The sequence below is a fragment of the Wyeomyia smithii genome, chromosome 3 (assembly GCF_029784165.1).
Source record: "Wyeomyia smithii strain HCP4-BCI-WySm-NY-G18 chromosome 3, ASM2978416v1, whole genome shotgun sequence".
In the NCBI taxonomy this organism is placed as follows: Eukaryota; Metazoa; Arthropoda; class Insecta; order Diptera; family Culicidae; genus Wyeomyia; species Wyeomyia smithii.
The window spans coordinates 43,092,675-43,164,763 of NC_073696.1; the positions used below are offsets into that span (position 1 = coordinate 43,092,675).

At 37.5% G+C, this 72,089-nt stretch overlaps 1 protein-coding gene across 1 annotated transcript; it reads left to right on the forward strand.

Moving 5' to 3' along the window:
- Positions 1-23,761: 23,761 nt before the first annotated feature.
- Positions 23,762-56,609, forward strand: LOC129731725 (UDP-glucosyltransferase 2-like). The gene is made up of 3 exons (XM_055691948.1): positions 23,762-24,974; positions 55,338-55,557; positions 55,627-56,609. The coding sequence occupies exons 1-3, from the start codon at positions 23,906-23,908 to the stop codon at positions 55,916-55,918; spliced, it is 1,581 nt and encodes a 526-aa protein (XP_055547923.1). The 5' UTR covers positions 23,762-23,905; the 3' UTR covers positions 55,919-56,609.
- The last annotated feature ends 15,480 nt before the right edge of the window (positions 56,610-72,089 follow it).

Sequence of the window (72,089 nt, forward strand, 5' to 3'; positions counted from 1 at the left end):
CGGATGGCGGATGAGCGACCGGCAAAAATAATATTTAGCAGAGAACCGGATAGAGGCCGACGACTTCGAGGCAGACCGCGCACGCGCTGGATGTGTGCTGTCGACAGCGGGTGTTAGGGGAGACTGGAGAGTAGCAGCCCAAGACCGAGTTTTGTTTTGACGTATTCTGGATTCGGCATAGGATCTTTACGATCTGTCGCCATAAAAGAAAAAGTAAAAGTGAGTAACGGCGCCGGCCACGTCCTTACAGTCAGGTAGGGTGGGGATATCGTCGGTTTCGTATAACACCGGCACATCTCAATTTGTTTCGATTTCGGAATTTTCATGTTAAATGATGCCAAATAAAATTAAGTTTATCGTCACAAAGACTCGTTTCAAAATTCAGAAAAAGAAACTGAGTTATAAGCTGATGGAATTCAAATCAAAATCATGCACTAGAGGCGAAAAAAATATTTAAACTTGTTCATAGTTTTTGTGGATGTGATAGAGGTAATTTCAAACGCTAATTTTTCAATACCTTTTCTCTTGGAACTACGAATTTCGAGTTGTGCCCGTGCTGCACGGGACCCACAATAAGGAAGGAATGCTAGAATGTAGTCTTTACTTTGTTAGAGATCGCATCACTACAAAGACCACGGAAGGGAGTTTTTGTTCGTGAGTTGGGTTTTTGCTCAGGATTTACTTTGATAAGTTATAAGACCATGATTTAATTGGATTAATAAAATAGTATAGATATTATCATGTTCATGTTATGTGAGATTAATAAAAATGAATTATAACAATGAAAAGTATTAGAGCATGTAAAGAAGATCCCGGTTCCAGCCTTTCATAGTCGCAATATTCGAATTTTTTTCGAAAAAAAAATAATCAAAAATAACAGGAGGGTTGTGTGCAAAGCCACGACCGTAAAGTTGAAGTAGAATACTTTTACAAGAAAGATAACCCGGCTGCTTGCGTGTCAGTCATTTTTTCTAGTAAATAAACGTTGACTAATCAGATCAATCGCATTTTGCGCTTCAACAAGGATTGACCATTTTCAATAATATAGTAAGTTGCTTGTCATGATTGGGGCTTGACAATTTTGAAATTTTGAGATGAAATTTTTTCGGATGTCGTGCTCATGACTGAAGGAAAAGATAATTCAGTACGTTTTGAGACACGGAGATGAAGCAAAATTTATAACTTTTACAAATTTAAAAATGTGAATTAACACATTGGAAAATATTAACTCTTCAATCAAGTTTTTATTTCATCCTGAAAAGGACAATTTGTTGTTCATTTTAGTATCGGATAAGGTGCCGATCACATCTTTGCGTTATCACTGACAGGGCGAATAAAGTATTCCTTGTGATAAAATAAACAATGATATGCTGATATAACACTCAAAACTACACGGCTCACGTGTTGTCAAAATGAGTCAACTTTTCATTGAATGCATTTACTAGTGCCCACTATCGCACAGATACTGCATTTCACTAAAGTGCCTCACTGCATCAGCCGCTATCGATGCTGAGATCCGCTGCAACTAGTTCGCTATCCATTGCTACGCTACAGCTGTGGCCGCTTTCCACCATAGCTGGTATCCACTGCACTGCTAGTGCTGCTGCTAAGGGAGGACGACTGCAGTTATCGCTGTCTAGAACAATTATGAGCGGTTTCGGCTGAAACAAGCTCTAATATAGGCCAAATAGCCTGTTTTAAATTGCAAGGTATATGATTCTATCGACCGTGCTTGGGAAGCAATCATATAACGACCAATCAGAGGTCGAATGTTTTGTTTTGACAGGGCTTGACTAGGGTAAAAGCACCGGTTTTGGCCATAGTATGTCATTAATGAGAGATATTTGGCCTGCTTCCTTCGAAAAATATGTAATTGAATCAGTTAAACGTGGAAATTGGATGAACTCGCCTATATTTTTCACAAACATTAAGTTTAGATAGTAAAATTATGTTATTTTGTTTATATATGTTCCAACCAAAAAACTTATCTAGGCTCTTATTTCGGCCATAGCATTTCTTAATTGGCCACTCGCGGCTCCTATTTTGGCCAATTCGCGAAAAAGTTGAATTCACACAAATTTATTTTATAATTTGACTATACCATGCAGATATATTTTATCAGCAAATCCTCGTTATTTAACTAACTAAAAGGCCAGTATATTTATTAATCAAACTAAATTATATTATTATATTCACACATAGCTAGCAGTGCAAAGTACTTCAAGCTAGAATTTTATTTAAATTGAGTAGAATATTTAATAACACTGACATCACATCATTTATCTATTATAATTTTTTTTCTGTCTTTTGTCTTTATTAATAAGTTTCCGCTCTTTGCTTTTTTCACATCGAAACTTATTCGTATTATTCGCCAACTGTAGTTAAAAGTCCGAAGCGTTAGTTTCGGTAGATACAACCGAAGTTACAACTTTGTAAATAATTTGAACAAAAAGAGAACGGATATATTATACGGAACAGATATATTGAGAGTCTTCATAATGAGCTCGTATACAATCACCCTGCCGTAAACTCTGTATCTTTCATTACTCGTCAATGGAGGTGAGTATTTTTACGACTGGGTATTTGTATACGAGCTCGATGTGAACACCCCTATTATATAAAATAGCGGCGCTGTAGTTATACAATCTTTCTTATCCAAAACCAGTTTTGTGTTTTTACGAATCTCATGTGATATCTTATGACAGCCCGAAAAACTTCGTACTTTTCATGTTTTGCATCAATGTTTATACGTTACCATGGATTTGTTTACATATGGCCAATATCAGGATTATGAATTATGGAATTGTTTTGATATGTGGCCAAGAATGGATCATTGATCGTTTTTGGAAGCATCTGTCATTTTTGATATTGCAGAGAAAAATTATACCATAATGCCTATTTTTTTGTCCATGTGCTGTAATAAGATGTGCCTGATGCTGGTAACAAAATTTGCTATAGAAATGTACAAACTTAAACAAGATTATGCTCTATCAAAAATAGCTTGCAAATTACCTAAACGTTAGACTGTACAGTGAACCTGGGAGAGTATAATTAGTTCCTTTATTAAAAGTAAAATACGCATATTTGTTTGCTACAGTAAGTAATGTATTTGTCGAAAAACTTCAGCAGTTTCAAAAGGAGACTTCGAAATAGGAGTAATCCAAGATACTTCTTCACAATTATTAATTCTATTCTATCATGGCCAAAACTGGTGCTGTGGCCAAAACCGGTGCTTCTACCCTATTTTCAATAGTACAATAGTGTGAATAATAAAATTACAATTATCTTCTTTTGGGAAGTATCTTAGGAGATTTTCCAATCTATTGCTGCAAGAACGAAGGAAATCCATCGAATACTAACCGATTTATTAGCATTTGAAATTGGTCATATTTTTCACTTTTTTTGGTTTTAGATTTTCATTTCACATCCCTATGTAGCCGAACTTCCTGAGAGAAGTATTTTACTTCAAAAATTTCGGTTTCAGCGCAAAATGATCAAATATTTAATTTGCGCAAAACTTTCAATGAATTCCCGCATATTTATCTCCAAAAAAAAACTTAGTATTCTGAAGAAGGCTAAAATTTTTACCGAAAAATTGATTAAAGACCACTTGTCATTTTTTCTAATTTTTCTGATCATTTCCGGACTGTTCATACGTTTTCAAATAAATTAAATATGAAAATAAACATATAAACTTATGTTATGATGACTGAAACAATATTCTAAAAGGAAACTGGCTCCCTATAATAACTTTGATTTCATTGATATTTTTGATTTCATTCGATAAAAAAGACTAATGTCTAAATATTTAATGTCAAATATTGTATCAAATGTCCACAAATCAAAATGATCTACACTCAGGGAACATTCGCAATTACACGCTCAGGGGAAGGGAGGTACTTAGCGAAGTGTAAGTGTAAGTGACCAGTGTAAGTGAGGCCACCATGCGCCACCAAGTTGCGTGAGGCCACCAAGTTGCGTTACGTAGAGGTTAAGCAGGGTTGAAGGGGTATTGAGAATTGCCAAATTCTACGTTACTTAATATACGAGTGTTCCTTTATAGGCTGTGATTTGCGGTATTTCTATAACCAGGAAAAAATTCAGCATACACAATAACTTTTGGCGCGATAAAAAATTTCCTCGGCGGCGCGCCGAGTCCAAATCATCGGCGGCGTACGAAAAAGTGTCGGCGGCGGCGGCGCTGCGTGGCGGCGCACAGGACTACTGTGAACTCTGCAGGATATGTTGAACTAGAGGAGAAAAAATTTCAATGCAATGAAGCATTATTTGGTGGAGAGCAGATTAAAAGTCTTGAAATAATTGCTGGCGTATCAAAACGATTCACGCATTCGAGGACCCTCGAGCCGTATATCCGTATCGTTTAACTCTGAACGTTCGTATTGTTCTGACATTACAAGTTATCCAATTGTTTGTTTTTTTCTGCTGACGCATTAATAAACCAGAAGTATAAAACCAAATTCAGATACACATTGATGTTTAGTAGTTCCTTGATCCGACCGGGAAGCAAGTGAATTGAGAACACAATCGTCGGAAGATGAAGCACCTTTGGTTAGTGGTTTTCTATTTGGTTTCAACTGAGTGGCGTGCAGTGAATGCGGCACGCATTTTGGCAATTTTCCCGACACCTTTAAAAAGTCATCAGATAGTGTTTCGTGTGTTTGTTGAAGAACTACTGGCGAATGGACATCAGTTGACCGTTATGACCCCAAGCCCCATTCAAACAGACAATCCGAATATCACTCAAATTGACTGGAGTTCTGCGTTTAAAGTGATCGAGCAAGAAAACGATGTGGCACGAGCTACCCAGGAAGGGTGGGATAATTTAAGGGTAGCCGAACAAGTGTTGTTGGTGGTGAAAATGTATATTGAAGCGGAGCTTAGTCACCCTGATGTGCAAGCCTTGATCGAGAATCGACGAAATTATCATTTCGATGCGGTGATAGTCGAGTATTTCCAAATGACGCCCTTTCATGCGTTCGCCGAATTATTCAATGCGCCACTGATCGGGATCACCTCAATCGATACCATTGCTCTTGCGCACGCAGCTATCGGAAATGTTGCAAATGCTGTTGCTCATCCAGAAGTGCATCTCAAATTTCCTATTGGACTATACTATTGGCAACGGCTGCATGCTTTCTTGAATATGCTATTTGTTGATTTTTATCTAATCCCACGAGAATTTGCCAAATACGACGAGTTAATAGAGTTTCACTTCGGTAGGAACATGACGAAATCGAGGCAGTTAATGAATCGAGTTGATTTTCTAATGGTTAATACGGAACCAGCGTTGGGATACATACGACCTACGGTACCACAAACCGTTCAGCTGGGATTTCTGCACATTAAACCTTCGCAGCCACTAAGTAGCGATCTTCAGCAATATTTGAACAACTCGAGGCACGGAGTGATTTACTTCAGTTTCGGGACGCTGATTCGTACGACCTCTTTGAACAGGAGGAACACTCAACTGTTTATTGATGTATTTAAGTCGCTGAAATACGATGTTCTCTGGAAGTGCGACAATAAGATCGATTTGAAAGGAGCGCGCAATGTGCGACTCACGTCGTGGTTGCCCCAGCAGGATGTTCTGGGTAAATATTTCTCTTTAATAACAATTTCAAATTATTGGGTAATTGTTCTAATTCCTTTTTATTTTTTGGAGCATCGATACTCGGAATTCATCCACCACTTAGTTTATTTTTGGTTTCCCCTTCAGTATAAATCTAAATAAAACATACGGATATTAACACTCGAAAAATCCGTGATCTCAATTCTCTGCCTCAAAAAATTGATTATTCACACTATTCGCCAAACTAAGAATTCCTCAATCTTCAAAGGACACATCTCAAATTTTTAAAAAAGGATTATAAATAGTGGTTATCCATGAGATCTATTTTTATAAACTTTAATTTTCAACTAAATGTTTTCTCTGTGATTTTACTGCGTTAAAAATAACCAAAGATTTCCAAATCAGTTTACATAAAAACAGAAATAAAACATAACCACAGACAGTCAGCTAGACAATCTATTTGTCAACCATTGTTTTATGTGAAAAGTCTCTAATCTTGTAATAAACCCCGCAGTTTCCCTTGAAGATGTCACTGATCAGTGACTAAACGTCGGATAGTATAAAATAAGTCGTTTCAAGGGAAATACGGCTTTTTCAGTCTTAGGGGTGTATCAAAACGCTACTAGGTTGTATGTCCGATGTTTCGGCCTTTGAACTTGGCCTTCCTCAGGGGATATAAAGTTGTACCGTTTTTCGTTCAGCGTACAAAGCTTTACGATAGGTTGTCATAGCTATCTATAGGATCTCTTTCGAAGTATCACATCACAAAGCACGATGCGTTGGTGGATTTAATTCGTTTTCTCGGGCTTTTTAACGCACCTCTGGTAACACTAAGATGGACTCTCACACTCACAGGGTATTTTTTTCCTTCGCTGAACACGATGAAGAACGATTTGAGAATGAAAAACATACCGCGTAAAGAACGATTTCGGGGTAATCCGCGTGAACTTCGAAATGTACGGAAAAGCCCGCGTGAATTTCGAAATCCGCAAAAATATCACGTAAAATCCGAAACAAAAATTGTAATAAAGACGAAAATTAAGCGCAATGTGATCTGGCAGAGTTACGGATCATTGACATATATCTGGGATAACAGAAATCCAACGAAAGCCAGATTACAACCTTGATGCCGATTGACAGAATTTATAAAAACGAAGACTCTGTAAGTCATTAATAGCTTCAAGCTGTATGCGGGACCGCTGTGAGAATTTCGGCTCTGTACGGGAAAATTCGAATTAACTCTTCAACACGATGAATTGCTACGAAAACTCTACATGTATGTACTTACTACTCACTTGTTACCAGATCAACATTGTGTGTACTAGGGATGTTACTTACTTTACTTTACTTTTAAGGCGACAGACCGATTATCGATCCAGTGCCGAATCCAGAATACGTCGCCATGTCCCTCGGTCTTGGGCTGCTATCCTCCAATCGCCCCTTACACCTATTTCGCGTGCATCATCGTCGACAGCACACATCCAACGAGTACGGGGTCTACCCCGAAGTCGACGACCTCTATCGGGATTCCTGCTAAATATAGCTTTCGCTTGACACTCATCCGGCATTCTCGCTACATGCTCAGCCCACTGAAGCCTGCCGTGTATGCCTGGTACACTTCATGGTTCATGCGTCTGCGCCAAACACCATTTTCTATTTTGTCACCAAGGATTGAACGCAAAATCCTACGCTCAAAAACACCAAGAGCTCGCCGATCAGCCTCTTTCAGCGTCCATGATTCATGGCCGTAGAGAGCCACCGGAAGAATCAGTGTTTTATAGAGTGCAAGTTTAGTACGGATTTGTAGACTGCGGGAACTTAGCTGGTTACGTAGTCCGTAAAAGGCCCTGTTTGCGGCTGCTATCCGCCTCTCTATCTCACGGCTAACCTCGTTGTCACATGTCACTAATGTTCCCAGGTAAATAAATTCGTCGACTACTTCAAATGTTTCCCCATCTAGCACCACCGCAGCACCAACCTCCGACGGACTACCACGCACTCTGCCAGCCACCATGTATTTCGTTTTGGCAGAGTTTATGACAAGCCCTAATCTCGCAGCTTCCCTCCTGAGAGGTCCGAATGCCTCTTTCACAGCTCTACGGTTGATACCAATGATGTCGATATCGTCCGCAAAACCGAGAAGCATGTGCAACTTCGTAATGATGGTGCCGCTTCTCTGCACACCAGCCCTCCGTATAGCACCTTCCAATGCGATGTTGAACAATAAGTTCGACAGCCCGTCACCCTGCTTCAAACCATTTAACGTCACGAATGAGTCCGATATCTCACCGGCTATCCTGACACTTGATGTAGAGCCTTCAAGGGTGGCACGTATCAGCCTAATCAGCTTTGTTGGGAAACCATGTTTAATCATAATCTGCCATAACTCATTTCTCTTGACTGAATCGCCCTGAAGTCTATGAACAGATGGTGCGTCTGCAAGTTGTACTCTCGAAATTCATTCAGGATTTGTCGCTAGGTAAACATTTGGTCCGTCGTGGAGCGTCCCCCTCGAAAACCGCATTGGTACTCGCCAACAAAGGTCTCCTGCAACGGCCTCAGTCTGTGGAACAGGATGCGGGAGAGAATTTTGTACACGGTATTGAGAAGAGTTGTGCCCCAATAATTGCTACAGTCCAGGCGATGGCCTTTTTTGTAGATCGGGCATATGAGACCCTCCAGTCCGAGGGCAATTCTTCATCAGACCACACTCTCAGCATGATCTGATGGATGGCACGATACAGCTGTTCGCTCCCGACTTTGAAGAGTTCGGCGGGAATGCCGTCCTTCCTGGCTGCCTTGCAGTTTCTCAGCTCTTTCACTGCTTTCTTTACCTCGTCCATGGATGGTGGATCCACAGCTTGACCATCATTCTCAATAGTCATCCTGCTCCTTTCGACTCCACTGTTTCCCTCACCGTTCAACAGCACACTGAAGTGTTCCTTCCAACGCCTGGCCACCTCTGTTTTATCGGATATCAGGTTCCCCTCCCAATCGTTGCACATGACAGGGGCTGACACGTTTCGATTCCTGATTCCGTTGAACTTCTCGTAGAAGCTCCTCGCATCGTGCCTGGAGAAGCAACCTTCCGCCTCCGCAAGAATACGCTCCCAATGCTGTCGTTTCTTCCGGCGATGGAGTCTCTTTTCAGCGGCTCTTGCATCTCGATATCTACCCATGCTCTGACGAGTCACAGCCGTAGCTAACATGTGACCCCTGGCGCGGTTCTTCTCCTCCGTTACTCGTTGGCACTCAGCGTCAAACCACTCATTGGGCGCAGCTGCCGCAGTTGTACCCAACACTTCTCGCGCTGTAGTGCTGATCGAACTGTGGATGTGCCTCCACTGTTCATTCAGGTTCCCTTCAACTCTTTCCCCAATCCGTTCATCAAACTTCTGCGAGTACTCTGCAGCCACTCCTTCAGTTGATAGCCGCTGGATGTTCAACTGCATCCTCCTCGTTGCCTTGGATTTCAGCACGTTGGACAGCCGGGCGCGGATTTTGGCTACTACGAGATAGTGATCCGAGTCATCGTTCGGTCCTCTGAACGACCTTACGTCTGTAACATCTGAAAAGTGCCGTCCATCAATCAGAACGTGGTCAATTTTAGAGCAATGCTCTCCATTCGGGTGCAACCAGGTCTGCTAGGGATGTTACAGATATGATTTTTATATGTGAGTGCTGATGCGGGTGCGAATGAGGATGCGAATGTCAATTTTCATGCAGATGTTCCGCATTTACGGATACAGATGCGGATATCAGTAACATCCCTAGAGTGCACTGCCGAAGATTCTTTTCGAACAAAACAAGCGTTTATTCCGATGTGTGGCAAATGGGCTTGTAGAAAGCCGACAAGGGACATCGAACCAACACGGTGTGATTGTACTGAACATAATGCGGCTTTGATTTAAATGTTAACAATTTTCCATTCTTTCTATTTAACTAACGTCTAATCGAAAGTTGAAATTTGCGAATCAGCGTAAACTGCCCATAATTCAAAAATTGGCTAATATGCCATTATCGCCAAAATCGAGAAAACAGTTTCTCGTGACGGTAAACACCCTAAAAAAGGAAGCCTATTGTCAATAAATGCATTTGGGAAGGCAGCAAATGTGAAACAATTTAGGCTAATATTCAAAATAGTTGAGAAGTTGGTTAATATGCTAATATCCAATATGTTTCTACCTGTGGCATGTTCACGAACCAGTGTATTATTACTGTACATTGTTTCATCTAACTTTAGAAAGTGTGTTGTAGCCTGGTGGTTACTGGCGACAGATAAGCGATCGTAAGGCCCTTGCATCAAATTTGACTTGTTTACGAATAATATATTTGATGCAACAAGAATTTATTTGTGGTGCTGTGAAACCCAAGGATCAAAATGCGTCCTTCTGTCATAAATCTTCACATTCTTAAAAATGCTATTTAGCTCTTTGATTAGAAGTAAGATTAATGAGAAGATCAGATTTTATTTTAGATTTGATGAGAAAAAATAGGAAAGTGGTTGGTGAGATTATCATGAATACTAATATTTTCATTATATTGTTATATTGTTGCACGAAACCATTGTCTCGTCGTCCTTTTCGTCCTCACTTGTGCTTCCATGTTGTTCTACTGAATTTAAAACCATTTTCATCACCAACGAGCACGATATAATTCACATCGTATGGATATTAGCCAAATTGCAAACCGGTTTGTCGACTGACCTTCCGTTTATAATTGAAAAAAAAAAACGGCTACTGTGTTAAAAATACGTGGCGGATGGAATTTTCCTGAAGATTTCTCTGTTTCAACTCAACGGCAAGGTTCCAGCATATATGAAGGGTGATATACTCAATAAAAAAGTTGTCATGGATAGTCAAAATAGGTATGTTGTACCGACAAAAAACTTTCAAATGCGTTTTTCTCGATTTGATGCCTATGGCATATTAGCCAATTTTTGAATTATGGGCAGTAAATATGGTGAGATAAGTCTACCCAGAGATACTCGGAGGGAGAGAGAGAGAGAGAAAGAGAGATCGGCGAGAATAGAAACCGCCAATTTGACAACTGGGTTTCACATGCCAGAGGTGCCAGATCGCTTTTCAAAGTGCAATGTTGATTAACTTTTTCATACGACCTATATAATCGTTGGGGTAATGTTCAGGAAAGATATTTGAGGCAAAATGAAAGGAATGATTTTTCAAAACTTAAATATTTTTCAGGAAACCACGTGAGAAATGCAAAATAAATCAGAGTTCGAAGCAATGGCGTGTTACATTTGGGAATGACATTTGAGAAGAAATAGCAGGGTTTCGGAATACTGAAAGTTGAGATATTACTCACAACACTACGAAATACATGCAAAGTCATGACTATTTGGGCTCAATTTTTTCCTAAATTGAAATTCAAAGCTCTAATATGTGATTGTTTTGCATTAAAATGTTCGTTAATGTTCAGGAAAGACATATGAGGAAAAATAATAGGTATCCTTTTGCTAAAAGTTGAGATATTATTCACAACACTACGTATGGTTGAGTATGTAAGAAATATGGTTGGAGATGATTTTCTACGCTCTTTTTGAAATTAATACATATGATCTCAGATCTCCCAGATGGTCTCGAGGTACGATGCTGGCCTAACAAGCCAGTCGTCGTAGGTTCGAGTATCGGCTCGGGAAAGACTGTAAGTGTCAGTAGTATCGTAGTGCTAACCTCGCAATTGTCCCGTTCACTGAACAGTTCGCTGCGAAGTCCGTGTATAAATAAAACAGAAGGTCGAGTTCCGAATCGGAATGTAGCACCAAGGCTTTGCTTTGCTTTACATATAATACATGCAAAATTTAGATTTATTATGCTCAATTCGCCTCTAAATCAAAATTCAAAGCGATGACAAGTAACTTTTTTCAATAAAATGTTCGTTGTTTCTTGAATATTCGCAAATATTTCCGCATGTTTTGATTTAGTGCGAGTCAAGCATAACAATTTTACATTTCTGATGTTTCCGTAGTTTTGTGAATAGTAACACATTACGGTATTTGATTTACTTTTTTACCTTTTTTTACCTTTTACCTAAACTAGATCTCGGGACATTCAACTGAAAGAAAGGCGACATTTAATTGACTTGAACATCGATTGAAAGACGACTTAGGCATTGAAAGTCCTGTTTTTTTTTTCAATTTTACGTAATTTTGTGAATGAAAGCATAATTGTTGGTTATCAGAAAATCTTCATTTCTTCTCAGACGTGTTCCCTGGACATTGACAAATATTTTCGTTTGAAGAAAATTGTAGAGGAAAAGTAAGCATGAATAGTCATGCTCAATTCTTCTTGTTTCCTTTCTTTCGTAAGTTATACAAAACGAGGTTTTACTGTAAACGATTGTCGAATGGCCTGAATATCACCCAATATAGGTATATTCGAAACTGAGACGACCCCACGCAACATTTTCCAGAATCGCGAATTTAGCTAAAAATTTAAATACATCCAAAAGCCCATTCGTCATTTTGAAATCCGAAATGGCGACTCCCAGTTTCTGTAAAACAACCCAAATTCACAAAATACAATCCAATATGGATATTTCCGTTCTGTGCGTTCTCAGAATATTGATGTACACGAAGTGAAGTATTTTTGATTTGAGTTGTGCTAATGCAGCAACGATATATAAAAAATGATTCTCAATTTTAAAACCTTTGATCCCGAGCTTCGCTGGGAACGTTCAACTAGTCATACATAAAGGGTGTGCGGGTTGAACGCACACACAATTTTTTCCCAAAATTTCGATTTTTATCCGTTTTTTATTAGATTTTCGGAGTGAAAAAGAAGCAAAGTTACTTTGGCCATTATTGATTAGTTGTTCTTTTCACCTCCACATTCAAATACCCGCACATTGGTCTCAACCCCGGCCATAAGATTTTGCACGGCCTCGGAATTGACAATTTTATGCACATTACCCATGCTTTCTTCATTTATTTAACTGTATTCACTACTTTAGAATTTTCTAAGAAAATAATAACCCAGCATTTGTCGATTCACGGTACTTGAGGTCAGTGCTGATAAAAGTCATTTTCCCCAGCAAAATTCTTCGAAAATTACAGCCAATCATTTTCAATTTTCACTTTCAATGATCGCAGCACTCTTTCAGATACACTAGATTTTCGTCCTAGTAACGTGTTGTTATACTCAGATGAAATAGATCGCGCGCATCGTTCACGGTTACGGAATAAAATTTGACGACAAATCCAACCGAACGATCTTCACTTCAAAGCGAAAAAGAAAAACAAACAGTCCACTCAACCAAAATGAACCTCACCGAAACACTTTTTCACTGACACTGACCGATGCCTTGACAATCTTCGTTAACTGATAAACTGATTTTGTTGTCTTGCTTCCATCGCATGAAATATAATGAGGTGTTTTGACAGTTCACTTCCATGCAAAAAGCGGGAAGGGAGAACTCTGAAAGGATTGTAAAAAAATAACGTTTATGGATGCGTCAACAAATATCAACCCTGCTTGAGGTAACGAAAGATGTATTTCGCTTCCCGCAACCAAAAACTTTGAAAGTCGCAACCAAAAACTTTGAAAGTCCTGTCAGTGCATTATGGTTGTGCTCCAAAACCGTTGGGAGAAAGTGGGGCTTGAGACCGAAAATGGTGATGTGGATATTCACATCTATTATACGTCCAAAACTGACCTACGCTGCTCTTGATGCAATTCTTCATCTGGTGCCGTTGTACGAATACGTGCAACTAGAAGCAGAAAAGAGTGCCTTGAGGCTAAAAAGAACAAAAACTATCTTGTCAGGTGATCTTGTGGGTCACCTGACTATACTGGACTTTTTCAAAAGAGGGCCAGTGATGAGTATGAATGGAGGCTGGATGGCACCTCAGGATAACCATGATATTCCCTACAAGGTATGCGAAACGTCGCGTACAGCCTGGGAAGTCGGAGTTCCTGATGTCCGTTCCGATTCAACGATATTTTTCACAGATGGCTCAAGAATAGGTACCAAAACTGGTGCAGGAATCTTCGGCCCTGGAATTAATATTTCAGTGGCAATGAGACACTGGCCAACAGTGTTTCAAGGAGAGATTTTTGCAATCCTTGAATGTGCGAATGTGTGTCTGACTAGGAAATACAAACATGCAAATATTTGTATTTTCTCTGACAGTCAAGCAGCACTGAAAGCACTTGATGCTTATAAATGTACATCCAAGATTGTCTGGGAATGTATTATCACATTGCGACAGCTATGTCAAACAAACTCAGTAAATTTGTATTGGGTTCCAGGACATTGTAGCATTGGTGAGAATGGAAAGGCAGATGAACTTGCAAAACAAGGATCTAACTCACAGTCTATCGGCCCAGAACCTTTCTGCGGTATATCAAACTGTGCAGTGAAAATGGAGCTTAAATGCTGGGAGGAACAAAAGGTGATAACCAATTGGTTGGATGTCAAAAAGTGTTCCCAATCTAAAAGATTTATCACACCAAACTAGAATCATTCGAAAAAGCTCCTAGAACTCAACAAAAGAGCTCTTTGTACATACGTCGGCCTAGTAACGGGGTCCGAGTAGATATCATTTAAAGAACATTGGCCGGGTTCAGGATGATATCTGTCGCTTTTGTAATATGGAAAGCGAGACATCGGAACATCTGCTGTGCAGTTGTGGTGCATTATTTAAACGCAGATCAAGGTTTCTTGGCAGTGGCTGTTTACAGCCCAGAGAGATTTGGTCTTTGAATCCTGGGAAGGTGATTGGCTTCATAAAGCATATTTCACCTGACTGGAAGCGTGTCAGTGCAGGTACCTGATCACTCAACAATAGTGGTCATTGTATTTTGCAAGGGGACACGTATAGCAATTGACTGGGATATATTACAAAAGTTCACATCAATGGACAACATAATTCTAATTCCCCAACAAAAAAAAACCAAAAGCTTCTTGGCGAACTTGGATATCTCCTTTTGCGACTACATTCTGCTTCTTATCACGGTTTGGGGCAATTTGAATTCTAAATTTACGTAGCTTGAGTTTTATCATCTTGTAGGCAAGTTTTGCTCAGATGCGTTATTATTTTGACACATCTCGAACGGATGTGTTCGTTCGGTTTCTTGTCACTATACGAACGTCTTTTCTCCGGATCTTGGTTTTCGATTGGTAGTCAGACTAACCATTTTATGATATCAGGTGCCGTGGATTTCACGATTCTCAACTTCTTTTATGTCACGGTGCAACAGATTCAATTTAGACAAAGGATCAAAAGTTAGAGTAATTTGAGTGTGTGCGGATTTGAGCACGTACACCCTTTACTTTTCGAATGCCTACGTGAATGAGTTGAAGAAAGACAACATTAGAAAGAGTTTCCCATATCACGATAGGAATTAGGTTTATGAATTTATCTACAATATTTCTTAAGACAACTCTTATTTCTAGGCAGACATCAAAGAGTAGCGTTTTATTTTTGTTTCGAATGATTGAATTTAAAACCTAAATAACTCGCTAAATAACTTATTAGCGACGTTAATTTGCGCTAATTTACTAAAATTTTTAGAAAACCAGCTGTGAATTGTTGAAGGCGTACATAAATTGCCTCGAAAGATGAACATGCTTGAGAGCTTAACGTAGCAATTGAGATTTTTTTTGACATAGCTTCTGATACTTCTATACCAGCTAGTCTATGCAACAGCATCAAACCAAACCGAGAAGGGCGCTTCAAAATCATTTTCAATTTTTTTTTCTGAATAATTTCAAGCGTGTCCTTCATTGTTCAACAGCTTGACAGGATAGGTTTGGTCCAGTATAAAGTATTGCTGATCAATTTCTGTTAGCGAGAAAATATAAACATCTCGTATACTTGATGCACTTTGCTTGTATATTTTCAATGTGCTTTTTGAATATCACTAAGTTACCTAGTCACAAGTACTTAACTTTGTTAGACAAATTTAAAACGACCTCATTCATTTTGAGACCACGAACACAATCATCCTTGTAGCCACGAGACAATGATCAAATAGTTGCGGCAAACTTTGTAGGTTCCTAAGTAGCGTGTATTATTCATGAACATGACAACAGACTGTCTGATCAACAGAAATTAAAGACGAAACTCGCGGAATTCCTTAGGCGTTCATCCTTTGTTGGCGTGGATTTTTGCTGACCACTGACTGTAACGGCGGCCCTCGTCAAAATAAGCGCAACGGATATCAAGTAATTCGCGAGGGCACCATTAAAAATTTTAAACGACCGTAGGACCACCAAAGAAGAGCTGGATCACATGTCAAGATAACGTGAAGTAAGATGTAATTAGGCTTAAAACAACAGCGTATTTTCTACGGGCACACACTTCTCACGATATTCTAAGCTCAATGCGTATGCAATGCTCAGTTCAGAAACGATCAGGTGCTAAAAATTAGCTAACCTAACGATGTGTAATAATAGTTTCGACAATGCGTATGTTTGAAAAACTTCGAACAAGAATTAGCATCGGTTTAACTAAACAGTGTTAAATAATAACTCGCAGCATAGTGTGAATATGACACGATTCAGCCACTGGACAGCAGCGTTACTTAGCGCTTTACTAGATGGCACCATTCCGGCACGTTTGATGCTAGCATTATCCACTGAAAATGGGTTATATCAGTGGCAAAACCTGCCCCATTTTAACAAATTAACATTGCTTGAACAATCAATGAAATAAATTACTTTCCGAGCTGACGAATTAATTTATTCAACCATTCAAACGGAGCTCAAATGGAATGCGGATGATTATTATGCCTGTATTAGTATTTTTAGTCATCTAACGATAAAAACCACGTTACGTAAATACGTTAATCCCTGCTTATTTCTAAAATAACTAAATTAACTAAAAAAATTAATGCAAAACCACTAGACCTCGCCAATAAAATTCGAAAATTACCGTTTCTGTGTCTGCAGTTATGGTTGGACAATCTTGTAGTACTATTCAATAAGGTACGTCAAGGCTCTACTTATCTCTGGCACAACCAAAGCAAAATTAATGCCACACAAATAGTAAATCAACAACTGCCGTTTCTGTATCTGTAGTTATGGTTGGATAACCCGATTCCGTCAAGTTCACCGCAACGGTGTAACAATTGACTAACAAATATCACACCTTGAATACATGCGGCCAACCAAAGTCATCACGTTGTAAAATAGCCAACGCAGGTTGAATGAGCAGCACGTGTCGTTTTATATTATGTATGTACTGCTACAGACCCCTACTGAATAGATTTCGTGCATCGCAAAAGCCACCGAAAGTGGAATTATTTAACCACCAAATTCATCTCCCTGCGGGCTTGAGTATCATAGCACACAGACAAACAATTCGGGTGTCTTGCGTGTCCAAAATTTTTTGCTGAGTCTCTCGTAAATGTGTGCTGAACGACGGCTGAGAAACATCTCAAAAGCTTTCTTTAGGTCAAGGCTGAAGGCGAACAAATTGACCAATTTGACTATACTCGCTAGATGCCGCCTGTCATTACTTAGCGCTTTTCCGAAGAGAATCACAACAATCGTGCATTCATCCGATCGTAAACCGTACCGCATGTGTTCGTCAGATAGCTACTTGAATGTATCGAGTTTCAAACAAAGCTACTACTGTCGTTAAAATTTGCCTTCACTTTTAGTGAAAAGAGCAATTAAATAATTTAGGTTCATCATTGATGAAACTCAGGATTAAGTACAACTAAGTGTGGAAATCAAAATACCTGTATACTTTATAATATGTATAGTTATCTACTAAGCATTCAATAAAGTACCAATAAATTCGAATTCAGTCTTGGGAAGTATGAGTAGTTGTTCGTGAAGCTAAATATTTGTGAATCCAACGAAAAAAGAAAATAACGATATTCTGCACCAATGAAGGAAGGTAAACACACCTCACTCGAAACAACAAGGGTTATGCTAAAAAAGTCACCATAAAGGATCCTAATACATCACAAAGAAGGATGAGACAGTTGCGGAAAACATGACGATCGGATGTCAGCCGTTGAAAGACTGTGGGAGCGCAAAAATATCGAGAGAGATGACCACTCGCAAGAGGAAAATTTTGACGACGAAGACAATGACTACGATGGGGCCGAATCGCCGTTAACTGTACATACAAAGTACCAGGCGGAGTAAATTACGACAGATACACAGTGGAAATGGTATTCTTCTTGATAATAAAAACAAGGGAATACAAAGGAAAAAGGTCGCCAATTAGTTTTTTTTCGTTTATTAATAATATTTTTATTGCGCCAAAAACTAAAACGCGTGCATCCATGAAAGCGCATTCGGTTAAGGGCAGCAGGCCAGCTAACTGTATCATGCAACGAAACTGCTAAGATACCTGGTAGTCTGACCAAATTTGAGTGAATAAATTTATATAATTGCCCAAGTTATCTCGTGCCGCACATGTAGGTGAAAACGTTATTTGATTTTTCATCCGGAAATGAGACATCCGCACGTCACTCTATTTTTTTTTCCGAGAACCAAAAGCAGACTGCATTAAGATGTGTAACTGATATACTGATAGGGTAGATGCTCCGATGTTCTTCCAACTATGGTTCGAATTCAATGCTAAAATCAACAAAATTTCAAATAAATTATTCTTCCATACGATTTGGAAGAGTGATGAGAATTTTTCATTGTATAAATGTTTCGAAAATAATAGAAGCATTATATGAAGTAAAAGTTTTATTTAATTTATTGATAATTGTGTTAAGTTAAGTCAGTCTCTGATCCGTTTACATTTATCTACAGTATTATCTTTCTAAGCAAATAACGAATAGAATAAATGATAAAGGTCATAGAAGCGCATCGAAAAACTCCAGAAGTGACTTAAACTGGATTCAAAATCTTTCCTTTAAATTTTATTGTTTGTTGACGATGTTCTAGAAACGATTAGATTCATTCTAGACTGAACACCCATAAATATTGGTACAAAAAGAAGCAACTGGCAAAAGCTTTATTTCGTTTCTCTGTAGTTCTCATAACGCATTGAACTTAGAAGGAAATTGCTTACCTAAATTTTCCACATCACATAGTATAGATTCCATAGTAAAAAGTTTCAAATGAATGAGCACTGGTCTATTGATAAACTTTTAACTAACGATTTATTTTGTTTATCTGTTAAATTATTTTTGGATGTCTCCATGGACCTTCCGAAAATGTATCATAGACCACTTACTTAAATACTCACTGTATTTGCATCCACGGCGTACAAAATAGATCTTCAAATATACCTTAATCAATGACCAAAAGACCAGAACACTTCACCATATCCTAAACATTCGGGAAAAAAAATACGAAACTTTATTATTTTTAGACTTTCCATAGTAGGGTCCCCCTTAAAATAAAATTAATTGCTTCTTTAACCAAACAAAAAACTAGAGCGCAGTTTGTCTTATTGATAATGTTTTCTTCATTCTCAATTTTTTCCATTTTTGCATAGTTTTGTGAATTAAAGCACAATATTTAGTAATTAGAAAACCTTCACTTCTCCTCAGACGTATTTCTTGGCCATCAACAAACATTTTCGTGTAAAAAAACAATCCACATTTGGGTTCCATTGTACAGCAGAACTAAGTTTGAATGGTCATGCTCAATTCTTCAAACGTTTATTTCTTGCTTTCAAAAATGACATAAATAAGGTTTTATGGTACACGACTGTAAAATGACCCGAATACCTCCCATTTTCGGAACTGCGATGACCCCACATACCATATTGAATTCCTGGATGGTGATGGCCGAACGGAAACCCAAATATACCACCGTCGCACGTTTCCAGTGAAGTGAAGAGAAAGTCTGGTATCGCTACGACGTCCGCCGGCTGGAGAATCCCGAGGTGAAAAGGGCTTTCGTTGAACAACTGCAATCCCGAGCCTCGGAGCTACCCTCTGGTGAAACCGTCGAAGAACAGTGGATGAACATCGAAAATGCCTTCATCATGACAGGTGATAAAACCATTGGCAAGTTGCGCAGTGGACGAAGGGAATCGACAGCGGACGAAACCTGGAGGATGATTGACGAGCGGAGAGAGGCAAAAGCCAACATTGAGCTGCGAAGACAGCAGTCCGTCAACGATATAATGAACTAGAAAAGGCTGTAAAACGATCTTGCAGACGGGACAAGAGAGCTTGGACCAATGCCCTGGTCGAAGAAGGCTGCCGCCAGTGGAGATTTCCATCTGTTGTACGATATCTCTCGCCACCTTAGTCGTGCTATGAGAATGCCAAGATGCCGTTGAAAGACAGAGCTGGTCAGTTACTTACTGATCAAACGGACCAGCTTAAACGCTGAGCTGAACACTTTGAATAACTCCTCCGAGTTTCAAATATGATAATCCAGGAAAGCCAGCACTAGCCAACACTAGCTGAAATCGAGGTGGAAGTTAGAAACATGAAATCCAACAGAGCGCCAGGAATCGACTGCATTTTAGCCGAGATGTTAAATGCTGTTCCGAGCCTGTCAGCGCAGATAATGCATGAGTGATTTAATAAAATATGGGAAACCGCGACATTTCCGGTTGACTATTCAGTCCTGGTAAAAGTATCTAAGAAAGGTTACCTAACAGAATGAGGTAACTGGCGTGGCATCACGTTGTTCTGTATCGCCCGCAAAGTACTCCGCAGGGTAATCCTCAACCGGATCCAGGAGAAAACAGACGCTACTCTCCGCCGGCAGCAAGCCGGGTTTCGTTTTGGCCGTTCTTGTGTGAACCATATCGTTACGCTCCGTATCGTCTTGGAGCAGGTCAACGAATTCCAGGACTTCCGTTTGATTTCAAAAAAGCGGTTGACCGTCTCAACCACGGAAACATCTGGAGCGCCCTAAGGCGTAGAGGAGTTCCAAAAAAGCTACTCCATCACATCGAAGCACAGTACGAAGCGTGAGACAAGGATGCATACTATCACTGCTACTATTTCTCATCGTCATGGATGAAATTCTGACCACAGCTATTGACAGTAGACCAAACCGAGGATTGCCTTGGAATCCTTTTTACAATAGAGCACCTAAATGACTGCGAAAGCTTTATGGCAGCAGGTCTTACAATGAATGTCGCAAAGACCAAGTCAATTTGTCAATCCCTCTAGTTTAACGGAAGCGGGAAAAGAGGTTGAAGTGGTAGAAACCTTTCAGTAACTTGGTAGCCAGACTACGCCAGATGGTGAACCAAGACCGATAGAGCCACATGGATAAGGAAAGCTCAGGGTGCCATTGCAGGTTTGCGGAACATTTTGCGCTCTATTCAGATCACTCTAATTACGAAAATCCGAATCTTCAACTCGAACCTGAAATCTGTACTTCTGTACGCCTGCGAAATGTGGTGCGTAGAACACGCACACAAACACACACACATACACACACACGCGCGCCCACACACACACACACACACACACACACACACACACACACACACACACACACGCCCACACACGCCCACACACACACGCTCTCACGCACACACACTCACACACACAAACACGCACACACATACACTATTAACAAATGTATTGTTTAGAATGATCTAGTCATAACTCTGGGTTTTTGCGAATTTTGAAACGGGGTTTCGTGGGAAGAAAATTCACAGTATTTTCTATTGCTTGACATCGAAAACTCAAAAATGCAAAACTAAGTCGAAAGCAAATTCGGAAAGCCAGCTAATACTAATTCAATCCGCCACTGCCACTAGCGTAATTCGCCATTCTACGGCTAACCAGGTATATTATTCTGTCGATCTTTTAATGGAAAGCTGGCAAGTGACCTACTAGAGGACTTAATTTTCGTTTGACAATTTTCAACAGTACAATAGTTCACATAATCAAACAACATTTTTCTGCATTTGGGCGGATGCGTAAATAATTATCTAACCGATTGCTACAAGAATTAAGGAAATCGGTTAAAAACAAACCGACCTATAAGCACTGCAAGAGTAGAGGACAATTGCGGGGTTAGTGCCACGATCCCACTGACACTATAAGTCTCTCCCGTGCCGAGAGTCGAACCTACGACGATTGGCTTGTTAGGCTGGGCGGTGGGTAAAAACCTAAAAAGATTTTTTATCGTTGCCTCACCAGCATCCTGAGTAACTCTTTCTCGCTGAAGGCATAAACTTTACTGCCCAAGATCGCAGCAACTTGTGTCGTGAAAGGGACAAATGTTACGGTGGCAGGCTGAAGAAAAACGTAGTTCCACGTCAAAAAAAAAAAAACAGTAAGGTAAGCTAGTGAACGGCTAGTGGCATTTCCAAGTAGACATTTGAGCCTCTGGCGTTACGGGAGAGATTCTGATGAGAGGTGTACGGAGGTGAAAAATACCTACGGAGCCAAATTCGATCCAGGAATGCATTTGGTAACACCTCAAGCCGATGCTACCATTCTTATGAAAGATGTCAAGCTCAGAATCGGGTACATATTCCTAAACAACTCCAAAATCTGAACAAAATTCGTCACGTACTATACAAAACAGCGGACTAATTACCAATCGATTGACGTGCATGATTACAAAAAAAAGCTACTTAAACTATTGACTCTTGTTACGAAAAAGTATTAGAAATAGGGCATTTTTGAATATCTTTTATAATTTACATTGGACGGATCTCGACAGAAGTGCATGGCCATATTCTGAATACTCTTTTGAACATGAAAGTATTATTATTGTGTGCTACAGGTGAAAATTTGAAATTCTGCTAGCTTTTTCTGCTCGAATCTCTGTTTAGATAAATGGAAAACGTCATTTATTTGTGTCGCTATTTGTACTTCAAGAAAAAAATTATGGAAAACCATCTCTTTTGAGGTCACTGAGAAGGAGACTGCCTTAAGCATTGTATTTTAAAGCCACGGGCGCAACTTTAATCAGAACAAAACTTTCTCATTTTGTAAAATAAAATGACTACGGGACTGACATGCATTTATTTTTGCATTTAGTATTATTTTCACACTCTTAAATGATGAAACTCTGAGTCGAAAAAGATGAAAATAGTATACGAGTTGAACACAGTACAGAAGCGGTAAGGGTTTGAAGCCTTAAATATAAACTTACAGGTGACAACTTAAATTTTGGACTTTTTCCTACTGCTGTCAATAAAAAGGTAGATGTACCTAATGAAAAAACTGGTTTATATCTCATGAAGATACATTCAATAATAACAAAAAAAAAACATTTGAATAAGGTTCACAATCGACATTCCGCTGGAACCTTTTTATGATGCCAGAACATCGATTCTTCGAATGCAACTCTCGATTCTACCAATCAACTGTGTGCAGTTCATTGTTATCCAGTTATTCTTGAGCGCCAAGAAACTCAAAATCACAAAGAAATCTTCGATTGAGCGACACTGAAGTAGATTCGTTGGATTGCGTATTTGGGGTACAAATAGAGTCGGATGACTGTTAGGAACGTTTGTATTTTTTGACGTGATGTGATGAAATTTAATCTGACAAAACACATACCCCGCAACGGTATTGTGTTTTGGAAGAAATGGAATTAAAATTTTGGTCAAATGTTGGATGATAAGCACTTGGATTGAACTATGATCTTGACAAGAAGAACGAAGTCCTTCTTTTGTTTTTGTTCAATGCTTTGACCGGTCTTCTACTGCGAATTATTGTGGTGGTTTACAGTAAATTCAATACTGGTATAAGGAGGAGAGAGAAAGCTTACTTATGTATACTATCATTATTCTTGGAGTGTGTTTGATGTTGAATAAGAGAAAAAATTAAAAAATCCAAAAATCACAGATTCTGTTTTGATCATTATTCATTCAAGTCCGACAGTCATTAAAATTTTTTGATCACGTCTAATCTACTATGAAATATTATTACTGTGAACAGCGGAGCTTGATTTGTATTAAGACACTTGTACGCAGCTCTACGTTCGCTACTTTATTTCAAAATTACACTCACATAAGTACTGCACAAACGAATCTCACCGATTGAACTTACCCTGTTCATCTCAATCGAAAAAAAGTCTCACCCAACAACCACTCCTCACGTGTTCGGCTCGTGAGGTGAGGCTAGAAAAATAAGAGATCATATTTGGCAGCGCGCACCGCCAAAAATCCTATGTGTAATTACAACAAAGACTTTTCCGTGCACCCACCAGCCAATCTGTCTGCCAGTGAACCGCCAGCCAGCCAATGCTAAGTAAAGCACTGTTTTCATTATAAAACTCTATCTCGAGGTGCACGCATCTCTTAGTCTAACGACGGTTGCCACGCGGTGTGTGACGATTAACGCGTCCAAACGGTCAGCGCCGTTGTGATCTACTAGTAGCGAGTACTCTCAAAAAATTTGAATAGTGCTTTAAATATTTTTGAGTGTGTACGGCACGATGTCTGGGTTACTACGGACATTTGGCTTTTTAGCCGTAATCGTGCTGGTGGTCATTTTCGGTGAAGGTGAAAGTGCAAGGATTTTGGCGATTTTTCCAGCACCGGCCAAAAGTCATCAAATAGTTTTCCGAGCGTTTATGAAAGGGCTTCTGGAACGGGGTCATCATATCACGATGATGACCACGGATCCGTTCGAAACCAGTAACCCTAACATTACGCAAATCAATTGGAACTACACCCATAAGATAGTGGAAGAAAATTTCGATGTTGCTGGTATGAGGCAACAGGGTTGCACGTCGTTGGACATTGCGACTCAATTGTTGGTGGTGACGAAAAAGTTTATAGAAGCTGAATTAGCGCATCCGGAAGTGCAGCAACTGATCGAAAACGCGAGTGAAGAACATTTTGATGTGTTGATAATGGAGTATTTTCAGATGACTCCGTTTCATGCGTTTGCCGATCTGTTTAACGTGCCCATGATTGGAATCACGTCGATTGATTCGATTTCTATGGTCCATCAAGTTTTGGGGAACGTTATGAATGTGGTTGCCCATCCGGAAATGAATCATAAGTTCTCATCCGAACCTAATTTCCTGCAACGATTGGTAGCCGTTGTAACAAAAGTTTTTATTGATAACTATTTGATACCGCGTGAGTTTGCGAAGTACGATAAAGTGATTGAGCGAAATTTCGGTAGTAATATGACGAAGTCACGTGAATTGATGCATCGTATCGACTTTCTTATGACCAACGTGGAACCTGCGCTTGGATATGTGCGTCCAAGTGTGCCACAAACAATCCAGTTGGGATTCCTGCATATCGAAGAACCCAAACCTCTACCAAAGGATCTGAAGCGATATTTCGATCATTCCCAGCACGGTGTTATTTACTTCAGTTTGGGAACATTAATCCGCAGTAATTCGATCAACGCGCGGAACTTGAAAGTGTTTGTTGATACCTTCAAATCACTTAAATACGATGTCCTGTGGAAGTGCGACAGTGAAGTCGACCTGAACGGCACGAGTAACATACGAATAGCGCGATGGCTGCCTCAGCAGGATTTGCTCGGTAGGTATTGAAGGGTGTGACTTGCAAAGTCACGAGGTTCTTACTAACTCTGAAAGACGTGCTAATTTCCTGCTGATTTCAGTGACGGAAAAAGCGAGACAAGTTTAAATGATTGACGTAAATCACCGCGTTGTAATGCACCGTTGTTTATTGCCTGCACTGATGACACTCACTAGAAAAAGTGACAAATCGTAAGCTTGTACTAGAACCGACGCAGTGTATTAACTTTGCAATTTCTTGTACAAATAACCTTGTAAGTGGGACGTAGATCGAATGCAAAAAACGCCCTACGATGTAACGTAGCATATATTTTGCTTGTGGCTTGTAAAACAACAAGTTAGTTGTGAATCGAATAATATAAAACACACACAAACTATTTCAGTAATATGAAGTTTCTTCATCTTTCGTTCAAAATTCAATGTATACATGAAAATTGCTACGAAAAATCACACATGCATGATAAATTATTGAATTTAGCGCTGCATGATTGTCGATTAACCACCTATTTTTCCGATTTGCAGAGGAGTTTTTGAAATCAAAATGATCTGAAAATTGTCAAATATTTTGTGAAAAATTCATGATGGCAAATTGTAAGGCATTTTTAGCTCCTCCCTTTTAAGAAATAACAACATTCCAATATGTTTATATGATTTTAGTGACGACTTCAAGGCGGAAATTTTGAAGTAAGTAATTTTAAATTACATTCTTATTGCGAAATATTCCAAAAAAAAAAAAAAATTTCTTTCTCTATTCAAATACGTCTTTTTTGCAAGACATTCCTTCTGCCAACAACAGAAAATTTATGGAAATGTACAATCGCCATTGCACCGTTTATTTTGGCCTTTCTCCTAGAAAGGTATAGCAATCACTTGCAAAACCGAAGATATAAAAGTGCTCCAAAGGGCCGAATGGCATATATCACTCAGCTCAGCTCGACGAGCTGAGCATTTTCTGTATGTGTGTGTGTGTGTGTGTGTGTGTGTGTGTGTGTGTGTGTGTGTGTGTGTATGTGCAGATTTTTATTCTCACTCACTTTTCTCAGAGATGGCTGGACCGATTTTCATGAAATTAATTGCAAATGAAGGGTCTTTTTGTCAGATGAGACCCTATTAAATTTCATTGTAATCGAATTTTTAGTTTAGGGGTTATGTATCAAAATGTAAAAATCATGAAACATCATTATCTCTAAAACCACTCAACCGATTTGAACAAAATTAAATTCAAATGAACGGGCTACCTGAAAAACCCTTAACTTTCGAATTTTATAACGATTGAATTTGTGGTTCGAAAGTTATGACAAGAAACGTGTTCTGAAGACTGTTTAATCTCACTCATGTTTCTCAGAGATGGCTGGACCGATTTTCATACAGTCAAAGTTAAATGGAAGGTCTAGTTGCCCCATAAGACCCTATTGATTTGTTTTGCAATCGGACTATTACTTTGCCTGTTATGTTTAAAAATGTGAAATCCAGCTATGAAAAGGAACATATTCCGAAGATTACTTGGACTCACTCACTTTTCTCAGAGATGGCTGCCACGATTTCCACAAAATTGGTGTCAAATAAAAGGTCAAGCTGCCTTATAACACCCTATTGAATTTTACTCTAATCGAACTGTAACTTCGTCTGTAATGTACCGAAATATGAGAATCACGATACTTCATTATCTCAGAAACTACACAACCGAATTGATTGATATTATTATCAGATGAGCGGGCCTGTTAAGGGTTAACTGATGAATCATGATTGAACACGTGGTTTCAAAGTTTGGCTGCCCTACACGTTCCCATTTCATTTGATTATAATCGAACTTAAGCAACCGTTATGAATCAAATTGTTTATAAAACAACGAAAGATCAATTATCTCAAATATTACACGACTTATTTGAACAAAACTAGTGTCATACGAACGAGTCATCTCTCAAACTTACAAATAACAAACTTCATAACAATTTGATATGTATGTGGCATAAAAGTTATGGAAAGAAAAAAAAATTCCAAAACTATTTGAAACTGTACCTGCTTTGATCGATAGATGTGGCCTCAACATAATTTGAATGTGGTGTTGTACTATTTGAACGTTCCAAAATCATTGATTTCTTGCGATGTGTTTAAAGTCTGCAAATGCACGACGAATCGGCCATAGGATATGATCAAAGTCAAATAACAAATCGTTTGAAATGATTGGTTTTATCGAAATGACGATATCCTCGACTTTTGGCTTCTGTACATGGCCTCAATTCTGAATATATTCATATTGAGTGGTATTCGGTCGTTTTCAGCAGATTTTCTGGCATCAATCTGACACCAGAAATACCCATATTGGGAGGTATTTAGTTATTTTGGTGTCCAGGGTCAATGTTTGGTTTTTATGCATCATCTCGATTACGGAAATATCCATATTGAGTTTTATTCGGTCATTTTCGACAGTTTCCTAGAAGTTGCCCTTAAGCAATTCAAAATGGTGCCTGACGTCAATTGTTAGCTCATTGCATCATTCTGGTTCTAGAGACACTCATATTGGATGGTATTTGGTTATTTTAGGCTGTTTTTCACGAACCGGAAGTCACCGTCTTGAATTTCAAAGTGGTATATAAGATGATTTCTGGCCTCTGAGCGTCATTCTGGTTGAAGAAACACCCATATTGGGTGTTATTCGATCATTCTCAGCTGTTTCCCAGAAACCGAAAGTCGCCAACCTAGAATCCAAAATGGGGTCTGTGGTCGATATCAGCTGCTGTGTATCATTCTAGACCCGGAGATACTCATGTTAGACGGAAATAGGCCATTTTTGGCTGTTTTCCAGAAACCAGAAGTTGCCATTACACAATTCATAATGGTGTCTGAGGTTAGCTTCTTGCAACACTCTGGCTCCGGAGATACTCATATTAGGCGGTACTTGGTCATTTTCAGCTGGTTTTTCTGAAACCGGAAGTCGCCATCTTAGAATTCAAAATGGTATCTGTGGTCGATTTGAGCTCCTGTGTATCATTCAAGATCCAAATATTATTACATTGGGTGGAAATCGGCCATTTTTGCTGTTTTCCAGAAACCGGATGTTGTCATCTTACAATCCAAAATGTTGCCTGAGGTCGATTATGAAACATAATTGTTACCTCTAAAAGCATTCTCATACCAAATTTGCACACTTAAATTTTTTTGTCAGGTCTCGGTAATTTATTGCCGATAACGGCACCACTGAGTGCTCGGTTAAGAAAAAAAAGACAGCTGTCACATTTTTTCGTATATCTCAGTTCAATCTAATTGAATACTCGGATTTCGAATATTTTCTGCCAAAATTTCAGTTTGGTAAACCGAAATTTACGAAAAAATGTGACAGCTGTCATTTTCTATCAATCGAGCACTCAGTGGTGCCGTTCTAGGCAATAAATTACCGAGACCCGGCAATAAATTTTAAGTGTGTGATTGTATTTTCTTGATAGGTTCTTGAGCTGTGCGAAATATGTGTTTCATTTGTAGGGGACCCCTCCCTCATAGAAAAGGGAGGAGTGTCCAACCATTATGCACATATTTGTTACCTCTAAAAATATTCACCTGCCAAATTTGGTTTCTTTTAGTTGATTAGTTCTCGAGATGTGCAGAAATTTGTGTTTTATTTGAATGGAACCCCTCGCTTTCAGAAAAGGGAGAGGCGTCCAACTATTATGGACATATTTGTTACTCCTTAAAACATCCACTTGCCAAATTCGGTTTTACTTGCTTGGTTTGTTCTTAAGTTGTGCAGAAATCTATGTTTCATTTGTATGGGACCCCTCCCTTCCAGAAGAGGAAAGGGTCTCAAACTATCAGCAACCTTTATCGGCACATACAAATTTTCGCGTCGATCGGTTCGGTAGTTTTTTAGCCTATATGGATCAGACAGACAGACAGACCGGACTGCATTTATATATGTATAGATTACAACATCAATTTTTTCGAACCTAAAAAGTGAATATACATTTATTGGATTGAAGTGTTCATGTTAATCTATTTTTACAAATAATAAGTTTGAATGAGAAAGGCTGGGTCAGACCGCTAGGTGGATTAATTCAGGTTTTTGAATGCAAAAAGATTGGATTAAGGATAAAGGAATACTGCATTTAAATTACTGCATTTTACATAAACATAAAGGAATAGTAGATGATTTGTAGGAAATTATAAAGAATTGTTTTGTACCCTCATTGAGTAAAATTAAGATTGGATTAGGTAAGAATTAAAAATCTGAAAACAGAAAAAAAAGTATTGCCAAAAACCGGAACTTACTTGTGAAACCATGAAAATAATTTCAACAAGCACAAGTGACTATTGCACGCAAGAAATGCAATTCTATGAAGGAAAGAATAATGACTTAAAATTACATTGCATATTAAAATGTCTCTACATGATTTACAAAATATATTGATGAAAGGATATTAGTACTTATTCGATTAATTAACTGAAAACCAGCAATTGATTCCGTTTTCCACGAAAGTCTTAAGTTGAATCGCTGCGCAGCTCATACTGGACCATAGCTAAGTAACTGATAGCTGATATGGGATCATTGGTAAATTACTGTTGGGCTGAAAAAAAATAAAAGTAAATTTGATAAATGTACATATCTAGCTCAGCAGTAATTCTGTTGTACCAGTAAAGTGCTTTCCCTGCACAGTAAAAAATCTGAATATTACACGTCACATAAAATATTTTCTCATTTAACCCTTAAATGCGCAATGTTGCTTTAAAACAACACTACTAAAAACTTTTTAAAATATACGTATTTTCGTATTTTTTAGAAATATAATTCATTAGATCAGCTCTCTTGACTCTAGAGAAGAAAACTCAACAGCTGGAAGTACTGTATTTGAATGTTTTGTTTTTATGTTTGCTGTCAAAATCTCGTAAACGAAAAAAACATGGCGAGATTCCCGACTGGTGCTGACTGTCTTTGTAAATAAATTTTAAAATAAGGTTGGTGGTTAGTGGAAATGTCTGAATTATCAGTTATTATACTAACAAAAGGTCAATTTTAAAGTTACTGTTAACAAATGTAATTGTTTCGACTTTATTCTGCGATAAAGTCACAGTGTTGTTTAAAAACAGCATGGTAATATTTGCACATTAAAAAGTAAATCTTTCAATTTTGCTATGCATATTGGTTAGTTTTAGAGCAGTTAACCTGTTAAACAAAGATTTTATGTTTTTAGATGATTTTTTAACGTCGTGCGCATTTAAGGGTTGTATTTCAGTTGCTTCTGGTGTAAACCACGATTTCGTTTGAAAATGATATTTTCATCATAAGCGATGGAGGCAGTTCTTTACATGCGATTCGACATAAAGTTGACTGTATGTAAACAGAGGTCTAAGTACTCAGCATTCAACGAAAAATTACTTGATCGAATGATTATTCGAATTATTTGAACGATTTCTATATTTACTCGAGCGGGTCAAAATGTGCCATAAGAAGATCAACAAAACGCGCGCAGTGTAACCAATATCACTTTAATTTTGATATTCGAGCGAAAAAAACAACTCAATTTGAGAGATTGAATATTATTTTTCATCATCATTTTATGATCAACACAATTTATATAAACTACCACTGATAAAAAGGATTCCCGCATAATCAATAACCATAAAACGTGCTTAACAACTAGTTCGGGATATAGTCACGACTGTCTAGGCTACCATTTAACCATATGGATTGTCATCCGTTTATGGTTATTGATTATGCGGGTTGTCGATCCAGTTGAACTGCGCATAACATATTCGCGCATACGTTGGTTTAACATTTGTCATAGCAACAAATTGGCTCATTCATTATTCATCTCAGCCCATATATTCATCTTAAGGGGTGATATCTACCAATGCTCAAAAAAAACAGGGCCTTTTTTCATGAATTTTTTTACAGGACATTTGAGATGTAAGGTATATAAATAATATATCATTGGATTGAGTAACTCTTGCAGAATAGAAAAAATATTTTTATTGCCATTTTTGTTACAAAATGTGCGGCTGTGCAGCGATTGCCGTGAACCGATTTTTTTTTAAGTTGTTCCGCGGCGAGCAGTATCCCAACTCCAACTCTATCTATAACCAAAACAAACATTTTTTCACTATCTACATAAGTGTCGCTAGTGAAGTACACACGATTAAATTTTTAGAATTTTTCATCGCAAAATGGCAACGGTTTGAAAAAAAAAGTTCTGTTTCGACAAAAAAAAATCGACTTTAATTGTTTATAACTTTAGTTGCTGTTAATCATTCGCTAAAGTCGTGTGTACTTCACTAGATAATCTAATGAAGAGACTACAGTTAAAATTTCAAGTCAATCGGATGTAAACTTTTTCAGTTCTACTGCTCGCCGATTTTGAAAACATGGTTTTGAGAAAAACGCGTTTAAAGTTTCAAAATGCTATAAATCTCAAGAATCACAATAATAACGCCCCTAATAATTTGTTTACCTTCAGTCAGCTATCGCTGCGCCGTAAAGTTGTCATTCCAGGGTTTTATTTTCCTCTTCTTCCTTCTCGTCATCTGATGTATGGCTGTGCCTAGCCGCTTTCGCGATATAAGACATGCGATGCTCAGCGACTTTGACACAGTTGGCGCCCGATCTCACGTAACACTCAAACTTGTCACTCATATTTAAGTACTTTTGAATATAACTCACAGTTAAAAAGTATAAAAAAAGTCAAACAAAGAACGTACACCACAAGAACGTCTGATCGACTAAACAAAGGGGAATTGTGAGTAAACACGTTCTGTAGAGACGCTATAACGGTCAAAACTTGATGCAGAGACCTCTATACTTCAAAGTTGATACACGATTACTATCATAGGTAACTTTTGCTAAGTTACAGACCCTTGAAATAAAAAGAAAAACGAGCATCGCCAGTTTAAACGAAAAATGTTATTTTGGAGTATAAAATTTGTTTGGTCAAAATTGATTTAAACGAACTTTGAGTTCGTTGGGCAATGTTTTTAATTCTTGGATAGTTTTAGCATGATTTAGGCCAATGAAAAAAATGGCGAATAAAATTTTTTTTTGTAGATATTACCCCTTAAACAGCATGGAAACAAAATTGAAAACAGGAAAAACGCATATTTTCTAACTAAACCACTTTAAATTTCTCATAAAATGAATTCCTCAAAAGCTCTGAATTTGATTTTATAGTCGGGCATTTGGACTCGAAAAGTTATTTATTTCAATCACCTACCTCAGAAAACAAAATTCGCGCATTTCTCTGTACGACTACAACCCCAAGTAACAAAACTCGTTTAATCAAAGTTTTATAGCACTGTTTTGGCTGTGTTAAGCACTATAAAACTTTGATAAATCAAATATTGTTACTAGGGACGGGACTCGTTCAGCAGCCAACCAGAGTCTTTTTCATCACTAGCGGACCACTTATCATCTTAATCACTAAACAAAATCACTCACTACACTAAGAAAACTTTAATCTTTGGAATGTTCACCTCAAATTTCCAAAGACAAACTTGAATTATCAGAAATATATGAGGTGAATTTTTACAAATCCTAAATTTCAACTGTATGTATTTTCATCTGTTTCCACTGCGTTAAAAAAACCTAACGTTGCCAAATCAGTTTCTCTTAATACGAAAAAATCATACTGAAAACGTTGAATTACTCCGACATAATTGACATAAATCGACAGCACTGCAGTGGTTACCTAGATTACCAGTTTTGCACGTTAACAACTATAGCGGATACCTAGGTAACCTACTACGACGGTCTGAGGGTACGTTCATTCATGATAGTGTGATTCATTCATGATTAACAGTGTGATGAATATGGGGATGTCGTAAAATGAATAATTGAGCTGTGATTTAAGTTTTGAGATGGATATGGAAGCGTTATGCAAAATGGTTTGTTTTATAAAATTCAGGATAAATCTAGCTAAGTTTACTAAATATACAATGCTGGGCGATTCCATAAGAGCACGTGAGCGTATTTCGTCAATTTGTTCAATGGTATAGTGAAAATTTGGTGTGTAATCCGTGCATCCTTCGTGAATAGCGGCTTAGTTAATGAGATGAATAATGGAACAAATACCCTACTCAAAATGTATTTTGCCACCTCACTCTAACAAGTTAGCTAGCTTTAATGAACTTATGTAATACTTTATATAGTACAGGTACTTGTTCTAGTAGCCTTTAAATTTTTGCACTTTCCTGGTAATAGAGATATCATAAAGTAGGTAACTAGTCTATAACAACGTGTGCTACTTGGGAAGTGTGGTCCCGTGGCTCTGTGGTTAACAATGTCGATCGGCTAGCTCTCCCACACGGTTGTGATATCGAGTTCGTTTTCCGATCAGATCAAGGATCTTTTTGAGCTGGAAATTTTCTCGACTCAGCGCTGGGGCACGGTGCATCGTTGTACTTATCCTACAACATGCAAAATGTGCCAAAAACAATATCGATAACGAATTCTCTCAACAAACCTAGTAGGCTAGCGTGCCCTATTGTTGTAGAATGAATAGTAGCGGTTCGAGATTGCTGTTTTGTGCTCATTCAATTTTTTGAGTTTTTCCCGGTTGCCGCTTCTTTTTGCCAATAGCTCACCTAAGCAAAGTGAAACGGTGATGTCTCAGAGCCAGAAGTAGGCTGGTCCGATCATGATACAAAATAGGCCTTCGCGTTTCACCAATAGTTCCAACATTAAAGTAAATATTTCGTATGAAAAGTGTTCCTACATTAAATTTATATGTATAACATGTATAAATTCAAATGTATAACAGGCGCATTACTGAAAAATATACTGCATTCTTCAAATATTGGATTCTAAAGTCAACAAGACTTGACAACAATTGTAAGGGCTCGAAAATAGTTCATGTTTTTAAATTTCTTAGTAATAGTAATACTTAAGCAATCTAAATGAAACCTTCTGAACATCATCAAAAGAAGTTTTTAGATGATGCTGCTACATATTTGATACAGTTTTTTATACAATAGTTGAGAAATCTCGCATATAAAAAACTGGTCCGATCATGGTACATTTTCTGACTGGTCCGATCATGATACAACACCCTATACAACTATCAATATTCACTCGATCCATTAAATATGATTCCTACTCACTTGGATTGAAATCCCAAGCGGAGATAATTTGTTTAACAAAATTTGATGTTTGGTTTTAACAAATGCTGCATTCAAGTCAGGCGCTTCGACTGATTCTTTTCTTCTTATTCTCTGCTCATTATGCACTTCGAGGTACGGCTGCTCAGGCCCAAGTCAGTTATTCAAATGTTACTCTAGATGGCAAATTAAATTGGAAATTACACATGAAGAAAATAATAAGCAGGGTTACAAGTGCCTCATAAATTAGTGGAAAAACTTCAAATGATAAATGATGATTGAAGCCAACAATGATCCACTGAACCGCTAGACTCAGTATAACTTTGTATAACTTTTTTCCAAGTGACTGAACCTAATCACACTGAACGGGAATCAGGAGGGCCTAGCATTCAATCAGGCATTATAGTCTTCTACACGTATGGTTCCAGACTGAACAATAGTAAATCAGTTCGACAATCGAGGAAATTCATATCACCCAACAAAACAGTAACCTAGCGACTACCCAATATCTCCATAACGAACCTTTGTACCTTTAGTGGCCTTGTAATGTGCCACTTCCCAAGTAAATATTACTACCGCGAAGTTTGCGTTAATGAAAGGACAGTATTTGGTTCAACTCTCTATTTTAATCTTTTATCACCTGATACGATCGCAACTTTTACCGTGCCGGCCGGCTTTCACTGCTATTGCTGCTGGTGCTCGGGGTGTCTGCTGCTGCTGTTTCGGGTGCTGATAATTTTCGTTGCCACTGTAGCGTTTGCGCTGTCTGTAGCCTCTGATGATCGTCGCCGCTGGTGCGGGTAGGGCGACTCAATTGCTTACGTCACGATTTATGCTGCTCCAAAATCTGAACTTTCTTCAAGTTTTTTGAAAAATTCTATTTTCAAAATCTAAATGGCTTAGGTAATGTTCACATTTGCGAAAATAACATTATTTGTATCGTGTAGTTGAGTTGCAGTTGTGCTCAGTGCTAAGAATATTCACTGTCATGATATTCAAAAGCAGCGATTTTCAGCCTGCTTTAGGTTGATACTCAAACTACCCATGCGAACATTGATATTAATGATACCAGACAACCGATGAACACCGACCGAATAAACTTTAACACTCGTGTCGTTATTTTGAACGTCAATAATAAAAATCACTTCAGAGCAGTGAAAATCAAAACAACCTCATTCGACAATTTATACTATACCGTGTGGTGTACAGTGTCTGAACAAACTTCCACTACTTGGATTGATAATTACCGAAACTTCTCTGAATATCATTTACAAGGCCTTTGATATTCATTCCTCTGTTTTCTCATTGAATATGGTAAACGAAATTCATGCTTTGTCGTAGTGAGCATTGGTTACTGAATTGCACCAGAAAATAAACTGAATTGCACCAGAAAATAAATAAATAATGCTGACACTGAGAATAATTCAGCTCATCAACTCGTGAATAAATACTGATAATTCAAGGCACTGGACTTGTGCATAGTAGTTGTTCGAAGGAGAACTTAGAGTCATTTTGGAAAGAATAATTCTTTAGAATGTGTATCATCATTTCATTATCATTATCATCATTATCATTATTATTTGAAACATTTTTACTCATTTCTTAAGAACTGTTCAACCAATCGTCCTGTTGTAAAAGAATGAATTGTATAATAATGATCATATATTCCACTTGTGAAATGACCACGTGGTCTATTTTTCTGACTCATAATTTATTGTTGCCACCAAGTCATCAATAAAGCTTGCATTTTAGAAATATAGAATGTACTAAAAGTTTAATAACAAAAATGTAAAAATTTAAGTGAATTTTAGGCACTTGACAAATGAAAAGACCACGTGGTTATAGTCGCAAGGGGGGGGGGTAGGGGCAAAGACCGCGTAAGACCACGGGGGGTGCGAGGAGGGGGCATAAAAATTTCCAAAACATGACCATGTGGTTTAGGAACGGCCCCAAAGACTCTTTGATTGTTTCGTTCACTAAAATATCACTTTCAAAAAAAAAAACTGGCAACTTTTGTTCCCAGTCTCCGGACCAGACTTCGGATTGGACTCCGGACTGGAACCGAAACGGAACCAATCGGACCGGAACGAACTCGTTCCGATTATCGACGGACCGGAACCCGGATCCACATTTTCGTTCCGATGTCGAACACTAGTTATCACTTGCGTACCCGACCCCTCCAAAGCCGAAAAAATTAAAATTCATTTACCTTCCATTCCGTTCGTTGATAGTGTTGTTTTGCAAAAACTTAAAGTTTGATATGTCGCAAGCAAGGTTTCGCTACCGTTTTTAATCTAACCTGTGTCTCTGGAATGGTACTTACCCTACGGTTCCCCTCAATAAATCCGGAACAACGGAAAATTCCGGAATGTCCCCCACTGTCCAAAAAACTATGATAAATTTGTGATCTTTTGAAAAAGGTTCGATCAAAATCGATTCAGATCTTGCACATCCTTCCGCATCTTGTATCCTTCCGCTTCAGATTTATAAAACCGAAATGAAAATTCTCAAAAAGAAACAAAATTACTTGTTTCAGGTCGAACTGATAATAACAGAGTTTCGGGTAAATCGAACAATCCCCCGCCGATGAGTGTGCCCTTTATTTTATACTCAAAATACATTTCAATCTTTGTTCACGTGGGGAACACGTAGCGTATGAAAAAACCATGTGAATGCTGAAATCCGCGTGGTTGGGTAAATTAAATCGCGTAAAAACAAGCCACGTGAAGTGACTTTAGTTTCAAAATCTGATAACGGCAATGTGCTGCCGTGATATGACATTGTGACGTAGATCCAAGTGATCAGTTTTTCAGTACGGCCCAAAAACGAAAGAATTTTTCGTCACTTTTGTATGGAAATGTGTGCCAACGTCACTTTTTTTTTTTTTTGATTTTATGCAACGTACGGATAAGTTACAACGAAAAGGAAGATATCGATAGATAGGTATTCGAATAATGAACAAATTGGTATGGAAAACTCATATTCGGGAAAATGGCACTTACGTCACTTTGTCATCTCACGGCAGTGTGGTCATCACGCAGTTTTATATGGGGTACAGCTATTCAATAAAAGTAGTATGCTCTAATATTCAACTTCAGTTTGGTAAATTTAAACGATCCGGCAACATATGTTACTACTAAATGTGGTATTGAAATGTGAAAGTTAATATCAAAAGTTACGATACTTTCACGATACGTTCGATACTTGTACTACGTGGGGACTTTTCGCTCAGATTCGATGAAACGCTAGAAGCCACATGGATTTCTCGTTATTGCACCCGCAGTACGTAAGATTTGTAGAAAGAAGAACTCAGTAGTCCGTTGAGCAGCATTGGGGATCGGATCCGCGGAGCACTCGGAACGAGCCGAGAGAGACCAAACTTTCCAGCTTCACAAAAATCGTATTCCAGACAATCGTTAGCAAATACTTGTAAAGGGCCTGAATACGAAAGTGCGTCTCCACATACGAATACATACCGTTGTGTGTCAGCGATCAAAATGCCATCAAAGCAAACTTTATTGCTGTTATCTGGACTCTGATCACAATAAAAAAAAAACATTAGGGCCTGTATCAAACAGTTGCTGTGAGGTAATAGTGTTGTCGAATCCAGTCTCGGTCATAGTTGCAGTCGGTTGCTACTAGAAGTAGATCACTATTTTTTTCCCAAAGCACCGTGCACTTCAAGAGAAGATCTAGATTTGGCTGCTCTAGAGCACATTGGTTGAACAAATTTCAGTATTCGCATATATTAGGTCACTTGTCTCCGAACAACTCCAGTCCAGGCAGAATATTAGGTGTAGGCATGATGAAAAGAACAAGACGATTTTTTAAATCAATCGCCTTCATTACCAACCGAACAAGCGGTTTAACTACCACAATGGCGTTTTACACTTAAAGCATCCAGATAAGCCGAATCTTACTTTAACTTAACTATAAAGATCGCCTCAATAAAACTAGAAGAGTTGAACTGAGACTAAACTGTCGAACATACAGAGTTATACTTTGCAACTGGGGAGTATTGTTTAATTAATAAGTGTCAATATTCGGAGAGGGACTACTAGAGCTACTTAGAATTAGGCAAGGATCATCAGGATCATGATGCGTATTGGTTTTTTTTACACCAAGTTTAAAAGTGGCACAATCTAAACTGGATCAGACAACAATACTCATAATCAAACATGAACAGCTTTCAAATCTTAACTTTGATTTGACGGAATGGAAATAAAAACAATCTCCCCGAATCCACTCCTCGCGTAATGGAATCATTTTTGGGGCTGTGTTGGCCTTTCCGTGCAGCCACCAGCCAATCCGTCCAATTAAGTAGATTGATGTCATTATCTCAGATCGACTTGAACTGTCCTACAGTACGGTCGCATTTTACCAACAGCTCGAGGCTAAGTCTTAGACTACCGAGAGATATTGAAATTTTGTTTTTCGCTTTCAACAGACTACCTGTTGAAACGCAAAGTAATAAATTTGTTTTTAACGTTAACGAGTGTTTAGTGAGTAAATTTGGTTTGAGATATTTCTACTTAAATTCTATAGTGAAGTGAAAGTGTAGTGAAGTTTTCCAGTTATGCCTGGAAAAAATAAAAAAGCTCGCTTTGATGCGGCTTCAAGGAAACGTGAGGCATCTCCTCCAAGTGACACTGAAATTTCGACTAACAGGTATGATATTCTTTCTCCCGTTGGGGATCAAGAAATTCATACTTCTCATACTGACGTAAAGCCGTTATGAAGAAGGTTAAAGTTACACCTATCGTGGTATTTGTAGCAAATTTGAAAGAATTTCGATCAGAGCTTTCATCGTTTCTGTCGAATGTGAAAGTTAATTTTCAAATTGGCCGCCAAGGCGAAATTCGTATTTTGGCCGAATCTCTTGATGGCCATAAACATCTTTTACAGTATTTGACTGAAAAGATGTATAAATTTTATTCTTTTGATGCCAAAAACGAGAGACCGTTTAAGGCTGTTTTGAAAGGTCTTTCAAATGACCAAACTATTGAGGAAATTAAAGAATGTTTGCTCCCAACCAAGTAATTTTGATGAAACGAAAGGCAAATACCAAAATCAATCAAATTGGAATACACCAGGAAAATTACTTAGTACATTTTGATCGTACTAAAGTAAATAATTTGAAATGTTTGGAAAAAGCACGTGTTTTATTTAACGTGCGAATAAAGTGGGAAAATTTCAAGAGACATGGAGAAATCCATAATCTTACTCAATGTCGGAATTGTCAAGCCTATGGTCATGGAACTCGAAACTGCCATATGGTAGCAAAATGTTTAATTTGTGGTGACACTAGTCACACGAAAGAAATCTGCCCCGTGAAAGAGACCACTAATAGTTTCAAATGTGTAAATTGTGGGGGAAATCACAAATCTAATTTCTTTAATTGTCCTGTAAGGTCAAAAATTATTGCTTCCAGACAACGTAGGAATTCTAAGCAACCTGTTGTCAATGTGGGTATACAAAAGACTTTCAATACTGTTCAGGCATCATCAGCACTTTCATTAGCAGGTGTGTCTGTAGGTAATAATTTAAGTTCAGATAACAAATTTCAGACAAAAAATCCTGTTCAGGCAACACCAGGCTGTTCATATGCCAGTGTCCTTACAGGTAATATTTCAAATTCAAACAGTAACAAACCGTTCGTGTTTGGTGCTGAAAAGTCAGCCAGTATTGATTTAGGTAGTCCAACTCCAGAAAAGATTGAATACCTACAACAATCCATGCTGCAGCTAATGTTCGTTTTGTTGAACTGTAACTCGATGTACGAGGCTGTTCAAGAAGGTATAAAATTTACAACTAATATTGTTATGAAATTGAAATTCAGCAATGATTTTAAGTAATGCTGTAAATTTTCTAAATTGGAATGCTCGCTCTTTAAAAGCGAAAGAAGATGAATTTTTCAATTTTTTAACAGTTCACGATGTGCTCATTGCAGTTGTGACTGAAACGCTTTTAAAGCCAAATATTAAACTAAAAAAGAACCCAAATTTTATAGTTCATAGGTTTGATAGAATTGATGTTGCCGGTGGTGGAGTTGCAATAGTTATCCACCGTCGAATAAAACATCGTGTTTTACCCCATCTTGAAACCAAAGTTATCGAGAGTTTGGGAATTGAAATTGAAACAAGTATTGGCATTTTATATATGGCCGCAGTGTATTTGCCTTTTCAATGCACTGGTGAGCGAAAAAATTATTTCAAGGGAGATTTGCAAAAACTCACAAGAAATAAATCTAAATTTTTAATCATCGGTGATTTTAATGCGAAACATCGATCTTTGAATAATGCTCAAAGCAATTCTAATGCAAAAATATTGTTTAATGATTGCTCGGCTGGATTTTATTCAGTTTAATTTCCAAATGGTCCTACATGCTATTCTTCTATTAGGAATCCATCTACAATTGATTTGGTGCTAACAAATCAAAGTCATTTATGCAGTGATTAATTAACTCATGCTGACTTTGATTCTGATCATCTTCCCATAACATTTTCTATTTCCCATGAAACTATTTTAAATCCCACTAGATCTGTGTTAAATTATCACAAGACTAATTGGGATAGATATCGTTCTACGATCGAAGAAAATTTGAGTGAAAATATTATTTTACAAAATAGTGCTGACATTGACAGAGCATTAGATAATTTTAGCAGCTTAATACTCAATGCCCGGAATATATCAGTTCCTAAGGCTCGAGTGAAATTTATTGCACCAATTATTGACAGTGAACTTCAACTTCTTATACGTTTGAAGAACATACGGAGACGTCAATACCAAAGATCTCGTGATCCTGCTTTGAAAATTATTTTTCAAGAATTGCAAAAGGAAATTAAACATAGATTCACTCTCTTGCGAAATGAGAATTTCATGAGAGAAGTTGAACAACTAAAACCTTATTCAAAACCTTTCTGGAAGCTTTCGAAGGTTCTTAAGAAACCTTCGAAGCCCATTCCATTCCTTAAAGATGGTGATTGCATTTTTCTAACGAATGAACAAAAATCTCAAAAACATGCTCAGCAGTTTGAGAGCGTTCATAACTCCAATTTGAACGTAGTAAGTCCTATTGAAAATGAAGTAAACCAATAGTATGATCAGATCACCATCCAAGAATTTCTTTCTGAAGAGGTATTGGAAACAAACTTGAATGAGGTGCGAACTATTCTCAAAAAATTCAAAAACATGAGAGCACCAGGAGATGATGGGATTTTCTATATCCTCATCAAAAGACTTCCCGAAAACTCTTTAAATTTCTTGGTAAAAATTTTTAACAGATGCTTTGCACTAGCACATTTTCCTACGAAATGGAAAAATGCCAAAGTCACTCCAATTTTAAAACCCGAAAAGAATCCAGCTGAGGCATCAAGTTATCGACCAATTAGTTTACTTTCCTCTATTGGCAAACTTTTTGAAAGAATAATTCTCAATAGAATGATAACACATATTAATGAAAACTCAATTTTTGCAAATGAGCAGTTTGGTTTTCACCATTGGTATTCCACTACTCATCAGTTACTTAGAGTAACAAATATGATTCGAACTGAAAATCTGAAGGCTATTCAACGGGAGCAGCTCCACTAGATATAGAAAAGGCATTCGACAGTGTTTGGCATAAAGGTTTAATAGCTAAAATGTCAAATTTCAGTTTTCCGCTTTACCTTACAAACATGATACAAAGTTATTTAACTGACCGCACTCTTCAGGTTAACTATCTAAATGGCAAATCTAATAGATTGCCTGTTAGAGCTGGTGTGCCTCAGGGGAGTATCTTGGGCCCAATCTTATATAAAATTTTTACTTCTGATCTTCCTGATTTACCACCAGGTTGTGAGAAATCTCTGTTTTGTGACGATACAAGCATTTCGGCAAAAGGAAAAAGCCTTCGTGTTATATGCAGTCGGCTACAAAAAAGTTTAGATATATTTTCTTCATACCTGCAGAAATGGAAGATTTCCCCTAATGCTTCTAAAACACAGTTAATTATTTTTCCTCAAAAGCCAAGAGTTTCATTTCTCAAACCCACCCATAACCACGTTATTAAGATGAACGGTGTGGTCTTAAATTGGTCTTATCAAGTTAAATACTTAGAGCTAATTTATGATAAGAATCTTACTTTCAAGGAGCACATTGAAAATATCCAGTCAAAGTGCAATAAGTATATCAAATGTTTATATACTTATATCAACAGGAATTCTAGACTTTGTCTCAAGAATAAACTGTTAATTTACAAACAAATTTTTAGGCCAGCAATGTTGTATGCAGTTTTCATCTGGACAAGTTGTTGTACAACCAGGAAGAAAACACTTCAAAGAATTCAGAATAAACTTTTGAAAATGATTTTGAAGCGTCCTCCCTGGTTTAGCACGAACGAGCTACACAGGCTCACTAATGTAGAAACATTAGAAAATATGTCAAGCCAAATTATCAACAAATTCCGACAAAAATCGTTGCAATCCTCAATTGCAACGATTAACTCACTTTATAGTCAGTAAGATAGTTTTAAGTTTATTTTAAGTTTTGTTTTATTCCTTGTTTTTTTTCCTTGACAAGTAGGTTTAATAATTTTCCTACAATTACATTAACTTAACTGCGAAAGCTAATAGCATTCAATAATATAAAAAAGCGTACAAATATATATAATAGTGTTGAAATGTCACCATTTGTGGCAGAACACACAATACTCATTCTGAATAGATGTTAATACATAAATAAATTATTACAAACATTTCCCCCCTAATATTTAGAAAAAAAAGTAGATTGATGTTTTTATTGACCATATAAAAATCCATCTCAAAATGCAGCTGTTTCTTAGTCTAACGACGATTGTCACGCAGTGTGTATAACACTCGAATAGTAGTTTTCTTCGTTGTCGGCGCGATGTCTAGATTAAAACGGACATTTGGTTGTCTAGCTGCAATCGTGCATGTGGTCATTTTCGGTGGAGGTGAAAGTGCAAGGATTTTGGCGATTTTTCCAGCACCCGCCAAAAGTCACCAGATAGTTTTCCGAGCGTTTATGAAAGGGCTTCTGGAGCGGGGTCATCACATCACCATGATGACGACGGAGCCGTTCGAAACCAGCAACCCTAATATCACGCAAATCAATTGGAATTACACCCATAAGATCGCGCATGAAAATTTCGATGTGGCTGGTATGAGGCAAAAGGGTTGCACGTCGTTGGAAATTGCGACTAAGTTGTTGGTGGTGACGAAAAAGTTTATGGAAGCTGAACTAGCGCATCCGGAATGGCAGCAACTGATCGAAAACGCGAGTGAAGAACATGTTGATGTGTTGATAATGGAATATTTTCAGATGAATCCCTTCCACGCGTTTGCCGATTTGTTTAAAGTGCCTATGATTGGAATCACGTCGGGAGATTCGATATCTATGGTCCATCAAGTTGTGGGAAACGTTATAAATGTGGTTGCCCATCCGGAAACGAATCATGAATTTTCCTCCGAACCGAACTTTCTGCAGCGATTGGAAGCCGTTGTGACGAAAGTTTTTATTGATAACTATTTGATACCGCGTGAGTTTGTACGAAGTACGATGAAGTGATCGAGCGTAATTTCGGCAGCAATATGACGAAGTCACGTGAATTGATGCATCGTATCGACTTTCTAATGACCAACGTGGAACCTGCACTTGGTTTTGTACGTCCTAGTGTACCACAAACAATCCAGTTGGAATTCCTGCATATCGAAGAACCTAAACCTTTACCAAAGGAACTGAAGCGGTACCTGGACCATTCTCAGCACGGTGTTATTTACTTCAGTTTGGGAACATTGATCCGCAGCAATTCGATTAACGCGCGAAACTTGAAGGTGTTTGTCGATACCTTCAAATCACTTAAATACGACGTCCTGTGGAAGTGCGACAGTGAAGTCGACCTGAACGGCACGAGTAACATACGAACGGCACATTTGCTGCCTCAGCAAGATTTACTCGGTAGGTATTGGAGTTGTTGATTTGATTTCAATGGACATTCGGTGAGCTGAAAACCGACCAATTGAATCACACGGTGATATTCAAAACCAGCGAACGTTCTTCGACAAACACAAGTCATAATAAACGAAAAACCTTCGCCTCTTCTCGTTGATTTCGAAAAACTTATTCCATCAGAAGCGTCAGAGGGAAAAGAAGAAATTAAAATGCAGTGTAATGTATTTAAATTTTCATTTTTCTTGCTAATGAATGTTGTTGATGAATCGAATTACAGGTCTACAGTACGTATGAGTTATCGTTCAAGTCAGTAGCGAAGTTACTTTCCAAATTTGTACCTCTGGTCTGACTTCCGCCCCCAGTGAGCTGACAGGGTTTATGAGATTAAAAAATAATCTCTTGATTGACCTGTAAACCCATCGGTTTATTGAATATTTCATTACCTGTTACCAGATTTATTTTATTCAATTATTTATTTTACGCTTAGCGTGAACCAACCAACATTTTCTGTCATTATCGTAAGCAAAAGCGCAGAGGATAGGCACAAAAAATTCCAGTCGGTTCTGCTCTCAGTCATTCATATTGATTTTATGAAATGTGTGTGGAAAATGATACACATTCTGAACGTGAATTATTAATTAAATAAATAAATTTATTTTTGAGCGTCTTAGTAAAATGGAATTGAATATTGAGAATAGCTTATGTTTCCATTTAATTCTACTACAAAAAATCGAATACCCTTTAATCGAATACCGTCCGCAGATACGTATTTCGGTTGCTACATACAATAATTTCTCCCAAATTATAAAACTTTACTGGTGCTTAAAAATTCGTATTGTTCAATATACATTTAGTTTTCATCGAGAACTCCTGAGCAGTCACCGCACAGTAGTAATTTCCAAATATTTATAGTACAATAAAAATATATATATAACACAATACCGATAAGCCATAGGAATACGGAAAAATAAATTACAAATTCGCGTTTGGGATATTCATCAAGAATTTCCACGTCTCTGTTATAGCATGTGAAATATAGCATGTGTTTCCCGAATGATAAAACAGTGCGAGTCTTTAAGTGAATCGAAAATCTTAAAAACAAGTCAAATAAAATACACAAACAAAACAACATTCATTACATAACGCAATCGTATAAAATTTTCTCGTGACATCCCAAAAAATATGTGTGACGCTGTGTCGTCACTGGACGATAAACGTCTAACCAAAAATTTACGATTTTGGACCTTAAAACAGCTACCATATGATCTGCCTAACCAGCTGACTATGCCGCTAGGTACCTATACCTACCTCGTTAGTGGCCTGGATGTATTGCATAAGGGCTACGACGATTCAAGCTGGGAACGCACTAAAGATTAAACGCCCAAAGATATCGACGTTTAATTGCATTCGGTTCGAATGTTTGGATTGTAGAGTATTTTAGTTCCACTGCTTTGTCGAAGCTAGTTGAAAGGTGATGTTGAAAACTTATTATCACAACATCGTTAGAGCTTAGACCTAATCAATGCTGAACTGTCCAATAGGGGAATGTCGTGTGTAGTTTTTCTTTTATTTTTTTTAATTGCAGCACAGTTAAACCTGCGTGTGATGCCGTACCTGGTTTCTAAACTTTGATTACAGTTTGACAACTATACTTGAATTTTATTTTGACTTAATACGCTTGGAGAACTGATCGATGATAAATATAAATACAGTTTGTGCCAATTGTGCATGTATGTAGTTCATGAGAACATAGTAAGAGTCTGATAGTTATTTTCGAGGTAAACACTAATTCCTATCCGCGGGGAAAGGGTTAAATTTAAAGACAATTGAGACAACGTTATCGTTGCCATATTCATTTCGGAAGTGGTTATAGAAACATTCCAACAGCGGAATGTTAGGACTGCTCTATCACCGCATGTAAAATTGTTTGACTATCTCTACCAAAATACTAGTATTTTTCCATACTATTAACATGATAACATTGAAACGCCAAGAAATCAAAATTAGAAGACGAAAACCATTTCGTAAGGTATTCTTATTTTTTGTTGCGCTCTTACATTTCCTAAACATTCTTTATACTGAAAATTTGATAACACCAAATGATGAATTTTTATTAGACATCTGTACTGGTTCAGACTTTTTTTTATTTTATAATTCAAAGCTCTTATATTTCGTTGAAGGTATCAAATTCTTCATATTTTTACGTAGAACTAGGTTCTTCTACGTGCGGATATAAACTGAAAAATCAAATTATGTCGACGTTTAAAATCTGAGAAGAAATCAATCAATTTTTAGAAATGATCGTATGTTATTGAGAAACTGGCACAAAAGCTTATTGGTTTATTCAAATATTAATTAGCAATGAACCAAATCGTATTCAACTAATCATTTTTCCGTATGACATTGAATTTTAACTGGGAAATTTGTTAAAAGTTAATTACAGAAGCTTTAGAATCAGTGCAGCAGCTTTCATCATGTGAAACGTTAGAACGTTATATTTAATTTTAAACTCTGCAATACTTGAACAAAGGGAGCATTTTCAATGAATAAACCTAAGTCCCTTCTCCTTCCAATGGGACAAACAGTATTCACCTCTGAAATTATTTTTTTCGATATAATGGTAGAACCCAATCCAAAAATTTATTTCTAGTTAAGAATCGTGTTTATTCTGAATACCATCTTAAAATCCAGTGATGTGTCTATATAGTATATGGGTCAGAATTCGTGAAACGGATCACTAAAAATCGCGATGTCTAATATTTTCAAATAAGTATTAAAAACATGAAGAGTTTCACTCGGGGAGTTGTTTTTCCAATTTTTATTGAATTTGAGTAAATTTACAAGTTGTTATTGTCATTTAAAATTTAGGTCAAAATTGTTTTTAAATAGACATAGCTTTAAAAATATTGCATCGAATTTGATGAAATTTTCACAACAGATGCATCCTGAGTTGTAGTTTACGAAAATATTTTTTTGAAGAAAAACATATTTTTTCAATAGTAACTATTTAAAACAATATGTTGAAAATTTATGTTCTGGGGCACTGAAAAATCTGAAAAAAATCACAAGTATTTTTGAACTTTTATGGCCCAAATTCAATAAAAATTGGAAAATCAACTTCCCAAGTGAAACTCTTCATGTTTTTAATACTTATTTGAAAAAATTAGACATCGCGATTTTTAGTGATCCGTTTCACGAATTCTGACCCATATTTTATGTATTTTCTCTAGATTTGTATTTGTAATACATTCCCGAACATTTTTTTTTTTGGTTATGAAGTTGCTGTTGAAGATTACAAATGTTTTGTCTATTAATTGTATATCCTACACGTGTCGATACTGCACTGCGAAACCACATCAATGTTGTGCAACTTTTGATTAAGTTTGAAACCATAATAACGAATGTGTCTCAGCTACGACGCATCATTTATCTATCTATATATTTATATAAAAGATAGGTTTCGTATGTATATTTGTATGATCCAACATAACTCTTGAATGCCTGAACCGAATTTCACCTCACTTGGCATACATGTTCTTTGTACAAAGGAAGTGGTCATAGAAATATTGGAAATGGGGAAGTGGCAACTTTTAAAGAAAGATTCAAAAGTCAAAAACATTTATGCACTATGGCAACGTCTTGAATGAATTTGACGATTTTGGCCCTTCCCTTCTAAGAGCTTATGACCACTGCTACCATTAGTTAGCTATTTGGGCCCTTGGTCATATCTGGGGGCCAAAAGTTTGTTTCCAGAGACCGAAACATGATGTTTGACGCCATTTGAAATGAGGAAAAAACTAAAATAATGCCCAATTTTGGTATTTCAGAAACTTACAGTACGTTAAGAAACAGTGAAGTTTCCATTTTCAAATGTAAACTTAAGAATGTTCAAATACTCCTCAATATTGATGTTTTTTTTAGATGGGGACTATGTCCAGAAACTGAATATTAGTATAATTGACACTAATCACCGTTGTAATGAACATCCAACATTGTCTGGGAATGTATTCTCACATTGCGAACGTTGTGTTAAACAAACTCAGAAAGTTTCAATTGGATTCCAGGGCATTGTTGCTGTGGGAATAAAAGAGCAGACGAACTTGCAAAACAAGGACCCAACTCACAGTTTTTCGGCCCAGAACCTTTCTGCGGTATATCAAACTGTGCAGTGAAAATGGAGCTTGAGCACTGGGAGGAACAAAAGGTGAAAACCAATTGGTTGGATGTCAGAGGGTCTTTCCAATATAAAAGATTTATAACACCAAACTTGAATCATTCAAAAAAGCTCTTAGAGCTCACCAAACCCGTTCCAGCTGACTGGGATATATTTCAAAAGTTCACATTAATGCAATTGTCATGTTATAGTGACGATATAACTCGTAAACTTGAATGCTCTTGCTTTGTTGTTGACAATTGAAGGGCTTGAAAAAGAAAGAAATTATTTTTAATTGAAATCGGAGATTAGCAGCGTCATTATCATCTGACGATTGTCGATTGAAAATGATAATGAGCGCTGACGGAGTCAGGGGGCTTCCAAACAGTAGTAGAGCATATAGAGGGAAGAGGGAGGAAAAATAGTGACGATATGAAACGGATGACGCCAATACCAGGTTCACAACCCGAAACGGCTAAGTGGCGCCAGTGATCAAGAACAAAAAAATCGCCAAAATGTTGATCAAAACTTGCGTGACGAATCAAAAAACCACTGCGAAATGTTTAGTTTCATTTTTATTTTTCGAAAATGTAGCGCCCTGGCCCCAATAAACTCTTTCGTGTTTGTGTTCGAGTGAAAATAACAAGCCCCATCCGAATCAATCAATCAACTAATTAACTTTTTTGATTTTCTCCAGTTTGGAGCAATATAACATGCTCGTATAAAATCACTGCCTAAGTAATCAAGGTCAGATGTGCTTGGCAGCAAAATACAAGGCCTTCAATAAAAATTTCAAATTATATCACATTTTGTTAACCTTTGGGTGATGAGATGAATGAGAATAAGAAAAAGTTAAAGGGTATGTGCTTGAGTGAACAAACGTAGGCTTGACGTGGGACTATTGTGGGCGTAAAGATTTAATTCTGCCATAGCCATAGTATATAACACACACCAAATCTACAAATACCAAACACAATAATCCATGAACACTTCACAAAAAAACACATACACCTGTCATAAACCATAGCATGTCGAGTTTCGTAGCCGCAAGGTTACAGAGTCCGCTTTGACAAGCGAATGGTGATAGGTTCGAATCTTAGTAGAACCAAACCATTAACACTAAATAACATTCACATTCACACACACACACATTCACACACACACATTCACACACACACACACATTCACACACACATTCACACACACACATTCACACACACACATTCACACACACATTCACACACACATTCACACACACACATTCACACACACACACACATCCACACATTCACACACACATTCACTCATTCACACTCACACACACATACATACGCAAAAGCTACTCACACACACATACATACGCAAAAGCTACTCACACACACACACATACACACGCTAAAGCTACTCACACACACGTATACACACGCCAAAACTACTCACACACACATACACACGTTAACGCTACTCACACACACATATACACACGCTAACGCTACTCAGACACACACACACTTGGTATACGACATACTATACCTACACAAATTACTACCGGCAGCATCCAAACGGCTATCAAGTCTTCCAATGGTCCCTTCCAACAACTTCCAATGGTCCCCAGTGCCGATCACGTCCAGTTTCGGGCTGTATTCCAACAACGATATCTGAATTAGATTACCACTGGTGTGGTCCAACTAAGATCGAAGGGAAGCCGAACTGTTCTTTTTATAGTGTCACTCAGTGTGGGGAACTTGGGTGATTGGGGGAAGAACCAATCACGTGGAAGCACCTCTGCTTTCTTTCTTCGTCGTTTACGTTGGGTGATGAATGCGATGCCAATTGGCTGGCATTGCTAGCCAATGACTAAATGCGTGAAATCATATCGTCTATGTTTTTGAAGTCTGCGCTAGGGAAATATACCAATCGTATGGAAAATGTATGTGGATATTCGACCTTCAAACTTTCCCGCAATTTTCACGGAGTAATAAGAAAATGGTAACCGAATTTATCATGTTATACAAATCTTGTATGTTTTAACTTTCCAACAGTATATTAACTATTGAAATCGGAACAGTTGTTTGAGCGCTATTAGCATCTAAAATCTTCCATTTCGCCAACCAAAAACGTTTCATGATCAATCCAGTTTTCCCAGAATGTACCTTAGTATAGTGAAGAAAGACGTAGTCCCACGTCAAAACCAACCAATCACGCAAAAGTCAGAGTGTGTGTAACCAGATCATTTATGAGCTTTTTTAGAGCATTTAATGATCTAGTTTGGAACCAGTACAACGCATGTGCGTTGGGCAGAACGCATTCAATGCTCTAGCGTATTTTGAATGTATTTGACAGCTCCGAACCACTTCGCTTAGAACGATTTCATCGGTGTTGGTATTGTCATAATGATTTGTAGTGGTATTGGTAACGTTTTTCAGGAGACTGCTCTCATTGATGCAGTGTAACCAGCATTGGGATAATTGTGGTACTTTTAAGTTTATTGAAATATTACCTGATTGATTAATTTTCAAGAATCAGATCTTTCAGAGACAACATTGAATCAATAATAATATGAGAAGACATTGCATATGTTCACAAAATTTTGTTTTAACTATGATGTTACTGTTTATTTGTTCGTCGACTGTAGCGGTTAATTCTGTAGATTTATCGGCTTACTGTTCATGTTGGTACCGATGCAGAAGAAGCGGAATGTGGCTTGGGGAAACGCAAAAACTGACGTTTCGAAATATTTATCGGGATTGTTACGTAGGTTTATTCGAACAAATGACTTAACTTGGTCTGAATTGTTGAATACCACAAGGCGGGAGAAGAGTGGTGAATCACTCTAGAGAGAATACATAGCAGAACGCCGCGCGGAGTACACTGCTGAGATGAATTCGATATAATCCGAAGAGCAAACATGCGTGACGTTCGGTTGCATTTTTTTTCAGTTTCGAAATGCATACTAAACACCGTTTTCTACTTTTCTACACGTTCTGCAGTGATCTCTGTTGTGTTTGAGCGTATTGTCCTTTCGTGTGAAAAAGATCACACCAGTTTGCTATCTCTCTGGAGAAATATTTCAGATTCCGAAGCGGTGTTTACGATTTGCTGCTCTCTTCAAGCAAGTGCGTCGCTTTGCTCGGCAGTGTGAGGCTCTGGTTATAGTGGACGTGAATAACGGCGCAAGACGATTTGCCTTGCCGTGTAGTGATGATACACATTTGGATTTGAATCACGTCCATGTATTCCTTGTGCAGCAAACATTTTTTGTGCGTTCTTTAAGCAGAAAATGTGTGAACTGAGATGACACAGTGACTGCGTAAGACTCGAACTTTTGCGTGATGAATGAGAAAAACAATCATATAAACATGCATGCTATATTTTCGAATTTTCGTGCAAACGAGCTGTTGGAGTGCTATCGGCTCTTGATTTGCACATCAAATACAATACCCCCTAGCGCTCGAGACCTTTCGAGAAAACGATTATTCTTCAATTACTTGTTTAATTGCCTTGAAAAGGGCAGTTTGCTGTTCAAAATCGGATATGCTGTTCGTAACCTTTGTGCTGCCCCGACAATGGGGGAATGAGGCACTCCCACAACAAACACTAAAAAATACCGAAAATTTTTCAAACCGAAAGCAAATTCGGAAAGCCAGCTGATACTGGTGCAATCCGCTACGCAACTGTTGACATAGAACCGTCCATCCGTCTCCACAGGCTCAGCATGATTCGATATTGGCCGCACGACATGCGTTTAACTGTTTGAAGCTCGATTTTGAAAAGTGACCAGAATGACAAGATAACCTCAATGCTCACCTAATATTTTGGATGTATCTTAGATCATTTTTTCTCAGCTTTCTAATGCTGATGTCAAATTTAGAATCAGTGGTTGCGAACTTGCTCAGAAACACGTTTCTGTGATAAAATCCAAGATGGTGGCGAGATCCAAGATGGCGGCGAGATCCAAGATGGCGGCGAGATCCAAGATGGCGGCCAATTTTTTTCTACTTCTTCTTCTCAATAGCGGTTTTGCTAATAATAAGAAGTGCGGGATACAGCAAACACCCGGGCATATCTCACAATGGATCTACGATTCTGGTCGCAGTGAGGAAGTCCATACAGAAAAAAAAAACAACTTGTGACAGTTTATTTGTGTCAAAGTTTGTGAAAAATGAATCGTAAAAGGAGTTTTCCTTGACTTTGAAGCAAAAATTACTGTGATGTTGTAACGTCGATTTAAAAATAATAAAATCTAGCGGTTCCACAGTTTCACATAAACAAGCAATAGACTCTCTTAACTAAACTAATATTCCATTGAACTATAACAGTGCTTCATTTTTCTTAAATATCACGAATTCCAACTGAATTCTTTTCGACCGTGATAAAATCGAAAAAGCACTGTATTTTCGAATTTTCTTGCAAATGAGCTGTTGGAGGGCTTTCAGCTACGATACGATATCACTGCCTGAATAGTATAAGAAAATATTTTCTTCCAAAGTCTAGCGCGTTTCGATAGTACAACAGTTTGCATAACCATACAACATTTTTCTGCATTTGAGCGGTTGCATGTTCAATGTTCCAATCGATTTCTGCGAGAATTAAAAATATCGACTTAAAATAAACCGACTTATAAGCATTTCAAAAGGGGCCCATTTTGTTTCCTTTCCTGTTTTGTCAGGTCCCTTATTTGGCCGGATTCAGTTTGATCTGCTCTTTTGATTTCATTTTACTTAAAGGATGGTTGTAGTTCATTTTGTCTTGAGCATCTTAGTTTTCTCGTTTACAAGAATGAAAACTTTATTCAACACTCAATTTTTCTATTGTTTGTTAACAAAAATACATTCCTACACAAACTCATTGGGACAGGGGTCTTCAGATCATTCTCCGAAGCTTTTGCAAGCAGGCTTGTGAATGGTCACGGCAGAACAATTATTCACTGCGATGATCAAAAGAAAACTTTTGACGATAACAAAGTTCGTTGTCCAAGTACATTCTGGAACTAACATGTCAAACGAGTACCTTACCGTCCTGAGCAAAGTTGTAGACAGTATCTTTGTCCTTCCATTCAAAATACCGCGAGATAAAAATGTTTTTAGTTTAGAAAAAAAAATACCAAAATATAATTTTCAATTGAACATCTCGAAAAACTCAATGTTTGGAAATCTAATTTTTTTCTCTTCGAAAACTGCACGCTGTAAGCAAACCAATAATAGCTAACTGAACTTAGCGAGATGAGAATGAAATAGCTGAAATTCGTAATAGGCACATAAACTATCATTTTTTATGGAATTGCTTTCTGAGGTCTCCTCATCAGTTTCTTCGAAAAACGATGCTGTTTTTTGATTTGTGCCACCGAGAAAACTAACACAAGAAACTTATCTCTCGTGTTTACTAGGAGATGTCTCTGGACAAAATAATGGACATAATTAGGTCTGTGTAAGCAAATTTAGCTCTGTTTAGCAAAACAAAACAACTGCTTAGGATGGAGGAAGGTGGTAGTGAAATGTCCACGGTCCATTGCTAACCATTGTCCATTGGAATTAATATGGGAAATTGTCTACGGAGGAAGAGGAGGAGCCAAATCGTCAGAAACCTGTCCACGTGAAATGTGAATGGTTTCTTAGACTACTGGGAACAGATCAAACACTCTACATATCAAAAATGTCACATTAAGACTTAGCAAACAAAAGTTCTGTTGGACTTAAAAAATTTTGACGTAGAACTAACGTTATTGTGGGAGCCTCTTGAGAGATGGTGTATAATGGAAATTTATAATCGGAGCATGCATAATATTTTGTCTTATTTCAAATGCTCATAACTCGCTTAGTTTTCAACGATTTTCTTTCGTTTTTGCAGTAATCGGTTAGAACACTAGCTAAGCGTCCACCAAAATACGGAATGTTGTAATTTGCGAATTGAAAATTGTACTACTGAAACCCCCCCCCCCCCTCCATCGATCTAAAAATAAGATCAAATACCACCTTATATTGGTATGATGTCCATTGTCCAGGGACCGAAAATCCACTCCAGACGTCATCTTGAAATTCACAATGATAACTTCTGGTTTCCAGAATACAAAAAAAAATGATCCGCAGTCAGAATAATGCGAATGAGTCTGAAAATGCCTTATTAAAATTTAGGTTAGCGATTTTCAGTTTCCGAAAAAAATATGTTTGAACATAATCCAGAATAGATATTTCGAAAAGCCGGGATATCCAGTGGCCGGAAATTGAACTCATAAGTCATTTTTAAATTCAAGATGACGTTTTCCGTTGTCTGGAAGACCGCCAAAATTGGGACCAAATACCATATGAGTACTTCCGAAACAAGGATAATGTGCAGAGACCTGAAAGCGACCTCAAATACCACTTAGAAATCAATGTTGGCAATTTTCGGTGTCTGGGAAACAGCCCAAAATAACTAAATATCACCCAATGTGGGTTTTTCTAGAATTTAAGTGTTGCTTAGTGACTACTTCTTCTACATTTTATTTAGAATTAGAGCCCAGGTGACTCGTGCTGTTCTGTTTATTTGACTCAATATTACTTTCATGTTTCATATTCTTGTTTGTTACTCAATTTCAGAAATATTAGCCAATCAAATAATCGGATTCATTTGAATCTGATCAAATTTTAATTCACGCGACAAACAATTGAACATTAGTTTTTTTTTAACAATAGTCAATATTGGTGTTTAGTGCAATATATCGTTGGTTTTTCTTATTCATTAGTAATGAAAAAGACACATTGTCAGTTAAGTCCTTTAGCATCATTCCTTTCCTAATTTAAAAAATTAACATTTAGTGCTCTCAGTTTGATCCCTGTCTTCTTCCCACTGGTAACCAGCATAGGCATTCTCCCATAAATTTACTTGACGTCATTATTTTCTTTAGCTTTCATAAGTTGCTCTAATACTGTCTGCTACAACGAGAATTCCTATATCGTCCGCAAAAATGTTCATATCTACAATTTTTGCAGTGTTTTGATTTCATTATCGTGAAGTATAAAGATAAAAGGCCCCGGAAAACTATCATTGAGTAATCCTAGTTCAATACTTATTTCATCGGATTCAATTTCAATTGACGTTACATCTTACCGTTTCAAGGACTCCGTGAATCGATTTCGCGTTTGATTATCTGCACTACCTGTTTGAAAATCAATTAAATCGTTTTTCTTTTCTCTACCTCTACAGCCCACCCGAACGTGAAACTGTTCGTCACCCAGGGCGGTCAGCAATCGATGGAAGAGGCTATAGATCGACACGTGCCGATGGTGGTAATCCCGTTCAACTTCGACCAGTTTGGCAACGGCGATAAAGTGGTCGAACGTGGAATCGGCAAGACGATCTGGATGGAGCGGCTGACGACCGAGAAGCTCCGGGAGACGATTCTTGAGGTCATCAGCAATAAAAAGTGAGTTCACTTTCTAATGTTCTTACACATTCTAACTCATGTCAGCGTTTATCCTTACCTTCCCAATAGATACAAACGAAACATTGAACGACTCGGCAAGCTGGTGCGTGATCAACCGATGCGTCCTGTCGAGAAGGCGGTTTGGTGGACGGAATATGTCATTCGCCATCAGGGTGCTTCACATTACCGCTACAAGGCTGCCCAGATGCCCGTGTGGCAGTATCATTACTACGATGTGGTGGTCACACTGCTGGCTGCCAGCCTTGCGGTGCTTGCTCTTGCCATTTATGCCATTCGGCATTTCTTCAACTTTATTTTCGGTCCCTGGCTCGCCGTACAAGTGAAGGAGAAATCTCTGTAGTGTAATTTGAAGTGTACATAGTGACTGAAAATTTCAAGTACACCACCAGTACATACCACTTCTGCTTGCGGGCGAGCGTGCGAAGGCTAACGAAGACTCACAATTGCATTATGAGGTCTTGATGAGGAGATAGATACCTTTCCATCACCCAAGCTCCACATAACTATCTCTTTTTCTCCCTCTCTCGACTGTCTATTAGTTTTATTTTGTTAGGCGGTGTGCTATGCAAGCAGGGTGGATTATGTTGTCGTACATACCAAAAAAAAAGTTCCATGGCCGAACAACCTTGAGAAAAAGCAGAATACCATTGCGCAATCGGCCTCACATACGGCGGAAAGCAAGAGTACTTAACAAATTGGCACTCGCCATATGGACCAAGGTGACGAAGAGCTTTTGTACTATGTACTTGCCGGCGTGTGTGTATTTCTAATGTAGGTTAGGTAAAGTTAGTTTTAATGTTTGCTTAAACTCTTGACACCGGCTTCTGCTACTCCATTCACGTTGTTTGGAAACGCAAAGGCGGTCTCCGTCTCGTGTACAAAAGGTCAAAACGTGTGTACGATACAAGTGAGTAAGTAGTAAATGATTTGATTGAACCAGTCATTGAGAGTTTCGACATAGTTTGTAGAATAGATTTTCCGTTGCAGTTTCGGTGCAGCAATGAAGATGAAGTTAACTGTATAATTTAATGTACATGGTAATAAACTTTTATTCTGTATTTCGTTCAAGCATTGGAAACAAGAGAAAGTCCCAAGAGTGATTGGTAATGCTCTCGATTACCTTTTTTTCTAGAAAATAATTTAGATTCGTCTGAAAATCGATTAAAAACTGAATATTAGCAGAATAAACTGCGACGTGAAAGCAGCTTTTTAGCCTCAATAAATAGTCCTAAAATTACGTATTAAATTAATTCCGATTCATTACAGCTTTGATCGGACAGGTAAGCTCCTGGAAGTATAAAACATTAAATGCCGCACAAAACCAACCATACTTTCAGTAAAAATTGCAATTGATGTTTTAGATAATCACGAGCCTTAATTGGCACTGGGAATGCATTCTATAATAGCAGCAAGCGCGTTCGCCAACTGGATAGTATTTAATTGCATTTCACATATATTGGTCCGGTGGAAGCAAAATTTGTCAGTGCCGGTGGCCGCGGCAATCCCTTTAAACCAACCGAGCTCATCATTTCCTATGTCATCCCATTAACCTGCCGTGAAGTCAATTTTGCTGCTCGTGCAAATTCCGAATGCATGCCGCTAACTACGGACAAATTCAATTGAAGCCTCCAAATCGCTTGATCGTGCAGGGAAAAAGCCGCCACCGCCGCTCCGGAAACCACTATTTATTTCAACCGTTAATGCTCGGGTGCGGTCTATTCTACAAAAGCTTTTTGCCAAAGCCGCTTACATTAAGTGCGACGTTTGCAATTGATCCAATCAAACGTCACGGGTGGACGCCTGGCAATGGTAATGTTATTGCGGTGAAATTAAAAATTCTTGCTATTCAAAAATTTCTCGAGAATGCCACGTCAACCATAACCATAGTTTTATTATAATACACCAATAATTTGATGTGCTCAGGGTTTCTATTCAAAGTTAAATTATTGTTGGTGTCAATATAAATTATTATCATCGTTTTGAATAAAGTTATTGTTTTACGAAAAATTCGGCACGTGAATTGCGATCAGCAGTTGAATCTAACAGAATTCAAAAAACACGGGTTGGAATGCCTCTAGTATATTCTAATTTAACCCATTATAAACCAGACGTTCGATTTATCGAACACTTCAGACCTTTTTTTTACGAATAACTGAGATGATATAAATATATATATATCGTTACCTGTATTTGTTAGCTGAGAATTTTAGAATCAAAAAAATCATACTTGCCACCCCTCCCTTCCAATCCGGTAGGAAATAAAATGTTTCGTGCAAATGTTTTCAAAAACACATTTTCTCAATAATTTTTTTAAGCTGAAAAAATAATAGCAACTATTGATAATACTATATTCAAGTAGCTAACAGATGACATTGCTTCTATACCATTTTTTTTTATTCTCGCTTATTTTCCGTCGGTCTAGTTCCGCCACTGTTGTTGTGCCAATCACCGACACCCGGGGAGGCGACTCCACCCAGGGCCCTAACTCACGACCCGATTAACGGACCGGCGCCAACGGCTTTACTTCCTCATGCGATTAAAGGCGTGATCCCAGAGATTTTTCACCTCAGAAAATCTCCCGGTGTCGGCTAGGATTGAATCTAGACCAGTTAGGTTGGTTGTGAGTGGATCACACCACCTCACAACCATCTGACACCTATATCGGCGGTGGGATTCGAACCCAGGCGTCGAGCGTGGTTGGCGGAGACGTTACCAACCACGCTTGGCCCCCGCTCATTTTATACCATTTATCGATGTTCTTCAAGCATTTTTCCCTACTTTGGCCCACTATAATGTAAAACCGGTCCATAATGGAAAGAATAGAATAATAGAATATATAATAGAAAACCAGAACGTGTGTAGACGTCATCGCTATTTCGATGAGATTAAGTTCCTTTCAGACGCTTTTATTGAGTGTTGATCAACTCTCAAGAAGCGAACAGAGTTAATTACTTTGAATCAACACTTATTACAAAGTGTTGATCAAAACTTGCCGCAATCGAAGGGTGTAGTTGTTATTCATAGCTGGTTAGAATAAAGTTCGCTATTAGTTATTCTAGAATAGGAAACATTAAACTTCACTTTAATTTCAAGTAATGGGACTGTTCGAATTCCTAATTATTTGCCGATTTCGTATGACCGAAATATTTAAGGCCAAGGAAATTATTTTTCAACTATATTTCGTCACTAGAGAAGACATTTTTTGCATTTCTTTAAGTCGCATAATTTACGAAACAAACGAGGTTTGTTTTGTATAGATATTACGAAATGCGACGAGTGTCGATGCTACTCGTGATGACGATGTCTGCTGTGAAATAGTCATGCAAATCGAAAGTTTGTGATATTTATACAGTGAACAACGGTGTGTGTTATAGGTGGTAATTTGCTTTGCAGTTGTTTATGGTTGTCAGAATAAATATGTAACTTTTCTAACGTAAACAATATCGTGTCCAAGTACGCTGTCATGTTTTTAGATGCCAGCGTCGTCGCTGTGGATGTGTGAAGCCGGATCGAACGTCTAAGATAGAAACTAAATAATCCGTTCACAGTCGAACGTTTGCAATGTGCTCCTTTGGCTGATTCATGGAACTCGTAATCTCAGCTAAAAGGAAGGGTTTACTGTGTGTTACTGTAAGACATGAAAAAAGAATTCCGGAGTAACCAGATCTGGAAAATTTACGCAAACTTGCCTGGAAGTACAAACTGAGAGACCCCTTTCACCTACGACCACAGGTCTGGGACGACGTTAGTAGAAAGATACACTACAGCTTAGCCGATTCGTCCTGAAGTTAAAGGCTGGGTCTCACAGTACATTTTTGCGTGCATCCCGGTGACACTTCAACAGCTGATAATGTGGTTCGCGATTTAGATGTAGAAGTAGGTTGATATTGCGGTGAGCGCGTGGTGGATACAAATTATAATTATATATGATGATCCCTCGTTAGTGTTAGCGGTAAAATCTATATACCGCTTTCTTAATTTTTTTTCGCAGTAGGACGCCATTTACAATACACACCAGACAATCGTTTCTGTACACATAAAAAATTAACACAAAACAGTAACAGAAAAAGGAAAACTACACGTATATTTTTAGACTCCTTGGAAAAGGTGAAATAGAGTCACCGAAACTGTCAGACTGAGAAACAAAAAATCGTTTTTGCTTCTATACACAATTAACATTGATTAAGCCGATAAATCTACAAAATTAACCGCTACAATCGACAAACAAACAAGTGTGTGATACAAAATTATCAAAGTACAGATGGTGGAAAATCGAAGACCTGCCATGGTATACCACACGTTGATATGATGTTCCACTGTTATTTTTGAATTCAATGCTCAACCGAAATGTTCGAAAATTTCAACTCTATCTATCATTGTTGATTGTACTATCAGATAAGTTTGTGGTATCATGATATGACGTGGCGAGTGCAACAGTGTCTTGGATAAATTCAAGCGGAACAAGTTTTCGTCAAACGAAGTTTGGTTCTTGATTCGACTTATTATATTCTCTGCGTTTGCATCAGTAATGCGTTTGATGAATATAATGCAAAAACTGAACTTGAAATAAAATCCTGTCCGAAGAACTTGTATAGTTACGTGAAAACTAAATTAAAATCTGACAATTTTCCCTCTATAATGCATTTTGACGAAAATGTCGGGGATAACTCGGAAAGGATTTGCAATCTTTTTGCGAAATTTTTCCAAGAAATCTATACAACATTTTCTGAAGAGGATCGCGATCACGATTATTCTGCATTTTATCCAAACTTCTCGAGGGATATTGGTGTAAACCAAATTCATGTGAAGGATATTTTCCAGGCGTTGAATAGCTTAGATGCCTCGAAAGGTCCTGGACCTGACGGAATTCCACCAGTATTTATGAAAAATCGTGCAACGGAACTTACAGCTCCATTGTTCTGGCTCTTCAACATGTTACTGGAATATGGATGCTTCCCATCAAAATGGAAAAGCTCGTTTCTAGTGCCTATTTTCAAAACAGGCCGGAAATCCGACATACTTAATTATCGTGAAATAGCCCTAATTTCTTGCATTAATAAGCTATTCGAAGCAATTGTAAATGAAAAATTATTTTCCCAAATTAAAAACCGAATAACTGAGAACAACATGGCTTCTTCAAGGGCCGCTCAACATCGACCAATTTACTTGAATTTATAATTGATTCATTGAATGCAATGGATAGTGGAAACCATGTAGAAGCTCTTTACACAGATTCTAGTAAGGCATTTGATCGCATAGACATACCAATGCTAATTTTCAAATTGCAAAAAATGGGACTTGAGCCAGAACTTCTGAAGTGGCTCGAATCATATTTAACCAATCGCCAACAAATAGTTAAATTTAACGGACAAAACTCAAATCCGATTCTAGTCACTACTGGTGTCCCCCAAGGCTCTCATTTAGGACCTCTTCTTTTCGTCTTGTACGTTAGCGACATTTCCTTTATTCTCAAAAAACTAAAAGTGTTAATTTATGCCGACGATATGAAGCTCTTTTTGGAAATAAGAAATGAAGAAGACATCAATGCATTCCAGAATGAAATATACATATTCTACACATGGTGTAGAAAACCTGAATCAATCCACCTAGTGGTGCAGAAACCTTTGTTATACTAACGATTACTTTATACATATTAGGCCAGTCAATTACAAATCGTATACCAACGTAAGTCCAATTTCAATAATGAATGGAATGAATTTAAAAAATAGTTTTCAGAGAGTTAACCAAAGACGATCATTGAATTAAAGCTTGACGTGGTTTTTCCAAATAATATGAATGTTATCACTGGAGTACATGAGTCTTATTTTTTCGATCACAAACCAATTTTTAAATGCTGGCTAGAAGCAATTAAATCTTTTTTGAGATAATCGAACGTGGGGAAACAGTAATAGATGCTGATTTCACCCTAGAACAGCAAGCATGTATGTTAGTTTAGTGCGGTTCTACTTATTCGCTTTATTTTCAGAAATCGCAGGACCTAGATTTATGAATCAGCATCAAGTTTTTTTTTACGAACTGAAGCAAACTTCTACAAACCTGCTCTCGAAATATAGTTCAGAAGGCCTAGGCTGTGTGAAAAAATCCGTAATAAAGACTTTTTAAATCTTGCTGCGATAGCGAGAAGTGGAATAACATGGATACTCTGTTTGCACTTAGTCTTAAGTGAAAGCAATATTTATATCTTACATGAGCATATTGTATCATTCATAGATAAGTGACTTTTCACCTGCGCACACTAGTGAACGTGTATAGCCATGTAGAGTTGCTTCAACACTTTTTCCTAATTTTGCCGATTACGTTCACCAGCTACTTTAGATTCCTGGTCACAAATTAAAAAATAAAAATAAAATAGGTATTCAACTGAAAAATTTTCCAGCTGTTCAAAACGTAGCATTGCAAACAAAACAGCGATTTATTTGTGTTTTTCTTAACGGGTGGCACTAACACATCTTTGGTAAAGTTTTTCAAAATATCTGCATCGCTAATTGTGTTACATGTGCACACTGTGGGATCAGATTTTGCTACAATGCTTGGCTTCCGAAAGCTGTAAATGTTTCTTACTCTTCGCAAATCTAGGTTCAACGTACAATTTAGTATATATTTTATAAGAAGTGAGGACGGAAGCTTCGGAAGAAAAGGAGCTAAGTAAGCATTGCAGTTTCTTCTAAATCTGGTTCAAATTTTCAAGAAAAAGCTAAAGGGTAATTTAATTACACCAGTTAAGACGCACTAAGAAGAGTGTAAAGATTATGAAAAGTTGTCCATGACTGTTGATTTTTTTTGAGAAATAAATAGCGATACGAAAAAAGAGGGATAGAGAAGAAGAAAGAGCAGTGAGAGAGAAAAATTATCCAAAAAGTTACATATCCCATGTCTAAAATATACTTTGGTTAAAACTTTACAGTTCAAGCAACCAATAAAAGATCGCACAGTATCAGTATGATTTTCAAAGATCTCTGGGGCTTTCATTTGAGCATGCGAACATCAAAATCGGAATAAGCGTTCTGTAAAAAGAATGTTTTTTTCGTTATTTTTCTTTTTTGGGTCGATTTTGATATACCACACATATAATCAACATATTTACACATACATACGTACAGGCACACATACACAAACATACATAAATTGTTCAATGCGTCGATCTGAGTAAATTGGTATACAACACATGGCTCTTCGTGCCATTAATTTTGCTTTAAAAGTTAAATGTCTCATATAAAAAATACTCTTTGATCAATATTTTGAAATCTAAGCCACTAATCAAAAATCCACTCGGTAGCATTCTGGGGGAGCACAGTAGCTTCCGTTTGCGTATAAGATCATTCAAATCGGATGTTGCGTTCTGTAAGAAAGGTGCGTTAGTATTTTGCGGCACATACATACAGACAACATACATACACACACACATACACACACACATATACAGGAACAGACATTGCTCAGTTCGTCGAGCTGAGTCGAATGGTATATACGATTCGACCCTCCGGATCATGGATCTATTTTGCGTTTTTCGACCGATTTTATAACCTTTGTTTAGTATAACAAAGGTAAAAAATGCAACCACATATCATTCTGTCGAAAAAGAACAACACCAAATCTTCATTGACCACTACAACACAATAATCCACAAAGCTAATAACATGCTAGGATTTATAAAGCGCTTTTGTTACAACTTTCAGGATCCGTATACCATCAAAACATTGTATATAGCCTATGTAAGATCGATACTGGAATACTGCAGAATTGTATGGTCACCCTATACAATCACACACGAAGAAAGAATAGAATCAGTACAAAAGCAATTTCTATTGTATGCTCTTCGTAAATTAGGTTGGGCATCATTTCTTCTTCCATCATATGAAGCTCGTTGCATGCTCATAAACATACAATCATTGAAAGAGCGTCGTGAATTTGCAATAGTGTCATTTGTAAACGACATCGTTTCGCAGCGCATTGATTCAGCTACACTTTTATCTAAGCTAAATTTCTACGCACCTCTTAGGCAACTTCGAAATCGAAACACGTTTGTCACCAATCATTACCGCACAAATTATGCAAAATTCGGACCCTTGAATCGTATGATGGCCACTTACAATCAATACTGCGAAACCATTGACTTTACAATGTCTCGCATGAGCTTAAACACTTTTTTAGCTCAATACGCAATCGCAACGCTTATTGAAAAAACCTAAATTAATCCACCAAGCGGTCAGACCCAACCTTTCTCATACAATTTTTCATTTGTAAAAACAGATTTACATGAACGCTTCAATCCAATAAATGTATATTCACTCTTTAGGTTCTAAAATATTGATGTTGTAATCTATACATATAAAAATGCAGTCCGGTCTGTCTGTCTGTCTCGTAAACTACCGAACCGATTGACGTGAAAATTGGTATGTAGGGGTTTTTGGTGCCGATGAAGGTTCCTATGATAGTTTGAGACCCCTCCCTCTTCTGGAAGGAAGGGGTCCCATACAAATGAAACATAAATTTCGCACAGTTCAAGAACCAAACAAGAAAATACAACCAAATTTGGTATGTGAATGTTTTTAGAGGTAACAAATTTGTCCATAATGATTCGACGCCTCTCCCTCGTCTGGAAGTACATGTTTCTTTAAAAAATTTCTGCACATCTCGCGAACTAATCAACTAAATGGATGGCAGGTGAATTTTTTAGTGGTAACAAATATGTTCCATAATCGACCTCAGACAACATTTGGATTGTAAGATGACAACTTCCGGTTTCTGGAAAACAGCCAAAAAATGGCCGATTTCCACCCAATATAATAATATCCGGATCTAGAATAAGACACCAGAGCTAAAATCGACCACAGATAGCATTTAAAATTCTAAGATGGCGACTTCCGGTTTCTGAAAACAGCTGAAAATGACCAAATACCACCCAATATGAGTTTTTCTTTAACCAGTATGCCGTTCAAAATCCAGAAATCGTCTCCAAATGCCATTATGAAATCCAAAATGGCGACTTCCGGTGGACGATTCCCATTAAATATGAGTATTTCTGGAACCAGTAAGATGCACAGAAGCTAAAAATTGATCACAGACACAGTCTTGAATTTCATGATGGTGATTTCCGGTGTCTGGCAAACAGCCGGAAATGACCAACTACCATTCAATATGAATGTTTTCGGAACCAGAATTACGCCCAGATGATAGAAATTGACTTCACAGGCAATTTTAAAGTCTAAAATGACGACTTTCGGCTTCTGAAAAACAGTCCAAAGTGACCAAATATCACCCAATATGAGTTTTTCTTTAACCAGTATCCTAAATACCATTTTGAAATACAAAATGGTGACTACCGGTTTGTGAAAAACAGCCTAAAATACTATCCAATATGAGTATCTCTGGAACCAGAATGATGCAAGAAGCTAACAATTGTCTTCAGGCACCATTTTGAATTGCTAAATGGCAACTTCTAGGCAACAGTGGGAAATGACCGAATAATACTCAATATGGATATTTCCGTAAACGTGATGATGCATAGAAACCAAACATTGACCCTGGACACCATTTTGAACCATTTTCAATAAAGACGACCACTTTAATTATTGGAAAACAACCTAAACAACTAAATACCTCCCAATATGGGTATTTCCGGTGTCAGATTGATGCAGAAAATCTGCTGAAATTGACCGAATACCACTCGATATAAATATATTTAGAGTTAAAGCGATGTACACAAGCCAACAGTCGAGGATGTTGTCATTTCGATTAAAACCAACCATTTCAAACGAGTTGTTATTTGACTTTGATCATATCCTATGGCCGATTGGTTAAGCATTTGCAGACTTTAAACACATCGCAAGGAATCAATGAATTTGAAACGTTCAAATAGTACGATACCACACTTAAATTATGTTAAGGCCATATATATCGATCAAAGCAGGTATAGTTTTAAATAGTCTTTGAATTTCTTTTCTTTCCATAACTTTTGTGCCACATATCAAATTGTTATGAAGTTTGTTATTTGTGAGTTTGAGAGATGACTCGTTCGTATGACACTAGTAATGTTCAAATAAGTCATGTACTCTTTGAGACAATAGACTTTCGTTGTATTGTAAACAATTTAATACATAACGGTTGCTTAAGTTCGATTATAATCAAATGAAATGGGAACGTATAGGGCAGCCAAACTTTGAAACCACGTGTTCAATCATAATTCATCAGTTAATCCTTAACTAGCCCGCTCATCTGATATCAATATTGATCAAATCGGTTGTGTAGTTTCTGAGATAATGAAGTTTCGTGATTTTCACAAGTCGGTACATTACAGATGAAGTTACAGCCCGATTACAGTAAAATTCAATAGGGTCTTCTGAGGCAGCTAGACGATTCATTTGACACTAATTTTGTGGAAATCGGGTTAGCCATCTCTGAGAAAAGTGAGTGAGTCCAAGTAGTCATCGGAATATGCTTCCTTTTCATAGCCGGATTTCACATTTTTAAACAAAACAGGCAAAGTAATAGCCCGATAGCAAAAAAAATCAATAGAGTCTTATGAGGCAACTAGACCTTCCATTTGACACTGAATTCATGAAAATCGGCTCAGCCATCTCTGAGAAACATGAGTGAGATTAAACAGTCTTCAGAACACGTTTCTTTTCATAACTTTTGAACCACAAGTTCAATCTTTATAAAATTCAAAACTCATGGGTTTTCCAGGTAGCCCGTTCTTTTGAGACTAATTTTGTTCAAATCGGTTGGGTAGTTTTCGAGATAATGATGTTTTATGATTTTTGCTATTTGATACATAACCTCGAAACTAAAAATCCGATTACAATGAATTTAAATAGGGTCACAAGACCTTTCATTTGCAATTAATTTCATGAAAATCGGTCCAGCCATCCCTGAGAAAAGTGAGTGAGAATAAAAATCTGCACATACACACACACACACACACACACACACACACACACACACACACACACACACACACACACACGTTCACACACACACATACAGAAAATACTCAGCTCGTCGAGCTGAGTCGAGTGATATATGCCATTCGGCCCTTTGGAGCACTTTTATATCTTCGGTTTTGCAAGTGATTGCTATACCTTTCTAGGAGAAAGGCAAAAAAATAGTTTGTAAGTAAACATTGTATAAGAATATTAGAATATATGTTGTCTACTTCTGATTGACGAAAAGAATAAACGAATTCTGGTCGCAGTTACTACCTTGTGGAACGCCAACAGTCACTGGGTGAAGTAAGCTATTCATTCGTTTATGCTGATGAGTTGGCTACACTCTGAAGGGCAGCTATAACCAGGTCATTTGAAATCGAAATGTGCCCTTTCAAAAGGCATGTGACGGATTTCGCGCCAAATGAACCCGCGGTTGGCAGCACCCTCTCCGAATTGGTTGAAACGTTTTGGGTGTGAAGACATCACCTAATTAAGCATCTCTGCATACTTACTTTTTCCAAAATTAGTCTAGACTGTCTTCCGAAAAGGGTGAAACTTTTTTTGCCGATTTTTTGTAAATCAATATAATGCAAAAACGGTGTATTCCACAAAAAAGTGTTCTATAAGTAACTTTTAGGAAATTGTCTGAATTTAAAAAAAAAAATGGAAAAAATTATGTATCAAGTCCTACACTGAAAAAAAATGCAATTTAAACACAAAACATCGATTTAAAAAAAATGGTCATCTCCGAATTGGGTGAAAAATTTTTTGGTGAATGACAACATTGTTGGCTACATTTCGGTAATACATCGCGACTTGAGCATATTTAAGGAAAAAAAAGTTATTCTCTAAAATGAAAATGCAAACTAAAATCAAGGTATATTATTTTTTTAGTGTAAAACACCTTGATAGAACAAGTATTTCTTGTTATGTCGTGTAAATGTGTAATGTCAATAAACTAGGTAATAGTAGAGCCAGTGTTTGAGTGTTGTTTTTGACTCTGGAAGCAAAATCCAGCGTGAAGCACGTGGCCGCTATAGAACATAGGTAACCCAAACGCGGTAGGTAATTTTCTCCCGAGAGGAATGCTGCTGTTGGTGTTTTGACTGCTACAATACATGTTTATTCTACCTGTAGAATATATGTTTATTCTACGTACGTATCTTTTACTTAATGTATCTGTTGTGATATGTATGCACGTTACGAACCTGTTTAAAAGCTTGATAAAATAACAACGCTACTCAATCAGCTTATAGCAATTGTGAAGAGTAGTTCGACTAAGTTTTGTTATCATGCATCAAAAGGATATATCACGGCTGAAATATTCGAAATTCTGTGCAGCTGTTAGCATTAAGAAGTGCAGCCGTAAGGGTTCACGCAGTTTATCTTCATCGATAATAGAAAAAATACGGTCCATGGGTTATGACCACCAACTGGGCACATTTGTGTTTCTTGTCAAGCTTTAATATCGCATAGCAGAAGTGTTCCACAAAAAAAGCGACAAACGGATGAATACGAAGCCTGGACTTTAATTCCGCTTCCAAAAATACTCACATCGTATGTTATTTGACTTTGTTTCCAGCTCTGTTTGGTCGAAATCTGCGTTCTAAACAAGGCTCGACATTGTTTTGAAAGTACAAAAGTTAATCTCATAAAATTACAATTTCCGTATTCCGGTTAGCGCGGAGGTAATTTTTCATCTACTAACTGAGAAAGTTAATGAAACCCGTCGAAGGCTAACCGAGTTAAAAGCATTTGAAATTGGACAATTTTTATGATATTTTCGATATTCAGATTTTCGTTTCATATCCTCCCTCAGAAGCCTCCTGAAAGACGTAGCTTTACGTCAGAAATCTTACAATGATCTATTACGGTGAATGAAGTCATATATAATGAAAAATAGATACCAAATTCAATCGAAAACGCTGACCAAAATAACGAAAATAAGTGTTAAGGCTGGAAAAATGCAAGAAATACGAAAACATTAAAGCAATATTGACAAAAGAGTACCAGAATGAAAACTCTAGTGTGAGTTAATGAAAAATCCCAAAAAAAAATATTTTATTTTCAAATGATCATTTTCGTAATAGTCGAAAGGTAAACAAACGAGAATCTTCTGGTAATATCTTTATACTGTCCAATTTCAGTAAATTTTTTGGAAAGTGTTTTCCCCCTGAGCAATAAAGGTAACATATTTTGAAGATAATGTTTATCACTAGATACAGTAGAATGCACCTATATCAACAAACAAACAAAAACGCAAATAAATATTTAGTTATTTGTTAATTATGATATTCTGTAAAGCAATTTCTATTAGTTGTACAGCGAAGGTGTACATTGCGCATAGCAAATTTATTGGTCCTCCTATTTTCTCCGTTCTTTTCCAGTTCAATTATTTTTTATCTGCTCCCTCTTTGACATAATTATGTTCAGCGCACGTTCTTTTTCGACATTTTGCATGAAAATTAAACAAAACGATGAAAATCTACAATTTAAAATTTGGGAAACCCGCTTCCTTTGGCACTTGCGAAGGGGATAAATAATAAATGCTCTCGTGTTATTTTTATGTTATTGTTGTTCTTTTTGTATCATTTGTTCTTTTTGATATTGTTATGTCCACAGTTTGAAATTTTCCTCTGCCGTAACCGTAACCTAATGTTAACAAAACATATAGAATGTTTACCAACAAAGTACACGCAAAAGTTGAAGTGTGCGTAACCAGATCATTTATGAGCGAAATTAACGCATTTACTGATTAAAATTGGAACCAGTACAACGCATGTGCGTTGAGCATAACGCATTTGATGCTCTAGCGTATTTTGCGCAGCTCCAAACCACTACACTTATAAAGCATCAGCCGATGTTCAGAAGGTTGGCATCGTTAAAACAGTGCAACCAGCAATCAATACTGATAAGTTGGGTACTGACTAAATTGAAGAAATTATTGTCTGATCGATTCACTTTCATGAATCAGATCATTTGAAAACATCATTCAATCATTAACAATAAACAAAAACATGAGATTAGTCCAAAACATTTTGCATTTAATTATGACTCTGGTTTCATTCACATGCATTCGTTCCTGCGTTACTGGCACCAGCGTCAATAACTTCCGCGGCAACAAGGCTCGCTATTGGCTGTTTCGGTTGCTGACGATTTTTAGGGATGCACGAGCCGTTGATACGCACCGGCTCGCGAAAGTAAAGAACGGTTTTTTGAGCGCCTCGAAACTGTTCGTTCGCCCGAAGCCGAAGTTTACCGAGACATTACGATTTTTGTGTATATGATACTTATTCTGCTCTTGATCTCTGTCAATGTATTCATTGTACAACTTTTGCGTTATGCGTATCACGCATTGGTTGTACGAAGTCAGAGCAAATTCTGTGCGAATTGAAAGGACACATTGGATGATTAAAGCTTGAACTTTTGCGTGTAGAATTTCGAATATGGGTCATTCCATACTAAGTGACCACGAAAAAGCACAAATTTGGACACGACCATCAAAGATTTTTCTCAAAGTTGGGAGAATTATTCATCTACTTTTAGTAAAGCGGGCAATGTATGCAGTTTGCGAAGATACGGAAATAAACGGGAATAGAAGGTGTGACCTTTAGGCTTAGAAAAAATTTCCCTCGTCCAGACGGGACTCGAACCCGCAATCTCCGTTGTCTCCGGCAAGGTGTTTTGGCCAATTAAACTACTGGGAAAGGTATAACTAGTTCTAAACCAAAGTCGAATCACCCTCTACGATTGTGTTCCCGTATCTCAGCACGCCAACGTTAACTACACACACTGCCCGGTGGGAGTTTATTTTTTCTAAGCCTAAAGGTCACACCTTCTATTCCCGTTCATTTTCGCATCCTCGCAAACTACATACATTGCCCGCTTTACTAAAACTTAAAATGTAAGTCATATGACAAAAATGAAATTAGTTCGTAAAGTATATTCATCTACTGTCACTTTGGAAAAATCCCAAATTGGGTGTCTATTGGAATACCCCCCGCTCTGTGAGACCCCCCTGTTTATTGCAAAGTCACGCATTTTTTGTTCAAAATCTCTTTTCTTTTTCTTACAATTCATAGACGTAGGATGTCCGAAAAATACTAATAGATGATTTTTGAAGAAAATAAACCAAGGAATTCAGAAGAAACATAAGTTTTGACCGCAAGTGTTGCCAGATAAATTATTTTTGTATTTGAAAACTAAATTTACATTTTTCGGCAAATGCAGCCATTTTTATTTTAAATTTGATAATTTGATCGTGTCTTTTGGAAAATTTCACATAAGAAACAACTATCATCTCGAGGTAATATGAGCCAATCTTGAGTTATGACATATTTACGAAAAAAGTTGTAAACTTCGTAATTATTTTTTTTGCAATTTATAACGTAAGACACCCGAAAAAAAGTGAATTTTGAAGAAAATAAACCAAGGAATCTTAAAAAAAAAATATTATTTATGACCGGAAGTGTTGCCAGCTAGATTATTTTTGTATTTAAAAACTGAATTTGCATTTTTCGGCAAATGCAGTTAATTTTTATTTTGAATTTGATGGTTTCATCGTGTTTCTCGGAAAATTTCACGTAAGAAACACCTATCACCCCGTGGTAATATGAGCCAATCTCGAGATATAACATTGATGCTCTACATAGTTGATATTATTTTGCTTTGTGAATTATATTAAAACCATGCCAAAACTGTTTTTATAGAGGTCAGTTTTTGTCCGATTTATGTTCTCTTTTATGGGCCGCTCGCGTTAAAACAAAATAGCGTCGAAAGAAATTGAAAATTTTCGATTTCTCAAACATTCAAAATGGCACAAAAAATCAAATTGTCGCCTCTTAAGGTGAGAGGAGTCAAAACTCTGGGAATTTCGTTTTTGCATCAAAATACATAAAAAAAATCGTAGGTATATAGCAGCCAAGGTAAAACAATGGTTGCAACATGTTATCGCTGCACTAACTGAACGTTACCCAGTAAATAATGTCTGACATTCGTATTAATATTTTAAAAAAATCAGAAACACCGGTAAAGTACTGAACACGCACGTGGGAATAACAACAGGATCTAAAACTACCGCGAGAGTAAAAATCAAAATCTAAAAATAGTACATATTTTAATAATTTACGTTATTGACTCTAGTGGGTTACATCGCAAAATTCAAAGCAAACTCCTTATACCTAAGCTGTATGCAAACAATCATCAAATAAAAAAAATATTTGAGCAACTTGATTAGTTATTCTGCTTGTATAAAAGACCCATTCAATGATTTAGTATTGAAGAGCAAACACTACACCTGTACTTTACACTGCTATACATACTTTATTACAGTAAAATCAACTTGTATCCTCTAGCAGTAGAGTTCAATCCGATTGATAACCCCTCAAGCTCAGTGCAGTCGGCTGGCTGCTGTGCTGGTGGAGATCCAATAAATACAAAGACGGCAAATTCATCATGTATTCCACTTACAGCAGACAGTTTGAAGTACATGTCAGAACTCGCAAACGCTTGTTATCTTGCAGCAATCCTTCTCTCATGGAACCGACAGGCTTGGATGTCCGT

What these genes read in the sequence shown, in the direction of transcription:
- LOC129731725 (XM_055691948.1), top strand. Translation starts at nt 23,906, where the DNA reads ATGTCTGGGTTACTACGGACATTTGGCTTTTTAGCCGTAATCGTGCTG. An exon ending in GCCTCAGCAGGATTTGCTCG is followed by an intron (nt 24,975 to 55,337) that starts GTAGGTATTGAA and finishes CTACCTCTACAG; the next exon opens with CCCACCCGAACGTGAAACTG. An exon ending in GAGGTCATCAGCAATAAAAA is followed by an intron (nt 55,558 to 55,626) that starts GTGAGTTCACTT and finishes CCTTCCCAATAG; the next exon opens with ATACAAACGAAACATTGAAC.